The sequence below is a fragment of the Lagenorhynchus albirostris genome, chromosome 1 (genome assembly GCF_949774975.1).
Source record: "Lagenorhynchus albirostris chromosome 1, mLagAlb1.1, whole genome shotgun sequence".
In the NCBI taxonomy this organism is placed as follows: Eukaryota; Metazoa; Chordata; class Mammalia; order Artiodactyla; family Delphinidae; genus Lagenorhynchus; species Lagenorhynchus albirostris.
The window spans coordinates 187,714,256-187,772,657 of NC_083095.1; the positions used below are offsets into that span (position 1 = coordinate 187,714,256).

General features: G+C 40.7%; 1 protein-coding gene across 1 annotated transcript; it reads right to left on the reverse strand.

Moving 5' to 3' along the window:
* Positions 1 to 32,643: 32,643 nt before the first annotated feature.
* On the reverse strand, positions 32,644 to 54,026 carry HACD1 (3-hydroxyacyl-CoA dehydratase 1). The gene is given in 8 exon segments (XM_060121732.1): positions 32,644 to 33,603; positions 36,261 to 36,439; positions 41,419 to 41,540; positions 44,133 to 44,221; positions 44,298 to 44,316; positions 44,501 to 44,618; positions 53,768 to 53,960; positions 53,963 to 54,026. Coding segments are annotated over 8 exon segments (867 nt in total). The 3' UTR covers positions 32,644 to 33,520.
* Positions 54,027 to 58,402: the final 4,376 nt, after the last annotated feature.

Below are 58,402 nucleotides of genomic sequence, written 5' to 3' on the forward strand. Positions count from 1 at the left end.
AATATTACCATTCTAAAATTATTTAATATGTGATTGTCAAAGACAAATCTTACCTTGACATTCAACACAGAGTGGAACTCCTCTCTATAAAACACTTGTTCTTTTTATCCTACACTGCAGTTTTCATTTCTTTGTACCTGTAACCACCCCAAAAATATATATATATATTTTTCTAATACACGCTCTCACCTCTTACCTCTTACTTATAAAATCGAAGATAATAGCCCATCTTGGGGCTCTACATAGTCCCCATGGGTTGCTTCTTTCAAATTCAGAACAACTGAGCATGAACTTCCTGCTCTATCTGCTAAACGCTGCTTTTTTCTTTCCTGCTGTCAGTAGTTGCTGCTACGCTTTTTAAACACGAAAATCTTTTTAGAAGCTATAATCCCTAATCGTGCAGGTGATCATCTCTGTCTACAGTGTCTCAAAATTTTAATTTTTTATTAAAAGGATCATCAACCAAAATAACTGTCCTGGAATAAAATGATTCCAGGTCTGTCTTTCTTTTTCTTTTTTTTTGGATCTGCCCATTATTCTTTACTCTATCTTCAGAAAGCTACTGACATACTTTCAAATCATGTCACTTATTTCTTTCAGCAGCTTTTTCTATGACAAGATAACTGTAATCAGACCTGAGATATTCATTCTGCTTTTAATACTTTTTCACTCTTTGGACCTTTCTTAAAACCTAAACTGTTAGCAGTTAAGGTCCTTTCTCAATACTCTCAGGAGGCATTTGGATAAAATGGTTCCCATAGAAAACTACATCCTCGCTATGAAAGGGGAGTTATGTGCATCCTTTGGTGATCATGCAGCGTAAGGTACTAATATTTGATAAGGCAAAGCAAGAGTCTTCTCTGTTGTAAAATTACTGTGCATAACTTAAGTTAAATTTCTCAATTGTTAGTAGAGATTGTAAAGACATTTTTTACCCTCAAAGCCTATATAGTAGATTCCATTACCATGTCTGTTCACTTAGCTCTTACTCATATAAAATTACCAGGAAGTTTCACTGCAGCTTGTGAATTTGGCTAGCTAAATTTTCAATGAGGTAACTAAGAGGATTACTGGGTATCCACATAATGAAACATTACATAAGAGACTACTAAAAGCAACTATATACCTATAAAATGGACAACCTAGAAGAAATGAACAAATTCTTAGAAAGGTACAATCTCCCCATCCTGAATCAGGAGGAAATAGAAAATATGAACAGACCGATTACAAGTGCTGAAATTGAATCTGTGACTTAAAAACTCCCAACCAACAAAAGCCCAGGACCGATGGCTTCACAGGTGAATTCTACCAAACAGTTAGAGAAGATTTAACAATACCTGTCCTTCTGAAACTACTCCAAAAAACTTCAGAGAAAGGAACACTCCCAAATTCATTCTATGAGGCCACCATCACATTGATACCAAAACCAGACAAAGATACCACAAAAAAAGAAAATTACGGGCCAATACCACTGATGAACGTAGACACAAACACCCTCAACAAAATACTAGCAAACCGAATGCAACAGTACATTTAAAGGACCACACACCATGATCAAACGAGATCTATCCCAAGGATGCAAGGATTTTTCAACATCCGCAAATTAATCGGTGTGATACAACACATTAACAAACTGAAGAACAAAAACCATGTGATCATCTCAATGGATGCAGAAAAAGCTTTTGACAAAATTCAACATCCGAATATGATAAAAACTCTCCAGAAAGTGGGCATAGAGGGAACCTACCTCAACATAATAAAGGCCATATATGACAAACCCACAGCTAACGTCGTCCTCAATGGTGAAAAACTGAAGGCATTTCCTCTAAGATCAGGGAAAAGACAAGAATGTCCACTCTCACCACTTTTATTCAACATAGTTTTGGAAGTCCTATCCGCATCAATCAGAGAAAAAAAAGAAATAAAAGGACTCTAAATTGGAAACGAAGTAAAACTGTCACTGTTTGCAGATGACATGATGCTATACACGGAAAATTCTAAAGACTCTACCAGAAAACTACTAGAGCCCAACGATGAATTCAGTAAAGTTGGAGAATACAAAATTAATACAGTAAGTCCCCTACCTACGAACCTTCAAGTTGCGAACTTTCAAAGATGCAAACCTGCGTTCGCATATCCAATCACGTAAGTTAGTTCACATGTCTGGTGTACACTGTCAGGTGCGTGCATCCTCTACAAGTGCTTGTGCGTTTGTGTACTTTACTGTACAGTACTGTATAGAGTAAAGGAGTACAGTATTTTATTTCAGGCTCAGGATGTCTGGAAGCAAGTGTAAAAGCAGCGGTGATGCAGCTAGTACTGCTAAGAAGCACCAAGCAATAACAATGGAAACGAAAGTGAAAATAATTGAGACAGTGGAGCGAGGTGAAAAGATGGTAGACATCGCTCATTCTTATAACACTGAACTCCTTGCTGTGCGGCACAAGGAGCTTACTAATGAAGACCTGATTGAATTGGAGGCCCAGAGTAAGGACGAAGAGAGACAAGAGGAAGAAGTAACTGAAGAACCAAAGAGATTCACAACGCAGGAAATGCCAAGGGGATTTTTTTATTTGAGGAGACACCGTTAGTTTTTGAGGCACAGGACCTGAACACAGAATGGTACACGAAGGTTTCAGCAGCCACTCAGAATGCAATCCAGTGCTACCGTCATCTATGATGAGCAAAAAAGAGCTACTACCCAGACATCACTGGATCATTTTTTCAAGAGGGTAGGTAGAATCGAATCCAGCAAGGAACCAGAACCTGTGCCATTAACGTCAGGTGTGAGCAAAATTGCAGCTTGCCCTCCGTCTCCTATTGCTGACAATCCTTCAGCTCTACCATCTTCCATGTCCTCTCCCTCCTCCAGTCAGTAACTCTTCTTTCCTGTTCACTTGATGCCAGCCCCTGTATGCCAGCTGTTGTACTGGACTATTGTACTTTTCAAGGTACTGTATTGTAAGATTAAAAATGTTTTCTTTATATTTTGTGTTTGTTGTTTTTTATGTATTATTTGTGTGAAAAGTATTACAAACCTATTACAGTACAGTACCGTATACCCGATTGTGTTAGTTGGGTACCTAGGCTAACTTTGTTGGACTTAGGAACAAACTGGACTTATGAACGAGTTCTCGGAACGGAACTCGTTCATATGTAGGGGACTTACTGTACACAGAAATTTGTTGCATTTCTATATACTAACAATAAAAAAAAATCAGAAAGAGAAATTAAGGAAACAATCCCATTTACCATCACATCAAAGAGAATAAAATACCTAGGAATAAACCTACCTAAGGAGGCAAAAGACCTGTACTCTGAAAACTATAAGATGCTGATGAAAGAAATCAAAGATGACACAAATATATTGAAGGATATACTATATTCTTGGATTGGAAGAATCAATATTGTCAGAATGACTATACTACCCAAGGGAATCTACAAATTTAATGCAATCATTATCAAATTACCAATGGCACTTTCCACAGAACTAGAACAAATAATTTAAAAATTTGTATGGAAACACAAAAGACCCCTAATAGCAAAAGCAATCTTGAGAAAGAAAAACAGAGCTGGAGGAATCAACCTCCCTGACTTCACACTATATTACAAAGCTACAGTCATCAAAACAGCATGCTACTACCACAGAAACAGACACACAGATCAATGGAACAGGATAGAAAGCCCAGAGATAAACCCATGTACTTATTTATGGTCAGTTAATCTACAACAAAGGAGGCAAGAATATACAATAGAGAAAAGATAATCTCTTCAATAAGTGGTGCTGGGAAAATGGTCAGCTACGTGTAAAAGTATGAAAGGAGAACATTCTTTAACACCATATACAAAATTAAGCTCAAAATGGATTAAAGACCTAAATCTAAGAAGGGATACTACAAAACTCCTTAGAGGAAAACAGGCAGAACACTCTTTCACATAAATCACAGCAACATTTTTTTGGTTCTGGATCCTGGAATCCAGAATTTAATGGATTTTTAATTAATTTTTAATTAATTAATTTTTTTATTTTTAATTAATTAATTTTTTAAAATTTTTAATTAATAAATTTTTAATTAATCCTGGAATTTAATGGAAATAAAAACAAAAATAAACATATGGTACCTAATTAAACTTAAAAGCTTTTGCACAGCAAAAGAAACCATAAGCAAAATGAAAAGACAACCTACAGAATGGGAGAAAATATTTGCAACTGATGCAACCAATAAGGGATTATTCTCCAAACTATACAAACAGCTCATACAACGCAATATAAAAAACAAACAAACAACCCAATCAAAAAATGGGCAGAAGATCTAAATACACGTTTCTCCAAAGATATACAGATGGCCAAAATGGCACATAAAATGTTGCTCAACACGGCTAATTGCTAGAGAAATGCAAATCAAAACTACAATGAGGTATCACTTCACACCAGTCAGAATGGCCATAATGAAAATGTCTACAAATAATAAATGCTGGAGAGGGTGTGGAGAGAAAGGAACCCTCCTACACTGTTGGTGGAAATGTAAATTGGTGCAGCCATCATGGAGAACAGTATGAAGGTTCCTTAAAAAGCTAAAAATAGAGCTACCATATGATCCTGCAATCCCACTCCTGGGCATATATCGGAGAAAACCGTAATTTAAAAAGATACATGCAACCCAATGTTCACTGCAGCACTATTTACAATAACTGGGACATGGAAGCAACCTAAATGTCCATCTACAGAGGAATGGATAAAGATGTGGTATATATATATATACATATATATATATATATATATATATATACACAATGAAATATTACTCAGCCATTTATTCAGGTCCAAAATGGATGGACCTACAGATTATCATGCTAAGTGAAGTAAGCCAGACAAAGACAAATACCATATGATATTGCTTATATGTGGAATCTAAAAAAAAAATGATACAGATGAACTTATATACAAAGCAGAAATAGACCCACAGATATAGAAAACAAACTTATGGTTACCAAAGGGGAAAGGGGAGGGGGGGATAAATCAGGAGTTTGGGATTAACATATATACACTACTGTATATAAAATAGATAAACAACAAGGACCTACTGTATAGCACAGGGAACTATACTCAATATTTTGTAACAACGTATGAGGAAAAAGGATCAGAAGAAATATATATGTATTATAACTGAGTCATTTTCCTGTCCACCTGAAACTAACACAACATTGTAAATAACTATACTTAAATAAAAAATTTAAAAACGTGTAAAATAAGACAAATCCTTTTTTCAAATAACATCTTTTCAACTGTTTGAAGAGAGCTGTAATATGACTTATGGGTCTTCCCTTCCTTTGTTCTTTTCACTGTTCTCAACTTGACTTATTGACTTTCTTCTAGAATTATAGAATAAACCAGAGCAAATACTTCCCCTTTTCATTGAGGTGTAAATACATTCAGTAAAGAATGTTAAATGTTCAACTCAGTGAAGGGTTACATCTTTTTATGTTTACTTAATCATCACCCAGATAAAGATACAAAAACATTTCCAGCACATGAGATGCTCTTTTATTCCCTTCCCAATAAACAAGCACTCCCAGCAGCTATTCCCTCTAGCTTAGCACAGAGTGAGTAGACAAAAATACCCAGTTCCTAGTTTCTCCTTGATATGGTCTAAACCACATATTTAACCTCCTGAAATACCAGCTGCTGCTTGAAGCTCCGGCTTCCAATTAGCCTGATTGGGGAGCTAAAGGGGCAGGCAATTAGAAGTCCCCCAAGGACCTGAATGGGTATGTGGGCATCTCTCATGCCTTTGGGACACTGATGAGTCTTGGTACATCCTATTCTCCCGGGAGCCATTAAAAATAAAGACAGCAGGGCTTCCTTGGTGGCGCAGTGGTTGAGAGTCCGCCTGCCGATGCAGGGGACGCGGGTTTGTGCCCCAGTCGGGGGAGATCCCACATGCCGCGGAGCGGCTGGGCCCGTGAGCCATGGCCGCTGAGCCTGCGCGTCTGGAGCCTGTGCTCCGCAACGGGAGAGGCCACAGCAGTGAGAGGCCCGCGTACCGCAAAAAAATAAATAAAGACAGCAGCTTGGACAAATACAAAGGTGTAAGATGTAACCAGGAGGTTGGGCTGGGCTGATTGGAGAAGTTCAACACCTACATGAGGGCAGACTACCAAGACTGCGAGGGCAGACGGTTTTGTTTAATGTGAAGAAACCAACACAGAGAGAAAAGGAAAGTGAAGAAACAGGAGAATATGTTCCCAACAGAAGAATAAGTCTCCAGAAACGGATCTTAATGAAAGGGAGATAAGTGACTGATCTCACAGAGCATTCAAAATACCAGTCATGATGTTGCTACTGAAGTCGGGAGAGCAGAGCATGAACAAAGTGAGAATTTTAACAAAGAAACAGAAGATATTAAAAGGTACCAAACACAAATCAGAGCACTGACGTACACAATAGCGGAACTGAAAAATTCAACAGAGAGATTCAACAGCAGAGTCTCGATCAAGTGGAAGACAGGATCACCATACCTGAAGGTATGTCAGTGGAAATCAACCAGAGGAGCAAAAAGAAAGGGAATGAAAAGGCATGAAGGTAGCTTAAGGGACTCATGGAACACCATAAACGTTATTCTCACTCGATTTTTCTTTCATTTTGTTTCATCCAAGCCTTCTGAAAGGTGGCACATTTTAAACTTAAGTCACAACATTTCCACTTTCTATTGCAAAACTGCTACATGGCTTTTAAAGAGACTAAACCATATAATACATTAAATCTAAGTCTATTTATCAAAATGGTAAATGAGTAGGAATGCATTTAAAACACATCGTTAAGAGTTTTCTGGAAAAGCATTGGGCAATATTATTCCGTAGGAAGTAATGAACTAAAAATGAAAACAAACTTAATACTAATAATTTTAATTTGCATAATGCCTAATAAAAGTGCTTTCAAAATGCCTGAAGGAAGGTTTGTGAAGCACACTGAAATAGTAGAAACTACACTACTTGTTAAATTAAATGCTAGGGAATATGATTTTTATTCTGTTGGTCCACATGCCTTAATTTTTTTTTTTTTTTTTTTTTGCGGCACGTGGGCCTCTCACTGTCGTGGCCTCTCCCGTTGCGGTGCACAGGCTCCGGACGCGCAGGCTCAGCAGCCATGGCTCACAGGCCTAGCAGCTCCGTGGCATGTGGGATCTTCCCGGACCGGGGCACGAACCCGTGTCCCCTGCATCGGCAGGCGGACTCTCAACCACTGCGCCACCAGGGAAGCCCTGCCTTAACCTTTAACTGCCTTCCTATCCTTAGATGTTCAAGAGGACTAATGTTAATGACCTGTTACATTTGGTCATGATGAAGAAAAACTTAAGACTATGTACTCTAAATCACATGATGAATATAAATTACCATCTGATTAATAATGAATGATTCACAGCCAGGTTGCTATCCCTGTCCCGACATCTGAAGGTTCCAAAACTACCCTGAAGGAGCCATATGGTACCTTAGAAAGAATAGCAAAGTAACTCAAAAGTGTGAAGTTGCAAAACCCATTATTTTAAGAGCATGATTCTAATATAGCAGCACAAAATAAACCCTAACCTTTCCCCTTCTGTGACACAGCTGTCATCTTAGCTTTGACCGTGACTGTTAACTTAGTCGATGACTACTTCAATTCCAGCTGAGCAAAAGAAACTGTCGTTCATTAAAATCCATTTCTCAATTCAAACAACTACCAGCCATACAAGCTGTCCCTGCAATTAAGGAAATGTAAAGTGATGCCCCGCAGAGAGGAAGGAAGTCAGGTCAGAAGCTAGGCCAACAAATCATTTTCTCCTTACAGCTTCCCAGAAAAGCTCTGGCAGGGGACATGACCAGACCATGAACCAGAATAAATAGGTGAAGGTTAGTTTGTATCATGCCTCTATATATTCACCACACAAAAGAATTCTTTTTCCCTGGACCGCACTAAATTCTGGCTTCTGTCCAGATTCCATACACGTTCACTAATTCTGCTACAATCATGTTTTATATTGTCAAGAAGTCTGGAGAGTCTTAAGATCACAACATTGGGTAGATCAAGTCTACACTGCTTTCCTTCTGAATTGCCTTAATTATAAATTTAAATAAGCCTCAGGCAGTTATAATTCTACTTCTCAATGCATTCTCATAAATGAACCATCAATTTCTTTGCACTTGAATTCTTTTTTTGCCTTTCAGCCTAAGAAAATATGAATTCTGCACACAATTATTGCAGTGTTTATTCAAACAGTCATTTATCCCATGTCTTCCTGAAAAACAAAATTATTGTATTCAACATCACCCTGCTACTTTCCTGATAGCATTTTTGCATGTCCTTAATCTGAATACCTTTCTAGGTTGTTTGCTTGATATGAGAACCTGAATCTAGTTCATTGCCATGAATGACTCATTTGGAAGACTTGTTTAAATCAGATATTAATAATAAATACAAAGTGAATGCTCTATCAAGTCTGACAATTCAGAAGCTGCTTGGAATCCACGAACTCAATAGAGAAACGTGGGCTAATTATTGCATGAACCCCAAACAATTTACCAGCTCACTAGTTCTAGCCCAACCACCACAATTTATCACCACCTTGTTTGTCCTTCCTCACCTCTCCCTCTTTCTGACACAGACATACCCACACACAGACACTTGTACCCATACTCAGCCATTATCTGAGAGATTTAAGTCAACCTAAAAACAAAATTATATGCAGAAAATTAAATGATTGATCTCTCCTTTCATCACACACGGTCTCCCCATCTCTAGAATATCTTTCAACTACCTATCGTGCAGAGTTGACACAGAGATAAATACACAAACCAGGGCTTCCCTGGTGGCGCAGTGGTTGGGAGTCCGCCTGCCGATGCAGGGGACACGGGTTTGTGCCCCGGTCTGGGAGGATCCCACATGCCACGGAGCGGCTGGGCCCGTGAGCCATGGCCGCTGGGCCTGCGCGTCCGGAGCCTGTGCTCCGCAGAGGGAGAGGCCGCAGCGGTGAGAGGCCCGCGTACTGCAAAAAAAAAAAAAAAAAAAAAAAACCACAAACCAATGGGATAAAACACAAAGTCTCAAATAGATCCCACTATACATGGATTTCTGTGGTTACGAATTTTAGAGTGAAACATCACAAAGGGAAATAGAGGGACTTCGCTGGTGGTGCAGTGGTTGAGAATCCACCTGCCAATGCAGGGGACACGGGTTCGATCCCTGGTCCGGGAAGATCCCACATGCCGCAGAGCAACTAAGCCCATGTGCCACAACTACTGAGCCCATGCACCGCAACTACTGAAGTTTGTGAGCCTAGAGCCCGTGCTCCCCAACAAGAGAAGCCACCACAATAAGCATGCGCCCCACGATGAAGAGTAGCCACCACTCGCTGCAACTAGAGAAAGCCCGTGCGCAGCAATGAAGACCCAGCGCAGCCAAAACAAAAAACAGAACAAAAAACAAAGGGAAATAGAAACAGCTTGTGTAGACAAAAGCACTTGTGTCCACGGGGAGTGAGGTATGGGCAACCTACAATCACAAGACAGCAGAGAGGAAAAGAAACTGCAGCAAAACCAATAGACAAAGATAAATGTCTCTACCAGATAAACAGCTCTTTCAAATTTATAAAGAAAACATCAAGCATTTTATAGATGCAAACAGTGAAAACAATGTTCATCTTAGAAGACAACGCTAAAATATTGGGTTGGCCAAAAAGTTTCTTCAGTTAGTGAAGCCATTGTTCAATAAAATTCTTGGTGAAAATGAAAACTGTCTCTTTTATTTTCACTCAAAACTGAACAAACTTTTTAGCCAACCCAATACCATTTTACACCTAGTAAGTTAGTTTCAGGAAACGTTTTACAAATGCTGGTGAGACTGGAATAAAAGGGTAAAATTAATAGCACTGAAAATTAGTATATACAGATGGCCAAAAAGCACATGAAAAGATGCTCAACATCACTAATTATTAGAGAAATGCACATCAAAACTACAATGAGGTATCACCTCACACTTGTCAGAATGGGCATCATCAAAAAATCTACAAACAATAAATGCTGGAGAGGGTGTGGAGAAAAGGGAACCCTCTTGCACTGTTGGTGGGAATGTAAATTGATAACAGCCACTATGGAGAACAATATGGAGGTTCCTTAAAAAACTAAAAATAGAACTACCATACGACCCAGCAATCCCACTCCTGAGCATATACCTGCAGAAAACTGTAATTCAAAAAGATACATGCCCCCCAATGTTCACTGCAGCACTATTTACAATAGCCATGACATGGAAGCAACCTAAATGTCCACTGACAGAGGAATGGGTAAAGAAGATGTGGTATATATATACAATGGAATATTACTCAGCAACAGAAAAGAACAAAATAATGCCATTTGCAGCAACATGGATGAACCTAGAGACTGTCATTCTGAGTGAAGTAAGTCAGACACAGAAATACAAATATCATATGATACCGCTTATGAATCTAAAAAAAAGGGGGTACAAATGAATTTATTTACAAAACAGAAGTAGAGTCACAGATGTAGAAAACAAACTTATGGTTACCAGGGGATAAGGGCGGGGGACGGATAAATTGGGAGATTGGCATTGACATATAGACACTACTATATATAAAATAGATAACTAATAAGAACCTTCTGTATAGCACAGGGAACTCTACACAATACTCTGTAATGGCTGATATAGGAAAAGAATCCAAAAAAAAGAGTGGATATATGTATACGTATAACAGATTCAGTTTGCTGTACACCTGAAACTAATACAACATTGTAAATCAACTATACTCCAATAAAATTTTTTTAAATTAGTATAAACATCTGAAAAAGCAACACAACAAAAAAATGCATCCAGAATTATTAAAATATTCATACTATTGAATCCAGTAATGTAACTGATTGATATTTATTCCAAGGAAATAATACAATAGAAGAAAAAACTATCTGCTGAAATGTGTTCACTTCAGAATTATTTATACAATAATGCAACTGCATAATTACAAGAAAACAATTTAAGTGATGAAAATATTATGTTAGAATTTGCTCACTGCAACCTTATTTATAAAGGTGGAGGAAGAAGGCTTAGAATCAAATCAAATTAATATCCAAAAAGAAGAAATTACATAAATAATATCAGTTCCATGAAATACGATATAGCTGTTTTAAATAATTATAACTGCTATACATAAATCTGAAAATTACATAAGTAAAAAATTACAAATATTTTTCATAAAATAAGTAAAAAATTACAAATATTCTTTTTAAAATTACAAATATAAGTAAAAGATTGCAAATATATTAAAATATAGAGTGGAATTATGGGCTTTTTTCCCTTCAAATTTTCTTTGAATTTAAAAAATTTTTTTTTTCTATTTTTTTGTGCTTAATGGTTTTTAAAATTTATTTAAGGGGAACATTAATAGGTTTTGGTTACACAACAGCTATGTCTACTGAGCAGTACCCTGGGGTTTGAGATTCTAATAAAACTGTCTTAGGTATATTTCTTTCATGTTGTGAGGGAAATGCAAATTAAAACCACAGTGTGCATTGTATTCACCTACAATAAATGGTTATAATCAGAAACAAACAAATAAAAATGCTGGTAACAATGTAGAGAAATTGGATCCCTTGCACATTGCTTGTGGAAATGTAAAATGGTACAGACAATATGTACAGTAGTATGGCATTTCCTCAAAAAGATAAAAATATAATTACAGTTTGCTCAAGAACTCCATTCCTAGATATGTGCCACAAAGAACTGGAAACAGGTGTTCAAACAAAAACTCGTACACGAGTATTCATAGCAGCATGGTTGACACTGGTCCAATGGTAGAAACAATTTGAATAGCCATCAGCGGGTGAATGGATAAGCAAAAGAGGGCAGATCTATACACTTCCCTATTACTCCACATACACAGAAATAGAGTAAAATGGTGCAGCAGCTATGGAAACCAGTATGGCAGTTCGTCAAAAACTTAAACATAAATTAACGTATGCTCGTCAATTCCACTTCAGGGGAATGAACCCCAAAGTTTTGAAAGTAGGGAGTGAAATAGATGTTTGTACACCCATATCCACAGCAGCATTTCTCACACCGGCCAAAAGGTGGAAGTAACCCAAGTGTCCATGGATGGACAGATGAATCAATAAACAAAATGTGATATATACACAAAGGGATATTATTCAGCCCTAAAAACTATGGAAAGTCAGACACATGCTACAACATGTATTAGCCTTAAAGTCATTATGCTAAGTTAAATAACCCGGTCACAAAAGGACGACTCTTATGATTCCACTTCTATGAGGTATCCTCCACAGAAGTGAAACTCAGAGACAGAAGGTAGAACGTGGCTGACAAGGGTTGAAGAGAGTCAGTGTTTAATGGATGCAGTTTCACTGGGAAAAAATGAAAAAGTACAAGAGATGGATGGTGAGGATATCTGTACAACAGTGTTAATGTAGTGAATGCCATAGAGCTATATACTTTAAATGGTTTACATGGTAAATGTTACGCTCGATAAATTTAATCACCATGGAAAACGTGAATGAAGTACTGTTACATGTTACAACACGCATAAACATGGAAAACATCCTGAGGGAAAGAAGCCATACAGAGAAGGTCACCCAGATCATACTCATCTTGTATGCTTTAAACCCGTCAAGGTTGTGAAAATGACGGAAAGTCTCAAGAACACTTCCAGGAAAAGAAAACTGGATCAGAATGGAGAAAGACATTTTCATGCTCTGGGACAGGTGGTAAAAATGGAAGTGGGCCTGTGGCTTGGATTAGAAGGTGAAAACCATAATGATTTCTCATTTGGGGTTATGTGGGTGTTCCCTGGGAGAGTGTCCCTTTCTGGGGGTAAAACACAATGGAAGGTGTCATTTAAATTGGCAAAGGTGGTAAATTAATGATGACCAGGGAATCTTAACTTTAGATAAAGAGTACATTGTACTTGGACAGCAAGTTTTCTATATGTTTGAAATTATTAGTAAGTAAATAACTTTTGAAAACAAACATGTCAATACCAGGCCAGAAAAGTAGGTAAGACATCAAACTTCATGACAGGGGCTAAGTCCTACACAGATTCAGTTCACCCCAAATAGTTAAGCTAATTACTCTTGTAGGAATCCACATATAATCTTTCCACAGTACCTCTTAATAATGCTAGCAGTCACTATGTCTTGGGTGTTGTGGATGAACTGGGATACAGTAGAAACAATGGGATTTTTAAATTACAATTTTCCACATCAAATCACCAAAAGGTAGAAGTAATACATGAATTGAGTAAAGTTGCATGATACAAAAACAATACACAAAAATCAGTTGCGTTTCTATACACTAAGAAGGAAGTAGAAGTATCAGAAAAATTCAGAAAACAGTCCCATTCACAACTGCATTGAAAAGAACAAAATACCCAGCTGGAAATTTAAACAATGATGTGAAACACCTGCACAATGCAAACTGTAAGACACTCATAAAGAAACTGAAAGAAGAAATATTCTGTGATCAGGCACTGGAAGAATACTGTTAAAACGTTCATGCAACCAAAGCAGTGTACACATTCAATTTCTAACACAATTAAAATGGCATTTTTCACAGAAACAGAACAAACAACCTGTCATTTGTGTGGAACCAAAACAGACCCCAAAGAGCCAAAGCAATCCTAAGAAAAGAGAGCACAGCTGGAGTCAACCTGGCCCCAGACTTCAAACTACACTAGGAAGCTACAGGAACCAAAACAGTGTGGAATGGGCACAAAAACAGGCACCAGAAGAACAGAACAGAGAGCCCAGAAATAATCCAGATGGATATGGATGTGGTCAATTTATGACAAAGCCGCCAAGGACATTCACAGTGGAAAGTCCTTCAAAAAATGATGCCGGGGACTTCCCTGCTGGTGCAGTGGGTAAGACTCCGCGCTCCCAATGCAGGGGGCCGGGGTTTGATCCCTGGTCAGGAAACTAGATCCCACGTGCACACTGCAACTAAGAGTTCACATGCCGCAACTAAGGAGCCCACCTGCCACAACTAAGACCGGGTGCAGCCGAATAAACAAATAAATATATTTTTTAAAAAAATGATACCAAGTGGGCTTCCCTGGTGGTGCAGTGGTTGAGAGTCCGCCTGCCGATGCAGGGGACAAGGGTTCGTGCCCCGGTCCGGGAGGATCCCGCGTGCCGCGGAGCGGCTGGGCCCGTGAGCCATGGCCGCCGAGCCTGCGCATCCGGAGCCTGTGCTCCGCAACGGGAGAGGCCACAGCAGTGAGAGGCCCGCGTACCGCAAAAACAAAAACAAAAAATGATACCAAGTAAACTAGATACCACATACCAAAGAGAGACACTGGAAACTCTACACCACTACCTGAAACCACACTTTTCTGAATCAAGAACTACCTGAAATCCACACTTTTCCACATCAAGCCCTTCCTCTGTGGGCCCTTCTGAAAACGGAACCCCCTCACCCGTCAGCCACATACAGGAAGCTTCTCCCCATTTTTTCTTCACCTTTCACTCTCATGGCGGCACCTCCCAGCAGGTCCTGAAGACACTGGGGTCCTGTCTGCGTGGACGGGGCCCAGTGTTTCCCAGAAGCTGAAGCCCCAGCGTGTCCGCAGGAGACCGACCTCCTGTCTGCGTCCACTCCGTCAGGCATGGTCAATCCCAAAAAGCCAAGCCAAAGCGCCGGCCCATCCCAGATCCAGGTCAACCACAGGTGTGACGCTAACTGGCCCTACAGGAGGCCACTTGCTACTAAGAGACGCTGAGAGAAGACGCCACGGGCCCTGTGGACTTGGCGCAGGCGTGGTCGCTCTCCCGCCTCCGTCCTCGGGGCGGGGCTACAATGGGCGGTGTGGAGTCGCTCCGCCCTCCCGTCGGAGCCGCTGGCGGGAATGGACGCCCAGCCAGGAGTTCTGGCTCCGCGGGAACCCGGGCTCCATCCCCCGCGCTGGGGGCGGGGCCGCCAAAAACATTTTTTAAAAATAAAAACGAAGGCCCTTTGGTAAATAGGCACTAGCCCATAGACACCTTACAGTGAAAGCAAGTCTGGGGTATGTCTGTTTGTTTGAGAAATAAGGAAGTTCTTCACCAGCTTGTTTCCTTTACCTCCAGGGCACCACCATCCTTTGTTTGCTTTGGCTTCATGACCAAGTCTTTGCCAGTGGAACATCTGTGAATGCCACGGCCACGTCTGGCCCATAAAACTTGCTACACTTGAATCTGTGTGTCTCTCCTGCTGTGCTAGCTGGGTACAGACAGGCACGTTGGTCTTGGGAGTCATATGTAAAACCTGGCCCAGGCAAGGGCTAGAAGGAGGCTGGGTCCCCAAGTCACTGTTTGGAGAGAGCTGCACACCAATCCGTTTTTGACTTTATGGTAAGTTGCTGAGACATTTGGATACACTAGTTAAAAGAGCTAGTTTTCCTCTACTACCCCCTGACTTTTAGTTTGAGGATTGCAAATTAACTTTAGCAAGCAATTAGTAGGAAGTAAGCTAGACCTTTGTCAGGCAAAAATTCCAAGTTAGAACTCTGTAGCTCCCGTGCACATAACCCTGATTTTATTCTTTCTATTTCCATAAGGATGTTAATTAGACTTATTGTGATGATCATTTTGCAGTTATACTTAGGCTGAATCATTATGTTATACACCTGAAAATAATATAATGTTATATGTCAATTATATTTCAGTTTTTTAAAAAAAGGTTCTAATTTCTTATCTGCCATGCCCCTTCTTATTTAAACTTTATATTTTCATCTAAGCAAAACTCATAGTTTTGGTGTCCAACTATCGTATCAATAAGCATTTGAAAATACCCTACCCGATATCATATGGAAGCAGGAGCATTATTAGTTGACTACTCCATAGCCAGTTACACCGGGTGGGTGTTTGGTAGACATTGGTAACCTGTCTAGCAGCCAAAAGAAGGTCGAGAGCAAGGAAAAGTAAGTCTGAGAGCTTATGGCCGTGAATTGTATTCATGTGTCAAAACTCAGTCCCTGTGTCTTTTTCTTTTTTGTATTCCCATAAAACTTTATTTTACAAAAACAGGGCTCAATCTGGCTTAAAGGCAGTAGTTTGCCAACCTAGAGCATACTGAGAGAATGATGGTATGTGATGAAAGCGATGAGGTAGGTACAACATTCTTCTGAGGCTGATATTAATTTCTCCATTTTATGGATGTGGAAATTGTGGTTCAGAGACATGAAGTAACTTGCCCAACGTCACCCAGCTCATAGTTGGTAGATCCATAATATAAAAAAAGAAAAGAAGAGAGGGACATGATCTTTGGAGTCAAACAGATTGCTTTTATATCATGGATCTACCAACTATCAGCTGGATGACCTTGGGCAAGTTACTTCATGTCCCTGTGTCTCTTATGGTTCAAAGAGTTTAAAAGCCAACGTGGTTCAGAAAATTTCGAGGGTTCAAAGGCTTTGGAGAGAAGGCTAAAAAGAGTGGTCTGATTTCTCAGCACTGCCACCAGATTGAATCGTTAGAGTATATTCTCCTCAGCAGGGGTGGTAACACTTAGAGACACATGCCACCACTGGCCGTCTCCTGCCCGTACAGACGTCACTCATGATCTTGACACGATTCCGAGTGCCCGGCACAGACCCGGCAGCCACTAACCATCAATTAGTTGGGAGAACATGAGAGATTGCCACGCCTGCTCCAGAGGCTGGGAATTTTCTCTGAAAATCTTGCAGTTGTAGTTCAAGGCTGTTTGCCCTCAGACAGTGGAAGGGCCTTCTTGAGCTGACAAAATGATTTACGTGCCTTGAAACAGGAGTACAGACTCAGAAATAGGAACTCTCAAAGAGAAAAGGGAAATACTTTCAAAATCTTAAAGATCACAAATTGTACCATTAACTTTACCTGATACAAATAAAACAGAAGTGTGTAACTTTCCGTCTGTAATGAACTTATCAATTCAATTAATCAAAACTGATGTGTGATCAGAACCAAAGTGTTATTTATTCTTACACTTACTGTATAATACTTGAGAGCTTTTTTAGAGAAAGTACTATTAAACAACACCCGGAATTAAATATAAACTTTAATACAACAGCATGTATGCATTGTCTGACCCCCTCCTCCCTACAGGTCCCCTTTCTATCACGAGGTGCCCCGATCAGAATGACCATCATACATGTGTCTTGTGTCTCCTTTTATTTCATAATCTAGGCTCTGCCTACACCTCCAACCTCATGTTCATCACCTCTCAGAAAACACCTGTGTACCAGCCGCACAGAAGTACTTGGAGTTTCCCAAACTCCCCCAGCACTGCACGCTTGAGGCTGCAGTCACCTCTGCCTAGAACTCCCCGTTCTGTCTTTTCCATTTACATGAAATCCGCCTAATCCAGCCCCAGCCTGGCCTCCTCTGCAGACTGTTTCCTGGGTTAGCTGCCCCTCTTCTGTGCTACCCCTCACCCCACAAAGCACTTGACACACGCATTTTTAGTTGCAGGCTGACCTGTTTTTTCTTTTATTTCACAGCCTGTAAGGCCCTTGAGGGTAGGAACAACCTTCCATCTTTCCATGCCCAGAGCACGGTGTTGGTATATAGATAGTTGTTTAAGGAATTTTGTTATATGATTGCTTGAGTGAATTCTGAAGATTAGAGCTGTTTTGAAAAATAATGCCCAGATCACTCATTAACCTAAGCCCACACACACCTCAGAGCTTTTTCGTTTGCTAGAACTCAGTGAAGCAGCATGGTTACCAAGATGTTGTAGATTTTGGATTTGTTAAGACTAGGCGCTTTTTTTTGCAATTACAATTTACCAGAAGTAGTTTACCAGAAATTTCTAATGAGGTGCTTCTCTTAACACATCAGATGCTATGTTAAAGGTACGTGTTAGCAATGGGAGTATCACCCCTATGTTCACTGCAGCTCTATTCACAATAACCAAGACGTGCAAACAACCTAAGTGTCCATCGACAGATGAATGGATAAAGATGTGGTACATATATACAATGAACTACTACTCAGCCATAAAAAAGAATGAAATAATGCCATTTGCAGCAACATGGATGGACCTAGAGATGATCATACTAAGTGAAGGAAGTCAGAAAGAGAAAGACAAATACCATATGATATTACTTATATGTGGAATCTAAAATATGACACAAATGAACATATCTACAGAACAGAAACAGACTCACAGACATAGAGCACAGATTTGTGGTCGCCAAGGGGGCAGGGGAGGGGGAGGATGGATTGGGAGTGTGGGATGAGCAGATGCAAAATTTTATATAGAGAATGGATAAACAACAAGGTCCTACTGTAGAGCACAGGGAACTATAACCAATATCCTGTGATAAACCATAATGGAAAAGACTATGAAAAAGAATAGATATAGATATGGATATAGATATCTGAATCACTTTGCTGTACACCAGAAATTAACACAACATTGTAAATCAACTATACCTCAATAAAATAAATTTTAAAAAACACAGGAAAAAACCCGACGGGAACATCTAGTATGCACTTGTGGAATTCAGCCTTCTGTTGACTCCATTAATTCAATAAATATTTCAATATCTGCTCTATGCCAAGTTGCTCTGGGTGTTGGAAATGCAGTAACGAAAGAAAAGAAAAAGACTAATCACGCCCACGTTGAGTTTACAGTCCCTATGAGGGAGAGACACAAACTATATAGATACATATTTTGTCAAGAGTTATGGAAAAAAGCTAAGTTGGAGTCTAATGCCTGGAGAATGCAGTGGAGGGAATACGGTTGCTACACCATATGGTAGTCAGGGACGGCTGCTCCAGCAAAGTGACAAACACCTAAAGGGAAGGGTAACAGCAAGTGCAGTGGCCCTGAGAAAGGAGACTGGATGGCATTTTACAGGCATGGCAAGGTGTCAGATTTGGCCAGAGCAAAGTAGCAAAAGAAAGTGAGGCAGAAGGTGGTAGTGAGGCAGCAGGTTATGGAGGGTTTGTAGGCTATGGTTAGAAGGTCTGCTTTTACTCTAAGCGAAGTGGGGAATTGCTGGAAGATTTTGAGAAGAGGGATGACGTGATCCTACTTTTGTTTTAAAGATAACTGACTGCTAATAACCTAGGTGGGAAAGAATCTGAAAAAGAATGGGTATATGTATATGTATAACTGAACCACTTTGCTGTACACCTGAAACTAACACAACATTGTAAATCAACTATACTCCAATATAAAATAAAAATTAAATTATAAAAAGATAAGTGACTGCTGTGTTAAGAGCAGATGACAGGGAGCCAGGGATGAACTGGGGAACATAGCTAGGAGACTACAGTAATGACTTAGGCAAGAGAAAATGGCAGCCCACCCCCAAATGGTATCAGCAGTGGAGATGGGAAATGTTTGCATTCTGGATATACTTTGAAGGTTAAGGCAACAAGCTGTGAGTTACGAGTGAAAATATTATGCTGATGATGACTGCAAGGTGAGGAAAATAGACCTGCCATTTACCGATATGTGGGATTCCATTAATGTGTATCTTTGGGGGAAATATAAACCATGCTTACTGTGTTTTATTTTTCTGTTAGATGATAAGATCATATTTATAACTTACATGCTGAAAACTCAGAGGACCGTTTGAGGGTGTACTTTTTCCTCTTCCATCTCTCCCCAGGCACCAAACCCTGGAGCGTCATTCTTGACAAGGTCTCCAATGTCTCATCCACCTTCGCTTTTTCTCTCATGTTCCCTCAGTCAAGTCTCTCAGTGTTTCTTGCTTGGAATAATGCAGCAGCCTCCTAACTGGTCTCCAGCCTTCGATCTTTGATGCCTCCAGCTCCTCCCACGATGAGGAAGTACAGGTGGGATTGTCAACACCACGTTCAAAAATCTCTGATGGCCTTTGTCTGCTGAATAAAGACCATGACTCTCCACGGGGCAAGAACCCACACAACGGCCCTTGTAGCCGTGCATCTTATTACGTAGCCCACCGTGTCCCTGTTGGTTCTGTTGTACATGCTCTGGCCTCTTAGTTTTATAGGTTTGCACTACCCCCTCCCTCTTTCCAAACCTGCCCCAGCCCCAAACTCACTTCTAACTCTGCATATTGGAATGTTTCCAATCCGTAATGCCCATCATTCCAATGAAGTCCTTTAAGCTTCACCCAGTAAGAATTCATCTTTTCCCTGGTACATAGAAATGTGGGTAAAGAGTTGCTCTCAGACTCTGAGATGCTGACCAGCGAGCCTCCTGCCAGACTGGCCAACAGCTGGAGAATGAGACCATGGACTCTTTCCTTACCATATCTCCAATACAGGCAAAGAAATAGATTCCATGACCCCTTTTTCATGGACCAAAATAGCTATAACAGATGATCACAGCCCATATTCCCATGGCGATGACTTTTAAGCTGGGAATGTACCCTAAGGGGACATACTGTCTTAGAACAAACTGAGCTACCCAGGGAAGAAAAGGATCCGACCTAAGGTTGTCCTTTGTCATCCAAAAGAGAAGATCCCCACCTGTAGTCTCTCTTCTTCTAGAACAGGGTCAGCAAACCTGACCCTGAGAGGCAAATTCCACCTACCACCCCTTTCTGTAAATCAATTTTTTTTAATACAAAAGAAGTTTCCTCCCCAACATACTCGTACTTCCTTGGGCCTCTACCTAGTACTCTGTATTGGTTAGTTATGAGTATGTGTGTCTATACCTCCTTTTGGGCAGTGGCCTACTGTATGAGAATGCAGAATTTGTTTTAGTAACCACATTTCCACAGTGCCCAGCAGAGCACTGCTCAGAATAGATCCTTAATAAACATCCATGGTGGGCTGAAACAGCAAATTGCTACTCCAGCAACAACAGTCTTAATATTGAGAAAAGACTTGCAGAACTTGTGGCTGGTCCCCGCCCACACATAACCAGTACACACACACGTTATTTTTCAAATTCATTTTCTTTTATTGGATATTATTATTATCATAGTCTGTTTAGAACAACACCACCAAAATAATGTAAGTTTCTTAAAGGTCATATTGATACTCTCCATAAATATAAGTCTCTCTGGAGTAATATTTAGAAACCACTGTAAAATAAATTAGATTTTTTTTCCCTTGAGGCCCACCATGTTTTCATCTGTGTGCAAATAAAAAAGATATTGATTTTTTTCTCTTTCTTTTACTAAGAAGAATTCTTTAAAATACACTAGGCAAACTGCTTACGTGCTGCAGAAAGCCAGATGTCTTAGGGCACTGAAATAGAAAAATTAGTACTGTGTCTCATAACTTAAGGCTATCTGAAGGGAAAACTGATGAACGTTGTGATTTGGAAACTTGGGGCTAACTAATTATACTCTGCTTAACATCAGGGATGCCTCCAGCACCCACTTAATATTATTGGTATAAATGTCTTTTCCTACTCGACTGCTGCCTCAGAGCCACACTTCACTGCCATGTATTAAAATTACTGGTAGAAATATATTTTTCTTTACTAGATTATAAATTCCTTGAGGGTTATATTCCCGAAAGTTATTGAAGTTTATAGATGGGTTTTTCCTCACTAGACTTTAAGTTCCTGGAGGACAGGAACTGTCCTTCACGTATCTTCCACCAGCTTTTACCATAGATCTTTGCACAGAGCATTCACTCAACAAATGTGAAATTCATCTTGCCCCTTGGCTACTACTGTTTGACTTCCTTTCGTTGCTAAAGGACACTACACCCTCTTCCCAATTTAGAATCTTGTGTGAACTGTAACGGAGGTTCAGCACCTGTAGCAGAGATCCAAAGTAACAGTATTTGAAAGAGTCTAGGTGTAAGCTTCCCAAGACTTACTCCTCGGGGTAGCCCTACCTGGAGCGGGTGACGCTGGGATACTGCGTATGGTTGTGCAGGATACTGATTTTTCCTGATGTCTGTTGCACCACTCTATGGGGTCATATTCACACTGTGGTCTCTGCGATGTGTACCCACTAATGTCATGTCCAACTGCACAGCTGTATCCAGCGGCCCTATGGCTGCCCCATGATGGGAGAGATCCATGTTCCTTTTTTCTATTGCTCTGCTATTCCTAGGGAGTTCCAAGATGCATCGTGCTCCAAAACGGACGGCTGCCACTGCGTCCACATCCCTGTAAGAGCATGCTTCCTGGAAGCCGCATGTGCCACTTCTCATCACATGCTAGTGTGACTAGAACTTAGTCATACAGGCTCACCTAGCTGTAAGAGACCCTGGGCAATACCCTTATTCTCAGTGGCAATTTGTAAGTCAAGGGTTCAATTACCATAAAAGAGAACAGATTTGGGAGATGGCTACAAGCCTCCATTACAAGCCAGTATGTCCCCTTTTGTTTTGTCACCTACATTTTTAGTTCTGCAATCTTTCTCCCAGCTCTCGTTCTCCTCTGTTCCTGATAACCAGGAATACTTCATTGGCTGCTTTAGTTTCTGCAGTATCATCGGTGAAGAACGACAGCTTTGTCTCCTTCTTCCTCATACTTTTACTCCCCTTATTCTACTAGGCAGGACCTCCAGAACAAAGCTGAATTGAAAATGTAATAGCGGACGTACGTGTCCTGTTACAAGAAGGAAAACATTCACTAGATCACCCTTCAGTATGTCTGCTGTAGGCTCTTTGTAGGTACTAGGTATTGGATTAAGAAAATCCCTCTTTTTCTCAATTTAAAGTACAGGGTAGCTCTAACCAGAGTTTTTGAGAGATGAAGTATCTTTGGGACCTCCAGCATCCCCTTTCTAATTCCTCTGAGATTTCTTCAGATGCTTAGAGACTCAATGTTCTTCTGTTCCAGCCTTCCTACTAAACAAACTCTGGCTTTCAGTCATAAGGGTATAAATTTAAGATGTCTTATCTCTATCCACCTAACAATGTTTTTGTCGTTGTTCCCTTTATTCATTCATGTACTCTCTATTTTATTTTACAAAAGATTTTATAAGATTTATAAGGACCATACATTAAACTGGAAAAGTAGAAATAGATAGCAATTCACCCCATGGAACATCTAGCTGGTATAGAAAATCATCACTAAGGTGTAGTTAACGCAAATTTATGCAAGTCGTACACTACAGTATTATTAAATTGGACCTGTAAATTTTTCGGATGTTCTTTATAATCAGTTTTGCATTGACTATAAGAAACAATCGTATCAGTTCTTCACAGAAAGTAAAGATTTCCTAGCACTAGGATTTGGAAAAAAATCTTTAATGCTCTTCACACAGGTAATGTAGAGGATATTATCCATACTCTGAGAGAAATGCACAAGCAGATTGCCTGTGATGGTTTATTATTTCCGTCAAGGTAAGCAGAGGGCATTATTCCAAAGCAAAACTCACTAAACACAATTTTTCAAGCTACCCAAACATTTTGGACTAAGTTGCCCGTTACATTCCTCCTTGTTCCACAGGGGGTAGGGCATGCAGATTTTTTGTTAGTCATAATCTTAAAATTTTCTGCAAATAAGTTTGTAATTCTCTCAGCTAGGACTTTTTCTAATATGAGTTGTGCAGGGGATGTTTCAGTTGTAATTAATTTCTGGCAAAGGCTTCCTGTGACTGCTTAAAGATGGACATAAATGATTTGTCACTCTCCCCATTAGGAGGTGGCTTCATGTCCCCTCCCCCTGACTCTGGGCTGGCCCTAGGTCTGCCTGAACAACAGAATGGGCTGCAAGTGATGCTGGACCAGTTCTCAGTCTCACCTTTATGAAAACAGCGTCCCCTCCTTGCTCTGGGTACACAGTCTCTCTGCACCCAGCTACCCTGGAGAAGCCAAGGCCAGACAGAAAGTCCGTATCCAGGAAAGCCAGTTAAGAGCCCCGGCTCAGCTCCCAGGTGACAGTCACGCGTGCAAGTCATCATGGATGCCCTGACCCAGTTGAGTCCCCAGGTGACTCCAGCCTTGGCTGATATCACATGGAGTAAAGAAACTGCCCAGCTGAGCCCAGTCAACTCAGGCCGGTGGGAGAGTAAAATGACTTGTTTTAAGCCACTACGTTTGGGGTGGTTTCTTTTTTTCTTTCTTTTTTGGCCATGCTGCAAAGCTTGCTGGATCTCAGTTCCCTGATCAGGGATTGAACCCGGGCCCTCGGCAGTGAAAGTGCTGAGTCCTAACCACTGGACTGCCAGGGAAGTCCTGGGGTGGTTTCTTCACTCAGTAATATACAATAAAAATGCTTCTCATCCACATTTCAATTCACTGCACGCAGTCTTGCTTCAGTCACTCACATACCCACGAACCTGTTCTGGTAAAGTTCATAATTTAACAAATCATTGGGAAACACGATAGACACTTCCCATTCTCGCCTTACTGAAATTCCTGCTGCATTTCACTACTGACCCCTCCCTGTTAAAACAAAAAACAAAAAACAAAAAACATGGGTAATACTTTCACGTGGCTCACAAACTAGAAAGTTTAAAATTGCCACCAGCAAGAAGTCTCCTCTCAGGTTTTTTCCACACCTGGCCAGTTCCACCCCCATCTCTGTCGCCAATGGGTAAAAACCATCTGTATTTTATTAGATATCTTTCTAGAGTTTCTGTATATACATACAAATATATGATGTTTCTCCTCTTCCCACTTCTTAAACAAAACATGCACCTTACACACACTAGTCCACCCCCTTGCTTTTTCCCACATTAGCAAAATATCTTGGGGATTTTTACATGGAGGGAACTCGATTTTTAAATCATATTCTTTAAGAAAAAAGAAAATCTTCTACCATATGGCTAGTTCTAGATTAAAATTCTGTTTGTCCCACTAAAGGATTTCTAGACCGCCTACACAAAGGTAAGAGATTTTAGAACCTAGCTGGCTCTTTCCTCTCTAGATGCATAAATGGCCCCCCAAAACACCATTTCTAACAGAGGCCTGCCCTTACAAGGGGAAAAAATAAGCAAAATTAGATCATAATGGATTTTTCCTATTTCATCTTGTAGGGTACAGCGTTTTTGATTGTCATGTAGGTACCTGACCTTAAGCTTCTGAGAGCTGAAGCATCTACTTCACAGTCATCTATCTCAAACACACACAGTGCCAGAAACACGACTGGACGAAGTCAGGCCCCCCTGCATCCGTGAAGTTCCCCTTTTCGAAAGCCCTGGGTGACCTAGATAACTGAGCACTTGAGTGACCTCGCTTTTCCCTCCCGTAAAGGCAGAACCCAAGTTTGCTCCCTTTCTCTCCCCACGACCTTGCCGTGTGGCCCTGGGATGTGTCCTTGTGACCCTCCAGGACCTGAGTCATGAATCTTGTTTTGCCAAAGTTGCCTGATGGCTGTTGAGGTGCCTTTGGTAACCATAACGAGAACCACGAGGGCTGGGCTGGCCACGCCATCACAAGATGGGCTGCAGCCAGTGGAGTGTCTGTGGGGCTCCCACAGGTGGCACGGGCCAAGGTGAGTGCCCCGGGCATTTCTGGGCCACAGCACCGTCACTGATGGGCTGAGACACGAAACACACCTCCGCCAAACACATATTCCAATCTCACAGTGAAAACAGACCCATGCTTGTCCTGGAAGAGACACGGAGACAAAAATAGAGGAAAGAATGGGAACCGCAACACACAAATCACCTCCCCGTGTGACAAGGCCAAGCGTCTCTTCCTCTGTCTCACGACAGTATCGTAGACTCAGATCACGCGGAAATGAAACGTTCCCCTGACACTGACGCAGGCCGCACCCCGCTTCGGTGAGAAGAAGGAAGATCTTGTTCAGTGAATGCTGTTACAAGTTGAGGTTCATGCGGGTCAAAGCACAATGATTCGATTCTTACCCTACCCTACAGCAGAACACTCAAAATTTCAAAGGGAAAGGAAGTTACACAGGCCATAGAAGAATAAGAAATTGCACTTAAGGTTTTGAGATGTCTAGGTCTTTTTAAGCAAAACATAAAACCAGGGAAAATATTGGCAGGTTTTGTACATAAAAACTGAAATCTCCTATAAGACAGAAGCCATCCTAAACAAGTTAACGATGAGCACACCATAGACAGAAACGCACGTGACAAAGAATGCGTGTAAATAACATACATGCTGTCCCATACCAATAAAAAAGACCAACAATTCACAGAAAGAAATACAAATAACCAATAAAGATCTGAAGATACGTTCAACTGAAATAATCAAGTAAATATAAAAGGGAAAAAAATGAAAAGATTTACACTGTTTAGTGTAAGAATATGAAGAAATATGTGCTCCCCTACCTTGCTGTTGGGATTAAACTGACATAGGTTTTTTGGAACACGATTCAGTAGTATCCATCAGAATTTAAAACGGGTGTCCTCTTTAACCTAACAATTTTACACCTAGGAATCTCTCTTACATGTGTACATCCGTAAAAAGGTCTAAAAGTACTTGGGGCTGTTCCCTAACCTCTCTGAGCCTGATCCTTCGATGGTAAGATATTTATTATAATATGTGTACCGCATTTGCTTGTTAAGTGAGATAAATTAACACATGGCCTGGTACACAACAAATGTCAGTAAATGTTATATATTGATACTACGATTGTCAGCATTACCGTCTCATGTTATTTTCGTGTCCCTATCAATGATTACAGATTATCAACAAAAATGTCCATCAATGGAGAAATACATATTAAGAAGTAGCATGCACACACACATATGTACACACATGAAATCTCCAAGACATGCAAGCAAAATAATACATGTTTAGATTATTTCCATTTATGTAACAATTTGTGTGTGTGTGTGTGTGTAAAGGGGAAGAGAAAGAATAAATGTGTGTTTTTTAAGGGTCTAAAAAGATACCAAATTGTTATTAATACCTGAAGTATTGGAACAAAGGGAAAAAGTGAAGAGAAACTTACACTTTTTTACTCTAGGTCATTCTGTATTGTTTGAATTTTGACCTTTCTGAACAGCCAGTAGAAGCTGCAATGTTCCATCTAAAACCCGTGAACTTGAGTCATCTGAAACCATAACAGCTGGACCATATGCCTTCGGTCAACTCTGACCAATGTGGTCACCTAGCTCTTCAGATTAGACACGAGAGAAGATGATTTACCATCTAGATTTTGCACACCATTTAGGATGTCAGAGATTTATATCTAATTTTTTAAAATGGGGACTTATGATGAGCTTAAGGTTTTTGCAGAATCATCTTATTGCTAACAATGGCAGATTAACGAGCCGTTTCGGAGCAAAATTATTTCATCCCATTCTGATCAAGGAACTCTTCATTTGAGAAACCTGTAACACTTTTATATTCTTCTATTAATACAAGTTATTAATAATACGCTGACATAATAGAATTCTCTAAAAAGATCTTCTGTTGTAAAGATAGTTCTTTCAGCCCAGGAACTCCTGTCAGTGAATCAAAGCCCGCGCCCCACTCCTGTGAGCACTGCCAGGGGGCCAGGCTGGCTGGAAAATATCTCACTACAGCTTCTGCCTTATTTGAAATACTCACTACCAAAAGGCTTGTCAATCGGGATACCACTTATATCCTAAAAGAGACCAACGCCTAGGTAGCTCCTCTCCACTGTTCCCCTACTAAATGAAATTACAGCTTTCTCCTTCTAATTCAAGATAAGAAAATTAGCTAAATCGAAGCCATCGTTCAAATCGATAAAAACAGAAAAAGTATAGGAAAAGAAAATTCCACCAAAACAATTCTCTGGAAGTGATATTAAATTCTACCCCAGAAGTAAATGGGTTTGATATGACTTCAGAAATTTCACCTGGCACAATATAGTTGTTACAAAACCATTAAAAGCAAATTGTCATTAATTGATTACGTCTATTTGCCAAGCTCTGCGCTACACGGTTATAGATGTTATCTCATTTGCAACTCAGACAATTACCCCATTTTACGGATGAGGACTCAGAATCTTCAGAAAATTAAGTACTTCCCCCCAAATCTAGCACAGGTCTCGCTCCCAGGTCCCAGTTCTTAGCTGTTACAAGTGTCACCATTCTTTCACTGAAAGTGGCTAATGAATTTAAAAATACCTGCCATCAGAATCTAGTAAAAATAACCTACAGGATTGTTTATGATTTTATTTTGTTAATATTTGTCAAGAAATAAATCTATGTACGTTTTACCCCTAAAGAAATATTTATAGCTTTAAATTAATCCATTTCATTCACTACAAGGCTAGAATTAGTACTAAAACAACTCAGCCTTAATTTCATAAAAGTTTAAAATGAATGTGGCAATGACTTCTTTTCTTCTTTTAATGTTTACTGAATGAAACACGTATTTTAAAATAAGCAAACTCCGCTACTATATATAAAATAGATAACCAACAAGGACCTACTGTACAGCACAGGGAACTATACTCAATACTTCGTAATAACCTATAAGGGAAAAGAATCTGACAAAGATATATATATCTGAATCACTGTGCTATACACCTGAAACTAACACAACATTGTAAATCAACTATACTTCAATAAAAAATTAATTTAAAAAATTTCTAGTTAAAAAAATAAGCAAACTCGAGTGTTCACAAGGTATATATGCATCTATTTTTAAACACTTCTTCAGGGCTTCCCTGGTGGCGCAGTGGTTGGAACTCTGCCTGCCGATGCAGGGGATACGGGTTCGTGTCCCGGTCCGGGAAGATCCCACATGCCGCGGAGCGGCTAGGCCCGTGAGCCATGGCTGCTGAGCCTGCGCGTCCGGAGCCTGTGCTCCGCAACAGGACAGGCCACAACAGTGAGAGGCTCGCATACCGCAAAAAAAACAAAAAAAACCCAAAAAAACCCCCACTTCTTCAAAAACTATCTGAATGCGTTTACATAAAGCAGATAATTCCATAAGCATAATAATAATTAGGAATTTTTCAGAGCCAAAAATGCTTCGTAACTATGAACATGTACAGCCTGTGAGATAACCAACATTCTTAAAACCTGTTTTTAAAGGCCTTTTTCACTAGCTATGCTCACACCTAACTTTTGCTATCACACTGTTAGTTCATACTACCTAGTACAGATAGTATCAACTCTTCTGCAAAAAAAAAAAAAAAAATCCTCAAATTTTGAACTTTCTGAAATTTTAATTTCTATTTTTAAAATGTGATACATTTAAAAAAATTTTATTTATTTGTTTTTAGTTTTGGCTGTATTGGGTCTTCGTTGCTGTGCGAGGGCTTTCTCTAGTTCCGGAGAGCAGGGGCCACTCCTTGTTGCGGTGCACGGGTTTCTCATTGCGGTAGCTTCTCTTGTTGCGGAGCACGGGCTCTAGGCACACGGGCTCAGTAGCTGTGGTACTCGGGCTCAGTAGTTGCGGCTCGCGGGCTCTAGAGCACAGGCTCAGTAGTTGTGGTGCAAGGGCCCAGTTGCTCTGCGGCATGTGGGATCTCCCCGGACCAGGGCTCGAACCCATGTCCCCTGCACTGGCAGAAGGATTCTTAACCACTGCACCACTAGGGAAGCCCCTAAAATGTGATACATTTTTAATGCTACAAAATCAGTTTCTATATAAATTATCCCATATATGTTGATTTTGGAACTGAAACAAAAAAGTAATACCTAATCTTAGAGCAAATGCTTATGCATATAAGTCACAAAGTTGTAGCTTTGAAAAAAAAACTTGATGCTCAAATATCAACATTCTCCCAGCTGAAAACTAAGTCATTTTTTTCTTCTTGAGTACATTTAATGTAAATTAATCTTTCCATTTCCTCAGTTCTTAAGATTAATTTCTGTTGTAAAGGTTTTAATAAAGTTCAGTTAGAGTATACTCAATAAAACTAGCTTCTGAACATACACATCTAACCACAAATCTATTTTAGTCAACTGATGATTAAGTCATAAATCACTCAGGCAAATTATAATTACTTTCTGTTGTGCATATTTCTCAAAAACAGGAACATATACGTTTTTCACAATCCTGAATATATTCCTAAGAGGCGTGTGTGTGTGTGTGTGTGTGTGTGTGTGTGTGTTTAGGTTATTGACCAAAAAAGAAAAGACTAGAAGTTCTGTTCAATGAACAATACTATTGAACTAAAATCATTTAGCATAGTTTTTTTTTTTTTTTTTTTTTTTTTTGCAGTACGCGGGCCTCTCACTGCTGTGGCCTCTCCTGTTGCGGAGCACAGGCTCCGGACGCGCAGGCTCAGTGGCCATGGCTCACGGGCCCAGCCGCTCCGCGGCATGTGGGATCTTCCCGGACCGGGGCACGAACCCGTGTCCCCTGCATCGGCAGGCGGACTCTGAACCACTGCACCACCAGGGAAGCCCTAGCATAGTTTTTAACTACTGAAACTATGATGTCCATTTATTTCATATCATTAAATTCAGTACAAGAAAAAAACCTGATTATTGCTCTGGATTTTACTACTGTTCTCTGTCTTATTGCCCTACACTACTTAAGTGAATGGACAGACCAATTACATGGCTATAAAATAACATATGCTTTAAAGAGCACATACAAAATGTCTTACTACCTCACCCTATGCAAATATCGAGTTTTTCATTTGTATAAACTTAAAGCTATGGTGTTCATTTTGGTTAGAGACAATAGAACATGGAATGCTGATTTTTTTCTGTTTTATTAAGTACACGGAATATGGCATTTGTAAGAAGTCACCTCCCTCCGCCCCCTGATATTTCTCTGTGGCAGTGTTTCTTAAAGGGGTGGTGGAAACTCAACTGCCTGCATCAAACTACCCAGCACCTTGCTAGAAATGTAGATTCCTCAGCCCTACAGCCACTGACGCAAAGCCTCCAAGGGAGGGACTCTGGGGTCCTAGGATCACTCTTATAAAAGCTGTGATCTGAAACCCATTTTTCTAGTCTTTATCCTAAAAAGTAAAACCCACAAAGTGTTAAGTGGATTTAAGAACAACTGCCTTTAAAAATATAGGGGTAAGACACTATCCTAAATCAAAAAATAAAATGTATTTTTATTTTTCTATTGGAGTATAGTTGATTTACAGTGTTGTGTTAGTTTCAGGTGTACAGCAAAGTGATGCAGTTATACATACACATATATCCACTGTTTTAGATTCTTTTCCCATATAGGTATTACAGGGTATTGGGTCTTCGTTGCTGCGCGCAGGTTTTCTCTAGTTGCGTCGAGCGGGGGCTACTCTTCGTTGCAGTGCGTGGGCTTCTCACTGCGGTGGCTTCTCTTGTTACGGAGCACAGGCTCCAGGCGTGCGGGCTTCAGTAGTTGTGGCGCACGAGTTTAGCTGCTCTGCGGCATGTGGGATCCTCCTGGACCAGGGCTCGAACCCATGTCCCCTGCACTGGCAGGCAGATTCTTTAACCACTGCACCACCAGGGAAGCCCTCAAGGTCTATTTGATTCAAGCCTGACTTGCCTACTCAAAGGAACGCTTTTGGGAGATTTTCAAAAGAAAATGTTGTCACAGCAGACAAGTGCAAAGGACTTTCAAATACTCTCTTTTTAAAACGAAACTACCATTTAAGCACTTTATTTTCTACACAAAAGACAGCTTAGAATTTGTTGAAACAAAAGATCCTGAAGATAAACCAAATCTAGGGGCTTCCCTGGTGGCGCAGTGGTTGAGAATCTGCCTGCTAATGCAGAGGACACGGGTTCGAGCCCTGGTCTGGGAGGATCCCACATGCCGCGGAGCAACTAGGCCCGTGAGCCACAACTACTGAGCCTGCGCGTCTGGAGCCTGTGCTCTGCAACGAGAGGTCATGATAGTGAGAGGCCCGCGCACCGCGATGAAGAGTGGCCCCCGCTTGCCACAACTAGAGAAAGCCCTCGCACAGAAACGAAGACCCAATACAGCAAAAATAAATGAATTAATTAATAAACTCCAACCCCCAACATCTTCTTTTAAAAAAAAAAAAAGATAAACTAAGTCTAAAGTTTCGGCATGCACTGAGTATATTAATACAGTCCCTGAATAGTTTGACGTATTTCATTTTTATTAAAGTTGATCACAAGTCCTACTTCAAGATATTCTATCACTTAAGGGAAAAGAAAAGAATTACAGCTGCTGGTAGGGAGTACAAGTTGAATTAATGCAAATTTTAGGAAAAGGATTGAAAATATTTTTCATAAGACAGGCATCTAACAAGATAAATATGTGAGCTTCTTATACTATGTTACCAAAAGGAAAAAGTCCCTGAAAATTTCTTCCGTATAAAAATTCAAGATGAAAACGATCAAAGCCATGTAAACGCAGAATGAACATCAGCGTTTTTGAGAATTAGTAACCTAATCCTGCAAAGGAAATATTAAAAATGTAACATAATAAGAGAAATAGCACCTTTTTAAAAATCAAGTTATCTAAAATGTAAGTTTGCAAAACTATTCTGCACTACAAATCTCCACAAGAAATCATTTGAAAAGGAGGTAGTAACTAACACAAAACAAGCAATTCTGGAAAGTGTAAAGTTACATGCTGATTGTAAATGCAAAGAATACAGAATAATTAAAGCCAAAATGACACCTACATATCTACAGCAGGCCAAAAGTTCCTAAAACAGGCCAGCAAAGCAGCTTACCTTAATATAAGGGGGAAAATTTTAAGGACATTTTTAAGAATTAAAACATTTTTAGAACTAAAGCATTAGTAGATTATCTTCAGTGTATCTTTCTATTCAACCTATGGACAGAAGCTTTACCATAAGATTTTTGCTATTCAATGGAATTCAGAATAAACTGAGTCTATTTCAGATCATACCCTAAAACGTTTTGTTACCTAAGTACCACAAAGGGATTGTCACAAGATGATTTTTTATTAGATGATTCCACGGTATAGAGCAGCCTTTTTCAGCCAGAGTTCTGAATGTAACAGACACGGTGTTACCATCAGATTCAATGTTACTATGTTTTTTTTACAAGTGAGGCCAAGTATATATACATTCTTTCTAATCCCTTAAAATCCTTACAATTGAAAAGCTTGACCTTGAGTAGTTAATTCAAATAAAAATAAACTTGCTTAGGAGTATAATTTCAGTGGCCTAAACATATTTCCAAAGAATATTTTCCAACTGTGACACATACTTGAATATTTTGGGCTTTTTATATGACTACTTTATCTAGGTCAAAAGATTTACCATAGCAAACTATGTCTATGTTGCCAAAAATTGTTATTAATCAAAAATGCTACCTTATAACTTAAGAGAAATAGACCTTGGGTTCAAGAAATGCTAATACATTATTAACAGTTATTATAATTCTGTATTTAGTTTCATTTATAAATATCACTGGCAGGCATCATAATATTAAATCATTAAACTAATTTCTAAATATTGATTTCAAAAGCTTTGAACATATGTTGCAAAAAAAATTTAGTAGAACTTATTTTTAGTTTAAAAACTAACAAAAGTTGTTTTTCCAGGTAATACACCCAATTATTTGTTTTTATGATCATCACCTACCCAGGAGTTGATAATAAACACTTGCTAGTTCTTGGAGAAAACGGACCTGGCACGATCTGAAGGCAAATATTGGCAAATACCGCATGTCCCAAGTTATAGTTGAAGAAATAACACGATCCGCGATATTTCATGAAGCTGTTTATTCTTATTATTAAAACTTGGACTCAAGTAATCCTGGTTATTCTGGAAAAGGCACCTTGTTGTAGGGATCATTTAATCATCCTTTTCGACAATCACCTCTCCGTGAAGCACCTTTCTTCTCTGACGTAACATATGAAAGTAGAGTTGTGGAAACACTTAATTGAAAAAAGAAAACAGAGAAGGTAAGCTAGGGCTGGAAATCTTTTATACTTGAAACCTCTTAAACATGGCGGCCTTTGAAAGCAAGCACATCATATACAGTTGCTACTACCCCCTAATATTTACAGGGTTCAGGGTAAGTGTACAAATGGAGGGCCACATACCATATGCCTAAATATTTTAACGCCATCAACTGTCAGTCTTTTCAGCAAACTTAAATATTTTGATAAATATCTCTTCATAATGACCTGGAAGGCCATGTCTGAATTTAGAATTCTATAACTCTTCGGAACACCGTGCCGGAACAGTGCTGCACACGGAAAGCTGTCCCACCCGGCCCCTTCGCTCCACTCCATCGGCTGTCCTGTACCATGAGGGGTCTCGTGAACATCTGTGTGGATGTCCAAGGCCGCACAGCCCAGCTGCATCCACCCCCCTCACAAACAGCTGCCCCCTGATCTCAGGGATGCGTACACAGGTAACGGTGCTATAACCCCCAGGAGAACAGACTGGGGAAGAGAGCTATGCAGTCTAGATGTGCGCTCAGTGCCATCTGGGTTGCAAATTCCATGGTCCCGGGTTTCCAGGATGTGATCTGAAGGAAGGGGGTCCTGTGTGGAGTGGTGACCAGCAGTGAGCCAGGACACGGCCCTCTACCTAAAACTGGGCCCAGAGCAAAAGCCCCTCTTGGCTGGGCATAAGGGTGGTCTGGTACACACACACAAATATATATGTATTAGGTCAGTTAGACAAATGGTCATCCACCCTGTCAAACTTGGAGAATGATTTTGAGCCAATTTGAACCAGTACTTTAAGTTATAGGGTAAATGTTGGTGCATGAACAAATTAACATCAGCTACAAACAAGTATACAAATATCTCTGAAAACGATGAACAGAATAGCCAAAACTAATGAACCTAATGACAAAACAAGCTTTGAATATTTTGCTTAGGCAACTGTGGGTAACTACTTCTTGAACTTAGCTCAAATGGAGCCAACATGCATAAAAGATTTTATTTTTTTATTTAGGTATCCAACCTTCATTAATGTAACCGTCATATTATACCTAAGGGCCTAAATATATTCAGGCCATATAGACTTAAAGCTAACTGACCGATTTTTGCAAATACTTCTATAACATCTTGAGTAGTTTAGTAGAAGTATCGGCTTGAGTTCAAACCTTGATCTTATTCACTAGCTGAGCGATTTTTTTTTTTTTTTAGCTGAGCGATTTTTAAAGCAATTCACTTAACCTCTCTAATCTCTAATGGTCCCATTGATAAATGAGAACTAAAAGGACTTCTTTTGAGCACTAAGTGCTCAAAATGTACTTTTATACTTGTAATTAGCAAAGGATTTAATAAGCAAAGTAGAATTAGTTGCTATTACTACTAATACTAATAATCAGGTGGAAAACACCCCCCTGGCTGGCTGATCCTCCAGCAGGTGGGGCTCTCAGGTAACTGACAGCCTCCTAAACTGAGAAGCAGCTACTGGCAAAGGCTGGTCTTCATAGGACACCTGAAAATGCACAGTCACAAGTTACTGGTTTGATGGTTTCAAACCATGATCTCTTGGGCCCTGGGTTTCCACAGAGATGCCTCAGTGGCTGTGAGGAAAAAAAGGCAACCCAAGACCTGAACCTGTAACTATGATAGGACAGGTCGGGCTCTGCTCCAGACCTCCAACGTTCACTAGATGTTGCGCAAAGCAGGGGAAGAAACAAGTGTCATAGGCACACCACCCCCGAGCCCTCCTGAACTGGCCCTGGTGGATAATCGGAGGAGTCAGGCTGAGATGGGAGAAGATGAGGGGAATAAAATCACTATATGACCATCAAGGCAATTTTGATTTTGGAAAAGCTTAAAAGTTGGAGGTCCCAAGGAAGCAGCCAAATTTTACGTTCATCCTCTTTAGATGAAATTATTTCATATTGCATCAATGTCGATTTTAGATTCTATGAACATTTCTCATTTCTCTTTCCTCCCGCACTGACCCCAGAGTCTCTAACTTTATTGAGGAGGGCAAACAACAGCTTTGCTTTATCTTCATATTTCCTGCTAGTGATTATCAAAATCTGACCTAAAAATATACCACTTTGTATTTAAATGAAATGACTAGAGTCTCACCAATGCATTGCAACTATTGAAAGGTGAGGAGAAATTAGTGGAAAGACTGAGTTATTAAAAATATTTTAAGAAAAGCAGCTTTTTTATTATTTTCTAGTACACAGGGCAACACACATAAGACTAACAAGTACTCCTGGATCTTTCCAAGTATGTGCTTAATGAATAGAAATGACCTTAGATTTTCTTGGATAAAATGTTCATGTTCAGATACATAATTCTAAATGCTTTCAAAGAGTTCACTGCAGGCTTTATCTTTTCTTTAAAAACATAAATCATACTAAGCTTATTTTTAAGTGATTTTGAGAAGGCAATCATTTGTGTGTTAATTTACTTACCTCTTTTTCTCACAACTCACCCTTCAGTTATTTCAAATTATGAATACATGTGGCACTGAACGGAGGTTTTGATGTATTTTTAAGACATTATTTTTCCTTGTTTATTAATCTGGCATCTTATGACATCTTTTGAAAAACTTTGACAGCATATGCTAAATCAAAGTATAATACTAATAGAGACATACTTACATGGTATATACGAGGCCATGGTTATAAGAAGAAAATAATAGTAGTCAAAGGAGACATTGTATTTATTGGGAAGTCTTATTGAGAACATTCCTGTTTTCTTCACATATGGTAAGGCAGCGTATATTGTAAGAAGTTCACCAGCAACTCCAACAGGATATAAGATGATAAAAAAATTATATCTGGAGAAAGAAAAACCTGACAATTACTTTCTAGAATAATTATTGGATTTTATATCATGATTCTTTTGCTACTACTTTATTTAAGCTTAAAAATTCTCCTTTCTATACATACTTATATTAACCTCACGTAACAAGGTTAATTTTTTTTCACTTTAATCATTTGCTTATTAATTTAATGATCGTTTTTTTTTCTTATAGTAGTTTCCATTTTAAGTGGCAAGATCTTAATAAAGTAAGAAGTCAACTTACTTTATAGAACTGAAATAACAATACATTTTAAAGTCAGTGACTGATTGATGCAGTTTTTAAAGTATAATAAAGTATACAAGTATTATAACTACTATAGTGTATTGTAAAGTAAATGTAAGCATTGTAAGGCATTGTAAAAGTAACTGCTTTGACACCTGGAATCATACTGATTTTTTTTTTTCCCTGGAGCTAGTCATTTGTTGATCAAATGCTGTGTTTTTAAAAAAGACCAGTTATGATCCTAATTTTATATCTAAATCTTGAAATTGCCAAAGTCGTTGTTTGGAGACATTTGGAAAACGCTTTGTGGTTACTAATTAAAAGAATGACTGTTTTAGAAAACTGATAAAACCACCTGAAGCATCAGTAACTACTAAGGAACATACTGCCTAAAACTGTTTTCATGACAAAACAAGGAAGACAGGTCGTTTCCTGAATTTGCACATTAAAGGAAGAGTCAGCTTGCTTAAGAAAGAGCTGAGAGAGTTCTAGTCAACATCCAAGTCCCAGTTTGTTCATTTGGATTGCGGAGCATCCTCCAACACAGAGCGGGGCCAGCATCACTTCCACCTACAGTTAGAGGAACACTGCACAAGTGTCCACTAGTGGACCCGCAGGACAGCCTCAAGCGCCCAAGGTAATGACATTTCTTAAGCGTTCCCTTATTCCTATGTGCCAAGGATATGCAAGGACAAGAGGGGACAGAGGGGGGCAGAATTATTTGCCAAAATAGATGAACTGGTAAAGAAAGAAAATGATCCTTCTACTGTCCCTCTGTGTCCCCTCCTTGCCTTGTGCATGCCGCCTGCTTCCTCACCAGCCTGGTGTAGTTATGTGTGTGTTATTTAAATCAATTTTTTCCAACCTCGATTTCCTACCTCAATTTAAAAGTACATAACTGAGCATTTTATATTCCCTTCTTAAGTAAGACATTCAAACCTCTTAAAATTTTTTTTTAACTTTATGTGACTTGCAGATAATTTTTGGGGGGGTAAGATTGTTCTTTATTTTATTTTATTTTATTTTTTTAATTTTTTTTTTGCGGTACGCGGGCCTCTCACTGTTGTGGCCTCTCCCGTTGCAGAGCATAGGCTCCGGACGCGCAGGCTCAGCGGCCATGGCTCACGGGCCCAGCCGCTCCGCGGCATGTGGGATCCTCCCGGACCGGGGCACAAACCCGTGTCCCCTGCATCGGCAGGCGGACTCTCAACCACTGCACCACCAGGGAAGCCCAAGATTGTTCTTTAACTGAAAAAATATCACACTAAGTATAAACTAGGTTAAAGCCTTAAAGACGTGATTATTTTTAATGAAATGGGAAAAAATGACACAATTTATTTGACTTTACTTGCACTTTGAAAAGGCTCTATGTCACCAACTCTCTAAGTTCTGATGGCAGCATGACAGATTTAACTACTTATTCAGAAAGAGACGTGATGTTTCCTTACAGATTCCCAATTGTCATCAAAAATTTTCTGAAGGGACTGCATTTTTGAAATTAAAATGGAAATCAATATGAAAACATAACATTATGCATTTATCTATTCAGTGGGTTTTTCTAGGAACATGTCTGGCAGATAAATAGAATCAAAGTATATTCAAACCATCACAGCAGGGCAACTCTATAAATAAGAAGCCATTTTTAAGCTTTACTTGAGAATAGCTTCAACACTGGAACATAAATATAAATGTTATTTTAGGTTATTTAATGGGGTTGGCAAATATACAGCTGGTTGGGATCTTTAAGATTCTTGACATGAAACATAATTATTCACGATTATGCTTAACTGACGTGATGTGTTATGTTAACATGTGCATTTCAAAGTTGAAAGATTTTATAGTAACCTGTTTAACATTAAGGCAATTGACAAAGGATTTCTAACAGCAAATTTAAACATGCAATGGTAGAGTTTGGAACTTTTCCAGAAATTCAAGACATGCAAATGCATTCTAAAAGGCGGGCAAAGCATTAGAGACCATTATCTCCTGCAAACAAATTTTATAAATACAGCAAATAAAAAGAGACTATATTATGAATTAGTATTTTCAAAGGTGCTAGAAGTCTGAAAGACGGAGGTCATTCAAAATGGCATGAGATGCATTCTGGGATTAGAATCCAGCTACATTCCAAACTGCCAATTTTGCCAAACGCTTATAAATGGTAGTGCAACCTTCTTATGACAGACGAAACGTTTAAGCTCCAACTATAATTTTGAAGTATTTTGTCATATTCAAAATGGTAAGCCACAAATATCTAAAACAGAGCTAGAGAATATAAAAACGTTTGAAAGGGTATATAGTATAATTAAGTGTGATAATCCTTTGTAGGGGGAATATAGACAATTTAAAAGGTTTTTATTCTTTTAGGTTATTTATATATACTAATTTATTATATCTGAACATGTATAATATGAGTTATTTAAAAAGGAGTAATTAATAAAAAAGTTAGGCTTTTTGTATAAGGGGAGCAAAAACAAGTCTGACACTAGTTATGAATTACCTTCATAAGCTAGCTATGGATTAATACAAATATCAGAGTTTTAAAAAATAATGGAAATATGGATATTACATTGTTTTTAATATCACAAAGCAGTATTTATAGCATCAGAAAACTGGGAATAATCTAAATTCTAGTAATATAGAACTGAGTCAGTCATACTATGGAATATTATGCAGCATTAAGAGTTAGAGAGCTAGATCTAAATGGATCTGTACTGACTTAAAAAAAGATCTCCAATATATAAACAAAACTCAAGTATCGTATCCTATTTATTTTTTTAAAAGAAGATATTGGGGGTAGGAGTTTATTAATTAATTAATTTATTTTTGCTGTTGTTGGGTCTTTGTCTCTGTGCGAGGGCTTTCTCTAGTTGTGGCAAGCGGGGGCCACTCTTCATCGTGGTGTGCAGGCCTCTCACTATCGCGGCCTCTCTTGTTGCGGAGCACAGGCTCCAGACGCGCAGGCTCAGTAGTTGTGGCTCACGGGCCTAGTTGCTCCGCGGCATGTGGGATCCTCCCAGACCAGGGCTCGAACCCATATCCCCTGCATTAGCAGGCAGATTCTCAACCACTGCGCCACCAGGGAAGCCCCTATTTATGTTTTTAAAAACTCACATCTGTGTGTTCACATTGCTGTTATTAAGAAAAAGTCTGATGGTAAACTCCCAACTTTCTCTCTCCAAGGAAAGGGAGTGGGGCTCACGTAGGAGTACAAACAGGAACTTTCCATGTTTACTCTATATACTAAAACTATTTGAGAGTTTTTCACAATGAAAGCGTATTACTTTTGTAGCTTAATAAAAATTTTAACGAATGAAAATACTGTCAAATTCTTGTATTCTACCTATGTGGGACATCTATCTATCTATCTATCTTATCTATCTTATCTACCGTATCTATCTATCTATCTAATTTACCTATCTACATAGACATATATGGGATAGACGTTTCTTAACCCAACTGCTCCCCTGCATTTCTTACCACCTGGCATTTCTCACACCTGTTAGTTGTTGTATTTTCTGTCCCTTCCATCTTGAGAGGACAGAGATTTTGTTGCACTCACACCTGCACCTCAGGTATGCAGTAGGTACACAGCATATGTCATTGTTATTACTGTTATTTCAACTCTAAGTGCAACACGGAGAATGAAATGAACAAATCTATGCTGGTTTGTGATTTGTTCTCCAAAGTGCACAAATAATAAGTTGTTTTTATAATAACTTTGTAAAATACCAGCTGCTCAGAGAACGCATACTTTAAAAAGGACGGAACATCTTCTGCATTAAAAACTGTTGCTTTGGGAGGGCTATGTTTAGAACCCTTGAAATATAAATTTTGTCCTCATAACAAACAATACAATTTCAAATAAGGGTGACTTTTTTGTTTGTTTGTTTGTTGTTGTTCTGGCCGTGCCATGCAGCATGTAGGATCTTAGTTCCCCGAGTTCCCTGACTGGGGATCAAACCCGTGCCCCCTGCAATGGAAGCAAGGAGTCTTAACCACTGAACCGCCAGGGAAGTCTCTAAGGGTGACTTTTTAAAATGTCTGTCTCTGCTACTTTATACACACACAAAAAAGTTGACATTGTATATATAAGATACTAAAACTTGTGGATACTAGGTGGAATATTAAAGTAATTTAAATCAATAACTGATTGATGTAAGGGCCACTTTTAGCAATTACAAGAACAGTATGTATTTAATTCAATGAAAGTCTGTCGTGTTAAAATAATGTCTATGCACTGGAAGTTTCAAATAACTTCTTTAATATGTATTTTGTTACTAAAGCTTGCCTATTTTAAAAGTTTATTTTTAGTGTTTTAGCTTATTTTCCTAACTTTGTTTTGTAGAATAAAAACCTTGTGAGTTGTCAAAAAAAAAATTTAAGTCAATCAAACAAAATGCCATATTTTTGCCCAAGAGTTGATTTAATGTAATTCCAAAGATGTATATCTTGCTTTCAAGGAAAAATGAATGACCGACTCAGAGGCTAAGGACACTAACGTAGTTTGTCTGGCATTGCTTTCACTCAAGATATATGTTAATATGATTGTTGCCTGGTCATTAAATTAAGCCTTTAGAATGCAAGGTATAACACTGCTGATTTCAAAAACAGCAGCCTCCTGGCAACACAGGGCTAAGACACACATTTTAATTCTCTGTGTTAGCTCAGCACACAAAACACGCATGCGCAGGACCGAGAGCAACTAAACTGCAAGACATCGTCGCCACCTGGCCCATTTAACGAAGTATGGCAAGTGGTCGAGAAGACTGAATGTGTAGAAGGAATAGCGAGTGATCTCTGTCACCGTCCACGCGACCAGAAAAAGCACCACACTCTCCTCATTCTGGATCTGCAGAATTACAGAGAAAGCCACAGCGTTGTTTAACCTTGAACTTCTTTCTCCACGAAGATATTTTCTGTTTATTATTTAGTACGTGCCTTTTATTATAACGGAGAGCTAGGGTTAGACAGATGCAATACAGAAAACGCAATGCAGTCACCATTAATAAGTCTTTACAAACACGCGATTTAAATGTGCTCTAAGCACAGGAATGGTCAAATTTCTATTGGGTTCTCTGTCTCACCCTTCACTCCAGCCAATAACTCAACCATCCCAGGACAACATCAGCCCCTCAAAACCAGTATTGGAACAATCTGACCCTCGGACTTTCTGTTGGTCGTCAAATCACACCCATCCTACTGCAGCACTAACTCCCGAATCTGCCCACTCACTGCAGCCTTGCTACCACGGTGTCAATTTAGGACCTGATCACCTCTCATGCAGAATGCTGTCACAGCCCCCTATGCAGTGTCCACTTCAGAGGTGGACGTTTTCTCTTAAAAGCAAAACAGAAGCAAACCAACAGAAACAAAATTGGAAGGTGCTAGTCCCAGGATTTAAAAGCTTCATGGCTTCCCCACTGCTTAACAGGAGGAAAGGGTAAAACCCTCCCACCTGAGCATGATGTTCAAGGATCTTTACAGCTGGAGCTCAGAAATCTTGACTTCTTGTGCAACGACTCAACCCCACCCCCAGCTCTCTCTGGGGACACAAAACTTTGTATTATTTCCAGAATATGCTCTGAATGTGTCTTAACACACGCCATTCCCTCTAATTATCAATAGAATGCTCCTCCCTTTTTATTTTTTTATAAATTTATTTATTTATTTTTGGCTGTGTTGGGTCTTCGTTGCAGTGCGCGGGCTTCTCATCGCGGTGGCCTCTCTTGTTGCAGAGCACGGGCTCTAGGTGCGTGGGCTTCAGTAGTTGTGGCCTGCGGGCTCTAGAGCACAGGCTCAGTAGTTGTGGCTCATGGGCTCTAGAGTGCAGCCTCAGTAGTTGTGGCCCGCGGGCTCAGTAGTTGTGGCACACGGGCTTAGTTGCTCCGCGGCATGTGGGATCTTCCCAGACCAGGGCTCGAACCCGTGTCCCCTGCATTGGCAGGTGGATTCTTAACCACTGCGCCACCAGGGAAGTCCCTGAATGCTCCTCCCTTTATCAATACTTCCCATGGAAAACCCTTTCTCACCTTTAAGATCCAGGTAACCACCACGGCCTCTGGAAAACTTGTCCCAAACCCCTTCCTCTCACCCTGAGCAGTTACGTGCTCCCCTTCCTTGTTCTCACAGTACTGTGTTCATATCTGTATTGTAACACTTGCCAATTTCTATCAGGATTTGTCTGCCAAACGCTTGTATATCTACAGCACTCAGCTGATACACTCCTTCCTCGGGGAAGCCTTCCTTCACTCCCTAAGTCAGGCCAAGTCTGCCGGTTACTGCAATCCACACTGGCCTCTTGTTTCAAAGCACTAACACTAGTAAAATCAAACAATTACTTCTGCAACAACTTGTGCACCATCTCTCCCAATTCCAGGCTCCGTGAGGTGGGAACCATACGTGTATTATAAATAGCCAGATTCCCGGCACAGCGTCAGGAACAGAATAGGCGCGTAATTCATACTTGTTGAATGACTCAACATCTGTAGGGCTGCCCCCTACTCCCCGATGGTCAGTACCCCTGACAGCTGAGACTGACTTATTCATTTCTGTAAATCCCGAAGTAAGCACAGTGCCAGGGGTATAGAATGCACTCAATACATGCTGGTTGAATTAATTAAAGATGGGTGGAAAGATGCCCATGAGATACCACTGTTGGAGAAGATTAAATAGTAAAACCAAGGAAGAGATTTTCTGTAATATAAAAAAGAGGCGAAAGGGATAAATTGGAAGACTGGGATGGACACATACATACCACTATATATAAAATAGATAACTAATAAGGATCTACTGTATAGCACAGGGAACTCTACCCAATACTCTGTAATGGCCTATATGGGAAAAGAATCTTAAAAAAAAAGAGTGGATAGGGACTTCCCTGCTGGTGCAGTGGTTAGGAATCGCCTGCCAATGCAGGGGACACGGGTTGCAGCCCTGGTCCGGGAAGATTCCACATGCCACGAAGCAACTAAGCCCATGCGCCACAACTACTGAGCCTGCGCTCTAGAGCCTGCAAGCCACAACTACTGAGCCCATGCGCCACAACTACTGAAGCCTGCGCTTCTAGAGCCTGTGCTCCGTAACAAGAGAAGCCACCGCAATGAGAAGCCTGTGCACCGCAACAAAGAGTAGCCCCCACTCGCTGCAACTAGAGAAAGCCCGCGCGCAGCAACGAAGACCCAACGCAGCCTAAAATAAAAAAATTTTTTTTAATTGGAAAACCCCAATTTATATGGCTATAAAAATGCCAATTTTTGGTTTTGCTGGTGTTTCAAAGCCATTCTACGAACGCACTAAGTCAATGTACAATCACACTTACATCCAAACCCAACCTTTCTTTGGCCAAGGGTTCTGCTTCCTGAAATACAGTTAACACTTTGGATTCCTATTAATAAGAAAGCTTTCCTGCAGGCTCAAGTAGACGAAGTGTTGTGTCACTTACTGGTTTTATACTGTGAGTAACGAGCCACACCATAAAGATTCTTGAACTCACTTGGACCCCAGCCACAAGCACAGAAGTAGGCACAATTCCTTAAAGAAAAAAACAAGTCAACCACTGCCCGAAATGCGATCTATGCCAAACATAAAAATTAAATCACAAACTCACCAATTAAACAGTGGACTATCTGTAAGCAAACACACAAAAAATCACGTCAATAGCATACAACATAAAATAAATTCCTGTCATCGTTGGTTTTAAATGCATCTGTAGGGAGTAAATAATCAGCAAAATAAGACTAATTTTGCTCCACTGATATATTTTCAAATAAATATGGCAGTGACAGATAAATAGCGTTGTTGAAAACTTACCTCAAGCAAGGCAAACGTCTGGAAAAATTTAAGTGTCTTCTGAATACTTCTATATAAACCTTTGTGTGTTCCTTTTTCCATATAAAAACGTACCATGGCAATAGCTAGTACCAGCCACCTAGAGAAAGTAAAAGCATTTTATAAAATTCTGTCACAACGAATTCCACTGAATCCTGTAAGGAAATGTCATAATTTATACAGTAATAACATGTATGTGTTATTATGCTCTCAGTTCATTATTCTATTTTAAAAACCCATAGGAAGAAATGACAAACATCGTTTTTACATCGACTCTTCAAGGGAATAAAGAGAACATATTCGAGATCAACTACATACAAATGTCAAACACTGTGCATTGCATTTTTGGTCTCAGCAGATAAACTGACGGACTGAAGGAATAGGTTTCTGTACCAAAAATGAAGTTATTATAAAGCATTTAATAATTATATAAAAATTTGAGGTAAAAAGCTGTGTGTGTATAAATATGTATTTTATACAAATATATAGTATATATTTATATGTAATTATAGGTAAAAATCTTGAATGAGAATCATTAATTAACACTTTTATCATTTTCTCTAAATAAAAACAATTGTGGTACCACAGAAGGGACACATATAGAAGGTCAGACATAAGCCTGCTTTTAAACAGTGTGTTTTAAAACTAGTGGTTACCAAGGGGGAGAGAGCAGGGGAGAGGGGCAAGACAGGAGCAGGGGGTTAAGAGATACAAACTAGTATGTATAAAATCAATAAGCAACTAGGATATATTGTATAGCACAGGGAAATATAGCCATTGTTTCCTAATAACTTCAAATAGAGTATAGTCTACAAAAATACTGAATCTCTATGTTGCACACCTGAATCGACTATACTTCAATTGAAAAAAAAGTTTGTTTTCGAAAAAGAAAAAATACATATGTCCCCTCCCCCCTTTTAACTTACACTTGTACATTAAATATAGTTGCTGTGAATTAATGGCACTTAAAAACAGAAGCTACACCTGTGGAGACCGGCTTTGTCACCCGGGTACTCAATCTCCAAGAGTCACTGATGAGAGGTAATGTTTTTTTCCAGTTTCCTTTGCAATTACAAAAGCACTTTGAAGTTTAAAAAAGTTGCGTCACCTGTAACTTTTAAAACTCCTTAATAATACACCCATGGAAATGAATAGCTACCCCAGGCTTTTGAAAAGAGTGGTCTCCAAAGTGTCTAGTTAAATGGATTTATGAACTATAAAATTGATAATAATTTTATACAGTTTTAACTTTTTAATTAAAGATAACTCAATAAAATAGACAAATGGCTTAAAGGTGCCTGCAAAGAAACGAGCGACTGAGTGGGGGTGAAAATGCAGACTCAATCAAACAGCAAGAAAACGGCAGAGAGGCACTCAGCCCCGGGAATCTCTTCTCCTCAGCACACCATGAGGTTAAAAACAATGACCTTTAGTGAGATATGACAAGGAATCAGGCAAGTGCCGGAAACTACCACAAAGACCTTTGAAAGGTAGAAGTATTAAGGATAATAACAACAATGATAATGATAGGTGCACTTTCAGAGTGCTTTCAATGTTCCAGACATTGTCTTATATGCATATTTAATATATTAATATTTCTTCCTCACAATAACCCCATGAGGTAGCAACTACTACTATCCTATTTCACTGCTGTGGAAATAGGCAGAAAGGGCCCTATAGCCAGTCAGCTGGGACCTCAACTCACCACTCATCTCACAGTCTACGCTCTTGAACTACTCTGCTGTACTGGTCTGGCTCTAAGCATATACTGTGCCTTGGGATATTAGCTAATCATAATAATTCATGTATTTAAATTATAAGTAATTTTTAAAGTTATACAGAATGTTATGCTCAAATATTTTAACTGATAGTAGTACGCTATCAAGAAAGTTTGAAAGCCACTGTTTTATACGAAACAATCACCATGCAGAGATATCTTGCGACTTACCCTAAGGCTCAGGGTAAGTAAGTTAATGGTGGAGGTCTCCTAACCCTCACTGCTCTTCCCTTGCTACTGCACCACGGCTTTTACTGGATTCACCTCACAGTTCCATCCCGCATTAGAGCCAACACTCAACCCTGTGCTGGGATAATCTGAGTGTGCTAATCTGGATAATGTTTTAGGTACCTTCCAGGTTTAAAATGTTCTGATTTCATTATCTTCAATTCCAAGTCCTTACACTACTTCTAACAAGAAAACAAAAAGGTTAATGTTTTCAGTCACATTTTCCCATATACTTGTCTTTTCTTTTAGACAAATCCAAATCAGATTTTTACCAAAGACCGATTTAAGAGGTAACTGTTAACCTACCAAAGAATTCATCAAAAGATTAATTTAGATGGCAAGTTTTCTACATTTTTCAAGGCATAATATAAAAATCCATGCATTTTAACAGTATAACAAATTTTACTGTTTTCCCATAGGTGGCAGTATTGTACCAACTAGTACAGTATAACGATACTATCCCCACTCACCTGTTGGAAATAAAAGAAATTAACACTCTGGGGTTAGAAAGGACCATGGAACTATCTATACTAACCTCTCATCTGTTTTTTGGTAAATATGGCCAGGAACTCATCTGAACTAACCCGTGTTCACTTCCTAAGCCCCCCCACCCAATCACAAAGGGTGAGAATCAAAGTCTCTCTTGAGGGCCCTACATTCAGCTAACGTTGGGCTTCCTATATTCGTCAGTTTAGTAACTGTAATTTTAAAAATTTCCCAAAGCAACAGGAGTGTCTACAATTAGGAATTCTGTTTTCGACAGTCTTTTTTAAAAAAATATGCCAGACCTAATGATTGCCTAAATATGAACCCAAATAGACACTATCAGTCCTTGACAAAACACTCTCTTTGGAAAATATAAATATGTGTTCCGCATGTAGGTTTCTCACTTGCTTAATTCATTTATTCATTCATTCATCTTCAGGATCAATACAGGACAGGTACTGTGCTAGGTGCTGGGGAATTAGGGATAAACAGGACATAGTTCTGGCCTCAAGGAAATCTTAAGTTACTAAGTGGAGAAAGAACACTGCAGCAATGAAAGAGATGTGGCATAACTTCCTAAACACCTTCTAACACTCACTAAATGCCTTCTTCTCATGCCACTATGGCTACAATTACCCTGAAAAATCTTACTGAAGGTGGAGCTCTTCTAGCTGCCTTCTGGGGCTTCTTTTTCTCCTCAGATTTCTTGGAGACCACCTGCTTTTTGAAGAACTTGGTTATCTACACCTATACTTTTTTTTCTTAATTTCAACACCGCTTTAAAAATTTTTTACAACTTCAAACATATACAAAGGTATAGAGAATGAGTGGTACGATGAACCCCCATTTGCCCACTGCCCTGCTTCAACCAGTATCATCTTATTAACAGTCTTGTTTCATCCAAACCTCTATTCACTTCTTTCCCCACAAGCCTTCCTCCCTGATTATTGTGAATCAAATCTCATACATCCTATGATTCATAAATCCTTAGTTATGTATCTCTAAAAGGTTTATTTTTCATAAACATAACCAAAACACCACTACCCCATGTGAAGAATTGAACAATAACTTCTTCAATCACAAAACTTAGAGTCAAGATACAAATGTCCTTAACTGTCTCGTAAGTTTTTAAAATCATGATTGAAATAAGATTCATACATTGCAATTAGTTGCTGTGTGTTTTATGACTCTTTTAAATCTATAGGTTTCACCTCCTTCCATCCATCCTCATCTCTCCTCCCCTCTTTCTCGTGAAATTTATCTGTTGAAGACCCTGAGTGGTTCCTGCAGAGTTACCCGTGGTCTGGGTTTTGCTAACTGGATACCCCCATGTCATTTATTATATTCTTCTGGCCTCCGTATTTCCTGTGAGTGCGTAGTTAGTTCTAAAGGATTGATCAGACAGATTCACGTTCGAGGTTAATTTCTCCGTTGTGTTGCGTACTTCCCCAGGGAGCCCAAAATTTCTGGCTGTCCCTCTTCGTTGTGATGTTAGCACCGATGGTCATTATCCACATCCATTATTTCGTCAGTTACTGAGAAATGATGATGTTCTGATTTTATCGCGTCTTTTTTTTTTTTTTTTTTTGCGGTACGCGGGCCTCTCACTGCTGTGGCCTCTCCCGTTGCGGAGCACAGGCTCCGGACGCGCAGGCTCAGCGGCCATGGCTCACGGGCCCGGCCGCTGCGCAGCATGTGGGATCTTCCCGGACCGGGGCACGAACCCGTGTCCCCGGCATCGGCAGAGGGACTCTCCACCACTGCGCCACCAGGGAAGCCCCGGAGATGATCTTTGACGTTCATACAATCCATACTTCTGTGTAGTGTTCACTGACAACTCTAAACTTCCTTTCCTAGACTACATGCAGACTCGTTTAGTAGCCAACATGTGTTTCAATTTATCACACATAAGGCTCTCATGCCAACAGAGTTAAGCTGAAAGGTTCATAAAAGAAAAAAGCCAGATAAACTGGACTTCGGTAAGATTAGGACCTTCTGCTCTTTGAGAGACATTGTGAAGAGAATGAAAAAGCAAGCCATACCTGATAGAAAATATTTACAAATCACATATCTGATAAAGGACTTGTATTCAGACTATATAAAGAACTTTCAAAATTCAATAGCTGAAAATCAAACAACAAACCCATAAAAAATGGGCTATACCCTATACCAAAAAAAGGTACACAACTGGTAAGTAAACCCATGAAGATGCTCAGGGTCATTAGTCACTAGGGAAATGCAAATTAAAATCACAGTAACACAATACACCACTTAGAAGGTATAAAATTAGGACGACTGACCACACCAAGTGCCGATGAGGATATGTGACAACCAGAAAGCTCGTTCACTGCCCATGGGGATGTACTGTACAACCACTCTGAAAAAAGTTTGGCAGTTTTATAAGAAATCAGCAATGTGACTGCCCTATGACCCAGCCATTCTACTCATAGGTATTTACCCAAGGACAATGAAAGCGTGTGTCCACACAAGACTTGCATACAGACGCTCACCACGTCATCTGTCATAGCCCCAAACTGCAAAGAACCCAAACGTCCATCCACGGATGAAGGATAAACAAGTTGTGGTAGGTTCATACATGGATCCACCTACCTCAGGAATAAAATATATGTCTATTACTCAACACTTCAAGAAATGCACGTGCCTGAACCTTGGGTTTGGTGCTCTGCTAATGCAGACTACGTACACTGTGAGGATATCTTAAATAGTTTCCTTCTGCATGACGTGCATTTTTCAATTCACCACTAGGGGTAGGAATTATCCTTTCTAAACACCCACTGTGTGTCCAGCACCCTGCCGACCACTTCATATCCACTATTTCTTAATTCCTTGTAATAACCTAGCAAAGTAGTTGCTTTGCTACCCTGACCGATGAGAAAACCCAGGGTCAGAGAGGTTATGGAACTTACCTAAGGTCACCCAGCTAAAAAGGAGTGAAAACATAACCTTCAATGAACACCTTCCTGTACTGTTTACAGGTTAAAATCCAAACGTGTTAGCGAGGCATGTAAGGCCTGTGCAGTGAGCCAGGTTCCCCATCCATCTTCCTTTCCCAGCCTACATTGCAGGCCCGCTTGCTGTCACCCCAACCGCACGTCAGCATGAGTTGTTCCCTACCTCCTGCTCTTTCCTCATCCCCGCCGCTCAGCTGGAATGCGATGGTCCCCCTCCCCCGCCCAAAGCTTTCTCTGATCCTCCCTACCTGTCTGACTTGACACCTCTGCGGAACACTTACATCATCCTGTCTTTTATTGCAATCTACAAATGCCCCAGGTAGCACTTCTACAAGGACACGGCCTAAAATATTTAGCTTTTGTCTCTCGCTTGACCTAGGATAATGCACTAACACATGTGGGCTTCAAAAGTGTTTGTAGCAAAGCAAAAGAATTAAAAGAGAGAAAGAAAGAGAGAGAGAGAGAGAGAGAAACGCTCACTTTCCTCGTCAAGCATCTGTTGTGAGCAAGTACAATAAAAATCCTCACATCCTTTAAATTACATTATTACTTAATTCTACTTAGTTCTACTCCAGGAATTCATCCTAAACAACTAATTCAAGAGAAACAAATTAAAGTAAAACATCATTAGAGGCACGATTTAGTCCATTACTGTACCTTAACTCTATTCCCTCTTATGTAACCATGAAAGAGTGTAATTATGAAAACTATGTAGAAATATTTGGTGAAACAGTGAGTGGAAACAGAATATCCTACACAGCAGATACTGTAACTACAATACCCTATAATGTGCATTCATTCACTCAACAAATATTTCTTGAGTGCTTCACGGAGCTGACACTGTTACAGGACGACGCAGACAATAAGCAACAGAACCGATCAGTAGAATTCATTGTACAGTTATACGGTAATAAGTACGATAGAGAAAAATTAAGCAGGCAAGGGGGATAAGGAGTGTCTGTGTGCGGTTTTTGCTATTTGAATGAAGATAGCCACGAAGGCCTCCCTGAGAATGGAGATTTGAGTAAAAATCTGAAGGAAGTAACTCACGTGAGCGATAACAAGGAAAAATGAAAGGCCATGCTAAGCTTATAGAATTAGGCAAGTTCCTTTCTACATTTATGTAAAATTTTAATTCTTAAATATTATTTTGATTGTTTTCAAGACGATTACAAAAAAATTAATAAACCCTCCAAAGCTCTGCTAAAAGAGAAAAACAGAACAAGCAAATGAACAAAAGAACCTTTGCAGTAGCAGATGTAAACCAGTATATAGAGAGGATGGATAAACAACAGGGTCCCTCTGCCCCAACCCTCCAATTAAATCGGGAGGCTTTCTTGCATCTCATGCCTATTTCCAGAATTAATCTCACTTGGAATATCTACCCTCTACATATGCAAATCCTATCCCTTCTTCAAATCTCAACACCTTTAGAAAGCCTCCAAAGAGTTAATTATATGGATTATTCCATTTCCGTTCCCCTTGTCTTTTTTTTTTTTTACATCTTTATTGGAGTATAATTGCTTTACAATGGTGTGTTAGTTTCTGCTTTACAACAAAGTGAATCAGTTATACATATACATATGTTCCCATATCTCTTCCCTCTTGCGTCTCCCTCCCTCCCACCCTCCCTATCCCACCCCTTGGCAAGGGACCTTCTCAACATAGGCAGGGAGACAACTTTCGGGGAAGCAGTAATTTGCTGAGCCAGGGAGGAAGGTTAGGAATGAAGTGTGAGAACACAGCTGAGAGAACATTTAATTATACTTCAGGTCGGGTAAGAGACCCAGAAAACTTCAGAGGTGGCTTGGCTAGAAGTCACAGCAGAAACATGGGGATTATTACCCAAAGGATGAGCAGCCTGAGCGAAGACGGAGAGAGCCATGAAAACAAAACTGCATGGTGTCTGAGGGCAGAGTTAGTTACAGTAGACTTCAAAAGCAATAAAACTGGAAAGAGGAGATCAGGGAGATATTGCAAAGCGCCTTGAACGACAGACAGCCTAAATCCCTTCCACAACAGTGGAGGCAATGCGGGGTAGCGGGGGCGGGGGGGGGTCACCGAAGGCTTTAAACTGGAGTTACGCATTGACTTTCATTTTTTGAAAAGGTACCTCGGCCTTCAAAAGGGAGAGTGGCCTGGAAAGGAAAGGCACAAGACCAGTTAATAAACGGTGGGGGCTTCCCTGGTGGCGCAGTGATTGAGAGTCCGCCTGCCGATGCAGGGGACACGGGTTCGTGCCCCGGTCCGGGAGGATCCCACATGCCGCGGAGCGGCTGGGCCCGTGAGCCATGGCCGCTGAGCCTGCGCCTCCGGAGCCTGTGCTCAGCAACGGGAGAGGCCACAACAGTGAGAGGCCCGCGTACCGCAAAAAAAAAAAAAAAAAAAAATGGTGGGCGTCCCCAAAGTGTTTATTAACTGGATGAGACTAGCACAGAGGACAGAGGATCTTTTCAGCCTCCAGGGTATCTAAAGGCTGCAGCACACAGTGGGTACTCCATTGTTCTCCAGTAGCTTTGACTCTATTAGTTTTCCCTTTCAAGATCATAAAATTTAGTGAAGTGGAAACAAGTAGCACGGCTCTGGATTCAGACTGTGCCGAAATCCGAGTCTGACACTTGCTGGTTTGGGGAACTTGAGCAAGTGACTTCACCTATTAGTGCCTCGGTTTTCTAGTCTATCAAATGTAATATCATGCACCCCTCACAGGACTGCAGAGGACCAGAAATGACATACTACACCTAGAGTGACTGACACAGTGCCTAGCGCACAGTGAATCCTCAATAGATACCAATATTTTCATTAACTGTATTTGGTATTAAGCACATAATAAGTACTCAGTACTGTGTCAAATCATTTATTAAATCTTTATCGATCACATTTTTCTATAAGCCCTAGAGAAAGTTAAAGGTATTAAACGTTTCCCCAGATTTGTATAGATTAATAATACTTCATGGGATAACGGGAAAATAACTTTTTTAAACGGCAACGCCATTGAGAAACGCAAGAGCATTTTCCCAGCCGGTTTTGAAAAGCGGTCGACACAAGTCACTGTGACAGCTCTTTGCAGAGAGACAGTCATTGTGTAACCTTAACTTGTAAGTCGTACTCAAAGCCACAAATAAAAGTACGGGGTATCAGTCATGGAGCCAACAAGATGCTGGACACGAGTGCTATGCTCCGATCCGGCAGGGTTTTTAGAAAACCGTCCCAAGTAAGAAGCTCTCGGGAGCACTATTACTTAAAAAACAAAACAAAACAACAACAGCAAAAAAACCCGTAGCGACACGAACAGTTAGGAACACTCTGCCCAACCATCGGCGGCACGAGGACGCACTCCAGGGGCCGGCGGCCGAGGACGCAGGTCTGGGCCCCCGGCCAGACGGCTCCGGGCTCCGGGGTGGCGGGACCCCGGCGTTTCTCCAGCTGCAGCAGCAGCGGCGCCCGCGGCGGCCGGGCCGGAGCCGCCTCCCCGGCGGGGCGGCCCCGCATTCCTGCCCGGGTCTATACTTAACCTCCGGCCCGCGCCCCGCTGCCGCAGCGCACGCCGTGCACCGTATTAGGCAATGCCCCGCGAGCAGGGCCCCGGCGCCCCTGGCCCCCCCGACCACGCTCCATTCAAGCCCGGCGGCGGCTGCAACGCCCCTCCCCCACGGCCACCGCGCCGCGCGCCGCCCCCGCGCCGCGACCACCCCGCCTCCGGGCGCGCACCCCGGCCCGCCGGCGCCCGGAGCGCGGAACGCCAAGGGGTGGCGGCGCGAGGAGGGCCCCTCGGGGCGCACGTACCCCGCGGTCATGGCGATGTTGTAGAAGGTGAGCCAAGCGGTGGCCAGCAAGCCCCGGCGCCTCCTCTTGCCCGCGGCCTCCCTCTCCTCGCTGGCCTCCGAGGCGCCGCCGTTGGTGCCGTCCTCCTCGCTGGACGCCATGGTGGCCGCGCAGCCGGGGGACGTGGACGAGAGGGGCAGGGGAGCGGGAGGGGTCCTGCCGAGCGCGCCGCTGAAGCGCCGCCGCCCGCTGCCGCCGCCGCCTCCGTCAGGCGCCCCATGTGCCGCGCGTAGGAGCCTCGGCGCCGCCAGCCCGGCCGCCCGCAGGGGGAGGAGAGGGCGTCCCGGGCCACCGCCCCGCCCCCGGCCCGCGGGAGCGCGCGCCGCGCGGGGACCCGGCCGCCGGTCCTGGGCGAGGGGGCGCGCGGGGGGTCCCGGGAGCCCCTGGGTGCGAGCTCAAGCTCTGCTCTCGGGGAAACCCATCCGCCTCGCCAGCTGGGGGAGCCTCCTCTTGGAGACAGCCCGGGCGTCTTGGCGCAGACTACGGGCGCCTTGCTAGTTAGTGCCTTGAGCCGAAACGCACCTGGACTTGGCGTGGCCCTGCCCCGCCCAGACTTCTGTAAGATTGTTTCTGGAGGTGGAGAGAGGCCGTGGGATCCTCCCGCCAAAGACTCATTCTTCAGAGCTTCTGGGGAGGAAGCGCCAACTTTTCACACTGTTTCACTTTTCCCAGCCGGCGGAGCAGGCATGGGGCGGGGGGTGGAATAGGAGTGCCCCACCTGCGTGGATTCCACTGGAGCCAGTGTTCTGTGGGCGTTCACTGCACTGCAGCGCGGGATGCTGGATGTTAGAGGGAAACTGGAGGAAATAGGACGTGACTAGATACCAAAGGAGAAAAGTTTGCGCAGACAGAGGCAACCTACGGGTGGAAAGCTAGCAAGAGCCCTTCCCTCAAGAAACGTAGTATCCCACTGTTATGCACTCTGTGTCTCCTTTTTTTAAAATCTTCTTCCAGATACACATGCTTTCTCCTAACAGTTATTTCCTCTTTCCCCTTAAAGCACACAGTTAAGAAGGCAGGCTCTGGAGTCAGATGACTGGAATTCAAACCCCAAATTCCAGGCTCCACCAGTCTTATTAGCTGTGTGAACTTGGGCAACTAAATCTTTCCATGCCTCAATTTCCTCAATGGGAATAATTTTAAAACCTACCTCGTGGGGTTGTTGTGAGATTTAAGTGAAATCCATGTAAACCACTTACAGGCCGGAAACAGTTTGAGTCACCCCAAATCAGTGTGTGAGCGCCGTTCGGGCAACTCGGATCTCTGGTGATCCAGTGAAAGAAATTCTGCGCAGAACAAGGGAAGCGATCTACTTGTTAGGTCGTCCTCCAGGAACCTGATCCTGGCCCTGGGCTGGAGACAACCCCCGAAAGACCACGGAGACGAAAGTTGGACCTGGTCCACGCGGATCCTGATCAGGGCTCTGGGCGCCTCCCCCAGACGGCACTACCAGCCTGATCTGAGAAACTTAGATAATTTTGAGGAGTATGTTAACAATGGGAGATGGGGAAGTCTGAGGTGTGCCTGGGGAAGGAATACTGGCTGAAAATTGTTCAAATTTCATGAAAACTATGAACTACTGTTTTTAAAGACATTTACATTGGAAAAAGAAGTACAACTATTTGCAAGTGACAACATTGTGTTATTAGAAAAGCCTAATGAATCCACAAAAAAGCTACTGGAACTAGTTGCAGGATACAAGGCCAATGTAACAAAAAGTCAATCCTTTCATACATTCTAGAAATGAACAACTGGAAATTGAAATTTAGAGTAAAACAATCTAATGCTTACCAGCATCCCAAACCGTGAAATATAGAGGGATAAATTTAACAAAACGTGCAAGACCCGTACACTGAACACTATAAATCACTGTCAAGAGAAAGTGAAGACCTAAGTAAATAGCTATTCTATGTTCGTGAATTGGAAGACTCAAGTTGTTCAACTGTCAGTTCTCTCCAAATCCCAGCAGAATATTTTTTAATTTGACAAGATAACTCTAAAATTGATACAGAAATGTGTAGTAAGAATGAAGTTGGAACACATACATATCTGTTTTCAACAGTATAAAACTACAGTTTACAGGACAGTGGGGTAGGCATAAGGATAGACCAAGTATTTAACCAAGAGAACGAAAATAGGTCCATACAAAGACTTGGACACCAACGTTCATAGCAGTTTTATTTTATTTTATTTTTGCGGTACGCGGGCCTCTCACTGCTGTGGCCTCTCCCGTTGCGGAGCACAGGCTCAGCGGCCATGGCTCACGGGCCCAGCCGCTCCGCGGCATATGGGATCTTCTCGGACCGGGGCACGAACCCGTGTCCCCTGGATCGGCAGGCGGACTCTCAACCACTGCGCCACTAGGGAAGCCCATAGCAGGCTTATTTATAGTTGCCCCAAACTGAAAATAATCCATGTCCATCAACATGTGAATGGATAAACAAATGGTAGTATGTTCATACAATGTAATATGACAGCAATGAAAAGGAACAAACTACTGAACATGCAACATGAATGAATCTAATAAACTCTATGCTGAACAAAAGCAGAAAGATTACATAGTATATGATTTCATTTATATGAAACTAGAAAAGGAAAATCTAATATACAGTGACAAGAAACAGGAAAGTTGTTGCCTGGTGCTGGGGATGTGTGCAAAGAGAACAGGCTGGGAATAGACACAGGAATCCTTTCGGAATAATGTAAGTGTTCTATTTGTTGATTGTGGTGTTACACAGGTGTATACATCTGTCAAAACTCATCACACTAAACACATAAAGCAGATGCACTTTATGTATATAAGTTATTACTTAGAGTCAATTTTAGTGTCATGCGTAATAAATATTTTAAAGTGTAAAATTTACAATATTGATATGTTTAGCATAAAACCCAAATTTTGTGGCAGAATGAGTTTGTATATTACAGTTAATAGTTTCTCCTCCAATTATTTCTTTAAAACATTGAATATGACATGAGATGTAACATTTTCAGTGTGGCTATATTTTTTAACAAAGTTGAATATAACATTTTGGGGAAAAAACTTTGAAATATCCTAAGAGTAAATTACATGCCAACAGACTTCTAAAACTGTCCCTTTAAAAAGTAAATAATTTACTGTATACTACGTACCAATAGGGGGTACCAAAATGAATGAAAAATGGGTCCTGTCCTCAAAAGACCTACAGTGCTTTTTAGTGGATAAGAAACTCACACAAATGTATTCCAAGATAATGTCAGAAACATACCACCTTTCATATGCCAGGCACTTCCACTGATTTAATCCATACAACAATCGTCACAGATAGGTATTATTATCCACATTTTCAAATGAGGCAGTTGAACTCTGGAGGGATTAAGAAACTTGTGCAAGGTCAGAAGCTAATAAGTAGAGATTCTGATGCTCTTCCTGACACCAAAGTCCGTATTCTATCATCAAATGCAGAGTAAAAGAAATTTGAAAAGTGAATCGCGGAGTGCTATGGGAATAACTTGTCTGGGGGCTCAGAAAATCACTTTTGAATACTTGAAGAATGAGTTATTCCAACAGACAGATTGCAGGAGGATCTTGCAGGCTGAGGGCTCACCATGAACATGGGGGTGGGAAAAACAAAGAAGCTTGAGGATAAGTGAGTTGTGCACTTAGACTAAATCTTAAAAGTATCAGGCGAGACTAGAAACACGTTGAGAACCACTCTATTTTAAAAGGCAGGAGTGAATTTCTGAAGGCTGGAGAGAAGGAAAATCATACTGAAGAAGCCTCTTTCCCAAGGTTAATCTGGCAGCAGAGTGAACTGAATGCAGAAGGCATGAGGGATGCAGGAAATGAGATGAGTTTCAGTCTGAGAGAGAAATGATACAGCCCAGAGCTAGGCTGGTGGTCAACTTCAGCATGAAGAGGGGAATGAATAAGGAAATATCTTGAGACACAGCAGAGTCCCCAAAAAAAGGGTTTCATTTGCTTATTTGTTGAAGCAAAGGGGCAATAAGATATAAAGAGGCTGATTGTCTATGTGAAATAGGGTATTTCATGAAGCAAGATCCCTGTGGTTGTGAGAGGGTTAGCGATTAAGAACATAGATGGAGGAATTAGGTTTCAAAAAGAGAAAGGACCCTTCTTTCTCAGACAGGCATGAAGGAAGTGGAGATGGAGGTATTTTGAGGCAGGGAAAAGAAAGTTGAGGTGGGAGCCTGCTTGAAAGCAAGGTGTCCCCAAAGCAAAAAAAGATTTGGAATAGCTTTCTACATATAATATTGTTTCACTTTTCAAAACATCTTTTATCAATCTACACATTAGCCCTTGTCTTTAGGGTAAAAATGGATTAGTTAGCTTGGCTTCAGAGCTGTCTACTATAACCTGAACCCAGGGGAGCCAATCGAACATTTATCTCTTAGGAAGTGCCTGTCACCAAAATACTCTGACCCAGCTAAGAAGGTCTGTCCATTGTCTGTAAACTGATCTGGCTAACTTTTAATCCAAACTTCCATTCTTTTCTCCCTACCCAAACTGCTATTTTCCCATTCCTGTTTGTGTAAGTCTCATTCACTCTTCAAGGCTACATTCAATACCAGTGTTTTCAAGTGGCTTTCGCTGATTGC